Source organism: Carassius auratus, chromosome 24 (assembly GCF_003368295.1).
Source record: "Carassius auratus strain Wakin chromosome 24, ASM336829v1, whole genome shotgun sequence".
Taxonomy (NCBI): domain Eukaryota; kingdom Metazoa; phylum Chordata; class Actinopteri; order Cypriniformes; family Cyprinidae; genus Carassius; species Carassius auratus.
In genome coordinates, this window is record NC_039266.1 from 6,640,470 (window position 1) to 6,712,558 (window position 72,089).

Below are 72,089 nucleotides of genomic sequence, written 5' to 3' on the forward strand. Positions count from 1 at the left end.
TTTTTTAATGACAGTATAACAGTAAGTGGTGACGACGTAGTTGCGGTCCATGAGTTTTTTTTTTTTTGGCTGATATGTACTTCAGTATTGACAAAACCTATAAAGACAATTTGCAAGCTATGTATGCTGCTAACTGACTCAGCTAAATAATTTAAAATGTACCAATCAAATAAAATCAGTATCATCAGAAACACAGGTGTGACATGAATACATTACTGCAATTACAACTGCATAAATAATATTGTGAGACAATAGTTAAAAAATAAACACTGAATGCAGAAAGAAATTATATATATATATATATATATATATATATATATATATATAAGCATATGTGGAAAGAGCAGTATGTCCAGATTTACAGTATTCCCAAAACGTAGGTAAAATACCCAGATTTCTTTCTACTTGTGAGTTGTGAAGTGCATATCTGAAGGACACTTTTCTCACACTGTGATGAAGTTGTGTCGAGCAGGATGATCTGTGACAGTAATGGAGAAGCTAAAGCCAATGGTTTTGTCCATTAAACTGCACTTAAGGCTGCTGAGAGGCCGTTAGGAAGATGGTGTGCTGATAAATGACCGTCTAGTGTCTATATATGCCATGATGCGGAATGAGAAAAACACACAAAGCCAAATGCCAATCCAGACCCATAAAAATAAATAAATAAACATTAGTGATAAAAACTTGCCTTGCAACTTGTGTCGCGAGGAGCTGTGTGTATGTGTAATATTTTAAATGTTATTTTTTATTTAAAATAATTTATTTCATAATTAATGATTATTTTTCAAAATTATTAAATAATAATTTGTAACTTCTTTGTAAGTCTTTAGGTGAATGATGAATATATAATATTTTTTTTATATTTTACAGCTGATGGGACATATTTCACAGAAAACTGCATACATCATTCACAAAAAAAAATTCTATATTTGCAGTAGTGAAATAAAACTAATGGTATTAGTAAATGACTATTATTATTATTATTATAGTTACAGTATATATTATTAATAATATTATTATTATTATTAAAGTCACTTTTGCCACAAGCACTTGATTTCTCATCTTGCTGTCAGCTTCCATCCGTCCGTCCATCCATCATCCATCCATCCACCAATCAATCATCCATCCATCCGTCCATCCATCAGGTTTGTACCATCATATTGGCATTTTCAAATACCATGGTATTTAAATACTGCAATATTCATTACATGGTTCTTCAAAGAATACGTGTACCATGGCACAAGTCGAATATCCAGGGTAATGTGTTTAATCAGACAGCAGACAGAGTTTTCCACACATGTGATCCTGGTCTTTATTGGTGAGGGAAATGTTAACACTTGATGATGCAATACATTCAAACATCAAACGGTGCTCTAGCGATGTGGACTTCACACCGGAACGTGGGATTTTTTACTTCTTTCCGAGAACTTCAGAGAGAGAAAGAGAGAGAAATGTGCTTTGAAGCGGAACACTATTGCAAGGTGACGGGGTGACGGCAGGGCGACAGGAGCGAGGGACAAAAAACGCCACTGCTTCTCACACTCTCCTACGATTCACATCGATTTCTGTAAAATAACAAAGGGTGACATTTTTCAAACAAAGTGCTGGCAGAACAATGTGCTGCGGCCCAGAGGATAAAAGTGTTGAGGACAGCGCTCGCAGGACAGACGGCCCGTCTAAAGCGGGACTTTTGAACAGCACCCGCTGGTTGGATGCGTTTAAATGGCAGCCATGGCCTCAGACTCTTTGGGTCGGCTGAGGACCACGTGTTCCAGCTGTCCAGAGTCTGACACGTCGTAGCTGGTCTTGTACTTGGCCAGGATCTTCATGAGTGGACGTAACTTCAGCCACCACTGTTCCTTAGGGGTTCTGTGACTGAAACACACAGGAGAGAAGGTCCGATACGTTACGAAATACACAATATCTGATGCTGTGAGAAGATAAGAACTGTGGTGTGGTGTGTGCTTACATGAAGTCGGTCTCGTCTTTGAGCTGAACCACAGGCTGGAAGACCAACGCACGCCGCCGCATGCCCAGCAAACAGGCCGAGTCTTCTGTGTTAGCAAACACTCTCCCTGCACAACACAACACACACACACACACACACAGGTTCACACACAGTCGCTAAATTGGAAATAGACAGATTAAAAAAAAAAAAATTATATATATATATATATATATATATATATATATATATATATATATATATATATATTAGGGGTGTAACGGTTCACAAAATTCACGGTTCGGTTCGATACGATACACTGATGTCACGGTTCGGTTCGGTTCGGTTCGATACGTTTTAGATACAGCAAAATGTAAAAACATCTCAACTTTTCAGAATGCCGCAAGCGCACCGCGGGTCATGTGACAAGAACCAACCAATCAGCTTCATCCTTTCCCGTAACAACGTTGAGAGCTCAGCCAAGATGAAGGAACAGCTGATCATAGTTGTATATGGATTGCAATTTTGAAATAAATTTAGTAGCAGAGCTACTGCAAGCGATTTTTAGAGCTGCAAATCCATTTATCCTTCGCTGAAATTTCCGCGTCTCATGGAGAGAGCACGTCATTGTTGCTTAGCAAAGACAGACGCCTCATGAGCGCTTCTGCCCGAGCGCTTTGGAAAGGAGGAGAAAGACGCGCTTAGCGTTTTCCACGCGTTTTTAGGCGCGATATGTGAACGGCCCCTAAGGCGCTCGCTCACTCAGCACGCGCTGAAGGCTCGTTGCAAAATGTCGAATGCCTTTAACAGACCAGAAATATAAGATCCTAAAATAACCAACAGGTCTGGTGTTTGGGTTGGATTCCCTGTAAGCTATAGTTTCTAAATGCTGCAGGGATAGTTTGCTGCGTGCATGTTTCTCCTTTTTTTCGTCTTTTCCCAGATAGTACTGACGCATATATCCCAGATATTCCCGCTGGTGTTTTTTTTTTTTTTTTTGTTTGTTTTTTTTGTATTCCCGCTGGTGTACCCTGTCATGTTGCAGATGCGACATACCGTTGTTTTTTTATCCACCACTCTCTTGCCATCACCATTATAGCTTAAAGGGAATCCAAAGTGCACCCAAACACCAGACCTGTTGGTTATTGGAGGATCTTCTCATTTCTAGTCTGTTAAACGCATTGGCTATTTTGCAACGAGCCTTCAGCGCGTACTGAGTGAGCGAGCGCCTGCTGAGTAGCCTAACATAAACATATAAGATGGTGTTTTTTTCTTCTTCGGGAGTGTCAGGGGCGTTGCCTGTTACGTTGTTTGGGTTATTGGGCTACCTTGTTGAACGCATATCATTATATATCTATCTCTCTCTTTTTTTTTTTTTTTTTCAAATATAATTAATTACTCCAACGAACCGTTCGGTATACATAATGCGTACCGCGTACCGAACCGAAAGCGTCGTACCGAACGGTTCAATACGAATACGCGTATCGTTACACCCCTAATATATATATATATATATATATATATATATATATATATATATATATATATATATATATATATATATATATATATATATATATATATATATATATACACACACACACATTTATATAACTTAGTATATTAATAGTTAGTATTATGGTTTATTATAGTAATGAAAGATAGTATATAGGAATATTTACAATAGTGAAAAAAAAAAATCTAAATCCACAAAAAAAAAAAAAAATTATTAGATATAAATGCATATAAACAATAATGGAAATCCACAGATTAAAAATATATAGGAATATTTAGAATAGTTAAGTGGCTAAAATAAAGTAAAATAAAATCCACAGATTATATATAAAAATCTAAATTAAACGTACATAGCCTAGTATATTAATAGTTAGTATTTATACTACATTACAGTAATTATAGATGCTATATAAGAATATTTACAACAGAAAACTGTCCTACATAAAATATAGGGGAAATCCACAGTAATATTTATATAGCTTAGTATGTTAATAGATAACATGTGTAGTATATTATTGGAATTATATATTGGAACAATTACAAGAGTGAACTGGCTTATAAAAAAAATTAAAAAAAGAAATATAGAGAATAGAGAATTAAAGTGTGCATGTGTGTGTGTGTGTGTGTATATATATATATATATATATATATATATATATATATATATATATATATATATATATATATATATATATAGACAGAGAGAAAGAGAGAGAGAATGTCACCACATCAGACTGATTAGAATATAAATGTTTACCTTCATCTTTATTCATCCACAGGCACAGCATAAGTAATAAAAACACACACATAATACTGAGCTGAAACAATGCAGCGACTCAACAATAATATTTCAAAATCAAGTAAATCAAGGTCAAGGATTATGTTGAGTACTGTGTAATGTGTGCAGTCATGATTACGCTTGAACAATATGACAAATCCTGGTGAACAACAGCACAGGTCAGTCAGAGGCTTGAGAGAGCTTTAGTGAAGTCTGTGTCAGGACCACTGTTGTCTTTCATACCTTGTCTGTAGCTTTCACTCAGCTTCTTGGTGATCCACTGCATGGCCTTGGCTGCGATTTTGGTCCCAAAGTTACGGTCAAATGGAGAAGGAGAACCACCCTAGTGAAAGATACATATTGGTAATAAAGAATCCTTTAATGTTTGTTTGTCATTTATTTTTCTATAATGTTAATATTATAATTAGATATGATAGTTTCATACTGTATTACTTATTTCATTTATTATGAGAGACGCACCGATCGACTGGCCTGGGCCTGACGTCACACTTAAACTCACATCGCATGTAAACATGTCATAATCATGAAAGCTCTTCACTGGGATTGAAGAAGACACAATAAATGCTTTTCCACTGCATGGTATGGCATGGTACGGCTCGTGTTGAGGTTCCAAGCAAACCGTACTGTTACCAAAACATGACATATAAACCAAGCCAAGCCGAGCCGTGTTGTACTGAGCCGTGCTGAGTCGAAGCACATACTGGAAAAGCTCCAAAAATCGTCAGCGATAATACCATAATTGTTGTTTTAACGATGTGCAATCTGATATTATTGAGTATATTGCAAAAACCGAACACGCTTACAGAGTGCACACATACGTTACAGTAAGTGATAAAGTCTAGTAGGTTAGACTAGTGTGTGTGTCATATAGTGTGCGTTCTTTCGCTGCATGATTCAGTCTTTTAATATGCATTAAGAATGATCACAATTCAAGATATGAGGGCAGAGGATACATATATTCATATATTTAAACAATGTCAAACTAAGAGTGCTGGGTTTTTTTCACCAAAAATCTGCATGATTACAAATGTGATACTGATTTTATACAACAGTTCAATAAACAAGAATAAGTTAATATTAAGAGACTTATGTTTTAGACAACATATTGGCTGTTTTTGCTCTATTTTGCTCTATTTGAGCAACATGATGGTGTTTTGTTCCTAATGAATCAACCGTTTAAAGGATTTGGTTCAATTGAATCGCCTATTAATTACCTATTAATTGTAACTTGCTGCCACCTACTGGTGGTTTTAATTTCACATAAAAAAAAAAAAAATATATATATATATATATATATATATATATATATATATATATATATATATATATATATATAATTTCAAATAACAGTATTCAAGATTTTATGTCTAAAGCACAAAACATTATTTATGCATTTGTAACTGCAGGATAAAGCATCCCATGCCCCACCGAGCTGCATGAAACTGTGAAAATGCATCAAAATGGCATTTTGCCAGATTAATTTTGTTGATACTGATTTAATTTGCCTGGTAACAGCCTAAATTTCTTATTATTTTAATTGACTACTTAAATGTAAGAATTTGACTCAAAACATGACACATCTTTAGAAAAAAATGGATTTAGAAAGATAAAAATGCTCACCATGCACACATGATATGGAGAATAAAAAAAAAGTCAGCATAGTATTATACATAATACAATAAAATTAACCTTACATGCTTAAAATAATATATCCCAAATAATAATTTTATTGTATATAAAGAAACATTTTGGTAGGCCAGGTATTCTTTACACACGAAAACCAGCCCAAACAATACAATTCAAGCACCATCTAAAGTGCTCCTGTTTCCAGATTACAGCTGTCTTTATTTTAAGCAATCATAATACTGGTTCACATGAATTAGCAGGCAAAAGAAAATGGTTTGTCTGCTACAGAGTATTGATTCATTAAAGTGGAGTTAATGGTGCCTGTCGGCTAGAGTGTTCTGTGATGTATGATTTATGTGCAGTACCTGCTGCATGTGACCCAGAACATTCTTCCTGCAGTCAAACACTCCCCTGCCCTCCTCGGAGTAGAGCTGATAGATGAAGTCTGTGGTGTAGTTTTCATTACTGTTCTCATTCCTGCATGAACACAAGCACAGACAAAGCAGCTGAGTGAGTGACAGACCGCCTGAGGCTCTGCTCCCACATCTCTATCACACACTGACCCAAAATACTCTCATCTGAGACAAGAGGAGAACAGACATGAGGGAACAAGCCACAAACTCAGAGTCTGTCTTCTCAGACAGACAGACAGACAGACACAGACACAGACAAAGATAGACAGGCAGACAAACAGACAGACAGACACAGACAGACAGACAAACAAACAGACACAGACAGACAGACACAGAAAGACAGACAGACAGACAAACAAACAGACACAGACAGACAAATAGAGATAGAGACAGACACAGACAAACAAACAAACAGACAGATACACAGACAGACAGACACAGAAAGACACAGACAGACAGAGACAGACAGACAGATAGACAGAAAAACAGACAGATACACAGACAGACAGACAGACAGATCGACAATCAGACAGACAGACAGACAGAGACATGGACGGACGGACGGACGGACGGACGGACAGACAGACAGACAGACAGACAGACAGACAGACAGACAGACAGACAGACAGACAGACAGACAGATAGATAGATAGATAGATAGATAGATAGATAGATAGATAGATAGATAGATAGATAGATAGATACCTCAGGATTAGTCCTCTCTGAATGCCGGTCTTCATTTTCTCTGTCAAGTGCTCTACGTTAGACTGAAGAAAAGAGAAATGCAGTTTCTTCATTTAACCAACAGATGGCACTAATGGTTATTGTTTACTAACTTGACACTAAATCAGATTATATAACCTTATGTGTAATTATTAATGGATCATGTTATATAATTTTATTGCTAAGACACTAGCGTTTTAGCTGTGTGTGTGTGTGTGTTGTTAACCTGTAGGTCTCTAATGTCAAAGGGCTCCTCAAAGATATACGCAGCATCTGCTCCTGCTGCCAGTCCACCAACACTGGCCAGATAACCACAGTAGCCTCCCATTGTCTCGATGATGAACACGCGGCGCTTCGTTCCACTGGCAGACTGCTTAATCCGGTCACATGTCTGACAAACACATACACGCTTAGTCATTTTTTGACTTCTTGAGTAATGCTGTAAATCTTGCTACAATCTGCTGAATCACTATCATGCCGGATACAGTACATGCAACAAGAGCCACTTTTGGAAGTCCAACTAAAAAATGTATTTTCTTACTAACTATTATGAGCACAAATCAGTTTGGAGACATGGAATATTTACTTTTCATGACAGTAAATCTAAGCCAAGATTAATTATTTTGTGTTCACAGAGAGCTTTAGAAAGATAAACTGCACTGAATATAGGATTTCGGGATACACCAAACTATTTATGATACACAGTAATGCTCCTCATACCAAACTGTATATAAGACTGCAGATGCTTTCTAAACTGTCTAAATGTTTTTATTACTAAGTATATTTGAGTCATTCTCAGGAAACTGTGACGTGTGCTGTGTGTGTGCTATCATAATAAAATAATAAAAATAATCTTACTGTTTGTTTGACTGTATGACTTGCATGGCCTATATATTCACCATTAAAATGAAAATGTTATAAATATATAGATATAGAATAAGTGATATATAGACAAATATTATTTAGGTATCATATTTTATCTTGTTAAGATTATTATTTAAGATAAATAATTGTATTTTATATATTTATTGTTTTATTTGTTCATTAGAAAATGTACATTTTATCTAAATTTAACCTGCATTACAATGTTTTTTTTACAACAATGACCTTTTGCTGTTACATTTCCCTTAAAATAATGGTTTGCCATCACATTTGAGTGAATAACATTATAATTTTAAGTAACTAGGTGCTTCAACAGATATAGGTTTATGTATATTTCAATGTGTTATTAATACATACTTTAGGGCTGTCAGACTCTCAAGTCAACTCTGTTATGGGGGAAAATATTAATATTAAGCATTAAGAACTAGAATACTGTAATGTGGTATTTGCAAACATCATTATTAGACATTGTGCAATTTCAAATTGTGAATCTAATAGGCTTGTCTCATTCTTTTAAAATATATTAATCAAATATTATATTTAAATTATATTTATGTAAAAAAATATATAAGGCTATAAAACAAGGTAAAAAAAAATAGTATAGTATTGTATAATCTTTAGTGGTATTTTGGCCTTGTCAGTCTTAATAGTTCAACTCTTTATGGAGAAAGATACTAATATTGAGCACATAAAATAATAGGATTTCATTAAAGCTTTTGCAATTTCAACCCTATAATATTCAACTCCAAAATGTGAAACTAATAGACTTGCCGCATAACTTGTTTTTCTTTTCAAATTATAATTATGCACAAATTATTATCATACAAATAATGTAAATAAAGAATATGTAATCTTATAATTCTTTTATAATTATTTCAATATTCTTTTGGCCTTGTCAAGCTCCATATTTCAACTCTGTTATGGGGGAAAATATTCATATGAAGCACACTGACTGTACATAATGTGATATCTGCAAGCTGACACTTTTATTACACATTTTGCCATTTTCAACCCCGTAAATTCATTGCCAAAATATGAATGTAACAGGCTTTGCACCAATTCTAATTCTAGAATTACAAGTGATGTGTCTGGATAGAAATAATGCTGTTTCCTGAGAATGACTCTTTAGCAGACAGGAAGGAGGTTTATCATCTTACCTCCACAATGGCATTGAGGGCCGTATCTGCCCCGATACTAAGGTCAGTTCCCGGCACATTGTTACTAATGGTGGCAGGCAGCATACAGAGCGGGACGCAAAACTCCTCATAACTGGACCGAGCCTCACACAGCTGCAGCAGACACTCTAAGGCCTTGAGCAGGTCAGCACAACACAGCAGGGGACAGCACAATGCACACGTTAGACCAGCAGGGGGAGTACTAGTGCAGGAGCGGACCCTTCTGATGGGACACCCACCGTGTGATGGCCGCCATGGCTTCAGACTGCGAGTCGAGGGGGAGAGGAAGGGGGTACGGATGGGGTCGGATTGACTTCTGCAGTCACACGCATACAGGGTTGTCACGTAGCAAAACACTGAAGCGAAACGGCAGGGATTCTGCACACTTGTAACAGACACAGAGGCAGCAAGACGACTCAGTCCACACATCAACACTGTGTACTGTAGTAGTGTACTGTAAGGTTTAGGAGGTTTAAGTTGATTTAAATGTGTCAGTTAGACCACATTCTTACATTATTTACCCTCATGTCATCACCACTGTGGTTTTGTTTCATAAGAAATAAACATTTTAGAGAATTATACATTAATGACGCACTATATTTGAAATATCTGTAGCTACATTCACATCCACTATTTGTGCTATTTTATTATTAACAAAAGGTGTTTTTTTTTTTTCTCTCTCTTTTCTCCTGTTTCCATCCAACTGGTCTTGTACCAGTAAAATAGTGCGTGTGATGTCATCCCTTAGAATTCTTTTTATATATATATATATATATATATATATATATATATATATATATATATATGCATACATTTTGCATTAGTTTTATAGCAAAAGTCTTCCCTTTAGCTGTTTACATAATTAAGTGTATCACAAATTATTTAATCCTTTACATCCCAAATCATTTCAAAATGGAGAGAGCAATAAGAGAAATTGACATATGAAATTTTTAAATAAGGAAATATAAAATAATACAAAATAAAATGAACCTCAAATTAAGACGTGTAATCAATAATAATAACACAAAATAATAATAATAAAAATAGACAAAATAAAAAAAATGACAATACATGATTTTTGAGAGATAACATTCTTGCAAATAGTAATAATATAATTTTATATACAATTTAATAATATCAACAGAATGGATTTCACACCTTTGAACACTGCAGAAAAAAAAACAGTGCTTTAATGTGAGCAGCAATACACTCATGTATGTTAATGGTAATATTATTCAACATTTATGTGCTCAAGTTAAATGGGTCAACATTTGTGAAATTGCATTTCCAAAAAACCTTGGATGGACACATGGACACTGACGCTTTATGCATAATTGTTTATAAGAGAATGATATTTGTGAGCTAAGGAAGAGAAGATTTCAGTTTTGGTGTTTTAGTTATTGGCGATCTTTCAACCTTGATATCCTTAGTCTCCATTCATATTTTTTAAACATCTAATATATCTTTATTAATTTATATTTTAGTTCAACAAAACGCTGAGTTTGGAAGACATGAGGGTTTTATGTGAACTGTAATAGATGAAAAACTGGCAGTAGCCTGTGATTTAGTAAGGCTTGTGTTGGTTTAAAGTAAAGCATGGATGTAGAGAAACTATGCAGACAGAGCTCAGCGATCTGTTATGACGGGTTAATGCAGTGTGATCACAGCACAGCACAGGCTCAGTCACATGACAGCCACAAAAAAAGCACAGCTCAAAACATGCCGCCATCATGTCATCTCCACTTACCTGTCAGCTAACGGCTCACCTTTGCGTTTACCAGCTCAAACATGAATGCTTAATGTAGAAATATCTGGCTAAATCTCACAAAACTACCAAGAAGATGTCCAGGTCATATTTTATCACACAAATTAATAAGGAATAATATTTTAAAAGAAAATGAAGTTGAATTTGGCCCGGACATATCTTTCTTTGCATGTTTGCTAATTAAATTAATTTTGGCCTGTCTACTTAAATGCCTTCATGTTGTTGGTTGTTGAAGGTATCCTTTGTTTAGAAATGTTCAGTTTATTAGCTTTTTTTCACTTTTGACTATATTTACACTGATGAATGAGCATTGTGGTTTTTTTTTTTCTTTTTTTTAAAGCAGACTTGAATTTATTTAGCTCATTAGGCATTATATAATGGTGACTCGGATGCCTATCTCAACCCAGCTGGCACAGGACGTCAATATAATGTCAGGTTGACATTTTGGACAGACGTTACATTTTGGCTGAGAATGAAAATCGGGTTGACGTCAATATTTGACGCCAATTTGATGTTGACTTAAAGGGTAAGTACACCTAAAAATGAAAATTCTGTCTTTAATTACTCACTCTCAAGTCGTTCCAAAGCCCATAAGACCTTTGTTCATCATCAGAACACAAATGAAGATATTTTTGATGCATTCTGAGAGCTTGAGAGCTTTGACCCTCCCATAGACAGCAAGGATACTACAACGATCAAGGTCCAGAAAGGTAGTGAGGACATCAGTAAAAAAGTCAATTTGAAATCAGTAGTTCAACCGTCATTTTACAAAGCTACAAGAATACTTTTTGTCCGCAAAGAAAACAAAAATAAAGACTTAGTTCAACAATTATTTCTCCTCCTCATCCAGTCTGCTGTGGCTTGCCTCAGCATTGTTGAATAAAGTTGTTAATTTTGTTTTCTTTGTGCACAAAATGTATTCTTGTTATTTCGGAATGAAATGATGATTACACTGATGTCCTTGCTACGTGCCTGGACCTTGATCGTGGTAGTACCCTTTACTGTCTTTGGGAGGGTCACAGAGCTCTCGGACTTCATGAAAATATCTTAATTTGTTTCCCGAAATGAACGAAGGTCTTAAGGGTTTGGAAAGACATGAGGGAGCAATTAATAACAGAATTTTATTTTTTGGATGAACTAACCCTTTAACGTTGGATTCTGGTTAAACAACCCAAAAACAACAAATATCAAGAACAGCTGACGTCGCCATTGGACATCAAATTAGCATTGACATTAGACTTTGAATTTTGGTAACTTCCTGTCACAACCGAAATTGAACCAAATATCAATGTCTTATGACACTGTGTGTCTGCTGGGAATAAGATTTGGTCGCTTTTTTTTTTTAATTTGCAGCCAAAGAAATATCCATAGTCTTTTGCCAATCGTGAAGCAATTTATGAAGTATAATCCACGCAGCGGTCACTTCTAAACCAAGTATCTTTCTGTTGGCCCATTTCAACTTGAATATGAAATCTGTTGCACAATCTTTCACTCTTGTGCGAAATTCTCAATTGTGACTGGATCTCATCCTTGAAAACTCACTGAACAATGGTGAATGCGAAGGCAGCTTTAAGTTTTGGAACCCACTGCTGCTGGTAGCCTAGTCTCACATGATTGGCTGGTAAACGTAAGGTAGAGCCTCTGTGATTGGCTTGTAAAGAGAAGACAGATACTCTGATGTGATTGGCTGGTGGGTGGCGCCCTCCAGCCTCACTTACATCAGTGATAGCGTTCAGAGCCGTGTCTGCACCAATGCTGAGATCTGAGCCAGGCACATTGTTGGAGACTGTGGCCGGCACCATGACCATAGGCACACACAACTCTTCATAAGTCCCGCGGGCTGCTAACAACTCCATGATCCCCAGGAGGGCCTGCAGGGCAGGGCAGATTTAGTGAACCGCCACCGGTGCAGGGAATGGGGATAGATTTAGGGGACAAACAGGGAATGACAGAGACAGACAGGGAAGGAACCGAGTGGAAAGCCACGGCCATCACGACGGAGAGCATGAGATAGAGGATCCACTCCGTACACACACTTCAAATTGAAACACTTGAGTAAAATATATACACACACGTCTGTATAGAAAGAGAGAAGATGAGCCTGAACACAAAGCATGAGATGACTTCAGAAAAGCAGGTGAGCTATTCTGGAATTGTTTGGTCTTTAATCGCGCCGTTTATCTTCTCAGCTGTTTGAATGTGAAATGGCTGAAAGATTAACTGCTAAGAAGGTGATTTTCCAATGATTTTGGATGTTTATTATGAAAAGAACAGGAGAACAGGAAGCTTTAGATGATGCTGCATAGGAAAACATGACGGAGAGGGCAGGCAAGTTAACAAAACAGTATCAATTACTTTTTAAATTAAGAATTAAAACGGTTATATATATATTATTGTTAATAATGGTATAATACCAATGGGTAACACTTTGCAATAACCTTTCTTAGTTAACCTTAATTAACTAGCATTAACTAACAATGAGGAATTCAGTTCTTTCAGTATTTATCAATCTTTGTCAATGTTAGTTACAAGTTAAAATACACCTCTTAGTTCATGTGAGCTCAGGTTCATTAAATAATATTAACAGATACTAGTTTAACAAATAAAGGTTTTAAAAATGTATTAGTACATGTTGTAATTAACATTAATTATGACTGATTAATGCTGTAGTAGAGTTTTTCATTGTTTGTTCATGTGGACTAATGCATTTAGTGGAAAAGCTTGGTACTGCGCCCAAACAAAATCTCATTTTTTGAGATATCAACCTCAAATTTGGAACAGAACTTGTGTAGAATTTTTCTAGCAGTTTTAAGAGTAAAACATGTTTTGTAAAATATATATTTTGCATAAAATCTAAATATTTTAATTATTATATTTCATATTTTCATAAACTTAAAACTTTGTTATATAATCTTTATAATTTTTTCACTTCTACAATAATCTTCAGTGTCTGCTTTAAAAAGAGACCAACCTTAAGTCTGTGGACCAAAGCATTCACACTTTATAACAGTTTAAGCTGGAAATGTCATTTTAACGTCTATGCTCAAAAAGTGGAACCGACAGTTAACAGGTTAAGGAAGTTTATTGCAAAGCGTTACCTATTTATGGTGGTTTTATTTGACCTTAATGCAAAAAAATAAAAATAAAATAAAATAATTTTTAAATATTATATATAATATCAACTGTGAAGCACATCCCATTTTTTAAGTTATTTATAAAACTGACCATCTTAAACATTAAAAAGCCTAAAGCCCAGGCTGGGAGACTTACCTCAAATCCTCCGATCATTAACAGTGCATTTATGTTATATTGTCGCATCTGTTCTGCAATTTTTTCAATGTGCTTTGCAGGAAGTGTTCTGCAAATTTAAAAACACTACACTGAGTATATAGCACATTGAATGCAAAATTATCTGCATTACTAAAATCTGTATAAAACATGCAACTTAACCTTTGTATATAAGATAAATACCGTTTAGTTCCCAGCAGGGATCCACCCTGACCTGTCCATCCACCTACATCTGCCCATTTGACCTCTTTTATCTGAGAAAGGAAAGCATAGTGGTCAAAAATGTTGAAACAACAATTTCTTAAAATTGTAAAAAGTGTACTTAACTGTCTTGAATCTACACTTATATAAAACGTATATAAAAATACACAAATATAAAAAGTACCTTTTTAAAAAAAAAAATACTTGTAGATAATAAAATATGAATGAAATAAAATTAAACTGGTGTGCTTAAAAAGAGTACAATTCCATGACTGTTTCTTAACATAGTTTTAAAAAGTGCACTTTGCAATAATGTGAAAATAAAAGTTTTACTTTAAAGTACATTTTAAATCATTGTTTTATTAATATTTTGATGTGCTTTGAAGAAGTACTCTTATTTTGAGGTGTTACTAAAACACATGTAAAGTAATTTATTTACCATTTTAAATAGAAAAACTGTTCATAGTTGAGTAGTTGCTGTCTCCATCATTGCAAATGTGTAATTACTAATGAATCTAAATACATGACAATAGAAATGGCATGAAGTTTATTTTAGTTTACCATAAATGCCGGTCAGTAAATATGACAATATACATTAATCATATTTAAAAGAGAAAAGAGGAAATTAAAATAAGAGGAAAAATTGTATACAAAGAAATACTATTAAAGTGGATATAAAAGGTATTTTAAAGTTTAATATAGTTTAAACTACATTTTAATTTAATTGTAATTAACATGCAATTAAATCTAAAGCCTCACATTCAGTTTGCACTTTTAAATTAAGCATATTCCTTTACATCATTGTACTCTTTTTAAATGTATGCTCAAGTGTATATTGTCACAAGGGTCTATACTTAAAAACACTTTAATGGCAACATTATTTAGCTGTCTTTGTCAAAAGTGCCCAATATGATGACTTCAGTAATTGTTTTTTAATCTAGTTTTAATCTTTTTTTTTTTTTTTAATAGAAATCCACATGGTTTAGATGCGATTATCATTCATGTGCTTTCTAAATTCATTGGCTTATTGGATTAGACTGGCTAAAGAGATCATAATGGAGAACTCTGCTATGATGAGACTCTTTCAGCCAAAAAATAACTCAATAAGTCTATCAATTCATCAGGGCCAGAGAGAAAGTAAGAATTCATCAATCAAACAAACAAACATGTATTTTGAACCTATTGTTAAAAGCACATATGGATTTGATGAGGCATTGCTTTCTCTAACCAGTGTGTAATCTCCTTGAGTTTGTTCAACAAGATAATCAGTGGATCATGTCTTAATCTAAGGGCCAAGCCCATGTAATGTAATTAATTGCTCAGTGTTTATCTTGATTCCTCCGAAACCTCTTAGCATACAGCTAATGGATTTTACACACCGCCCCCTATCAGCCCAGAGTGGTACTGCAGTGGTAAACGAGTTTATGTTAATCCTTTCATGTTCTGTGTCAGATAAGCAGAGCAGAGATAGAGCAGAGATAGAGCAGCCTGCGCCGCTTTCAACACCTACTTGAGTTAAACGTGTTAATTTACTGAGTACTTCCTGCTCTTGATGCAATTACTACAGCAATGCAATTAGCACAACTGGATGTGAGTGTGCCGTTTAAAAGTGCAGTATGTAACTGCCGTAAACTAGATGCATAAGAACTTGATGTAAATTTGTGGTAAATGCACTTTATTTGCTGTCCAAGCATGGCACAATTTTGCTCACACGTAAAGCATATATATGTCTCCCATATAAGCCACTGAGTTTAATATAGGAATGTGCAAATAAATATGTACCTGTCCCTTAGAGAATCCTTCGAATCCGTCGCTGACAGCGAACATCTTGTGTCCCTCGGAGATGCCCACTCTGACAGCGGAGCGCACGGCTGCATTCATGCCGGCCGCAGGGGCGCCCACGTTCAACACAGCCACGTTAAAATTGCTCTGAATGGATAGTGAAGACATAACATGTCAAAAACGTTCAAATCACTTCTCATAATCCAACACACTGTTTGCTTGCATAAGCCTTCAGCTATATTACTCACTTATGTTCGGTTGTCTATAATAAACACAGCAAGCGTCCTCGTGGATTACTGTAAATCCTGCTGGATATATGCAGCCTGACATGTACAGCACATTAAAAATGGCCATATTTATTTATATAACTAGCAGGTATGTCTATATATTTGAAGCCTGGTATCGTTGTGTTTTTGTGTTGACCACTCAATGCCTATTAAGAATCGAACAATGTTTCCATCCAGCTGTGGTTGGTTCATCAATCTGCTTTCCATTCCCATCGGTGCAGGGTAATGTGGTCTTTCGTTTGCTCAACACACAGCCCGGAGCATCAGAGAATGATTATTGAATAAACACTTCTGGACAAGAGGCTGTTTAACTTTGGTGTCTGTGCCATTCAAGACTTGTTTTCTGGTTTACACAAGGCTTTTAGAAAAGCAGCTTAGAAATCGCTGGGAAATGGCTATGTGCAAAACATAATCATGAAAAATAATCATGTAAATTCATTGGTAATTAAAAATTGTAAACCCTAAAGAACAATTAGATATTGAAACTTTAGTTCAATCATTAATAATTATCTAATTGAATCTTTCTATATTCTGCATAAAGGCCCTTTAAGGATTATTTGACATTGAGATGATGATAATAATAATAACAATAATAATAATACTAAAAATAACTATCGACAAGCAGAAATATTCACACAGGATGTGTATCAGGACTAATTAATCCTGGTTTCATCTGGAAGCATCTGCTAGGGGTGGAAATCTGTCTCGCAGCATCCAGCAAGGGCTTGTGAATAGCTAAGTCTGGTCCAGCAGCATGCTGATGTCAAGTGAGAGATCACCAGGGTAAAACAAACACAGCATCCCTCTCAGGACCCGACACTCACGTGTGGAAGCTCAGACTCTGGTTTGCGGTGAGCCAGCAGTTTGTAAGTCTTCAGATTGTTCTCAAAGCTCCTGCATGTGCACACACAAACATATAAGTGTTATCCTTATATTTTTGTAGTTGTGATCAAAATAAAAAGAACTTAAATTAGTGTTTAGTTTAGTAAGTTTGGGGTCAGTAAGATTATCTTTAATAAAAAAATACATAAAACTGTTCAAAAATGATAGTAAAGACTAAAAAAGTCATTAGCTGTCATTAGCAATGCTTCCATCCAAAGATCTGAATTAAACGCGCAAAGTGCATAAAATATTTGCGAATAAAGCAAAAAAAAAAAAAAAGCACAAAATTGTCACTTCCTGATAAACTGGGAATAAATAAAAGGAAGGAAACTAGGAAAAGCCACTGAATATAAAAATGTTCATATATGATCATTTATTTGCAGGTCAGAGTGAGCAGATGAAACACAATAAATGCGGTCATTGCTATCGCAATTGTATTGCATTGCTATTGCTATCCCATTTCATAGCGCAAAGTCACATGACTTTTTTGATGCGCATGAAGGAATTTACTCTGTAAATGTGTTTCCATCATAATTTTTGTAAAAAAAATAAAATAATAATTATTATTATTTACATAGCTATTGTTAGAAATATATATATATATATATATATATATATTTTTTTTTTATTTTTTTTTTTTTTACTTATTGCGCAGCAAATCATCATATTTTCATGATTTCTGAAGGATCATGTGACACTGAAGACTAGAGTAATGATGCTGAAAATACAGCTCCGCATCACAGGATTTTAAAATATATTAAAATAGAAATAGCTATTTTGAATTTTACTGCAATATTACTGTCTAAAATGTATTTTTGATCAAATTCCCCCTTGGTGACCAAAGGAGACTTCTTTCAAAAACATAAAAAAAAAAGCTGGTAGTGTACAAGCTACTCTCAGTCGGAAGAAGCTTCAGTCAAACGACAACATAAAATTAACACACCACAAGTTACAAACAAAACATATGAAACACACCTGCCACGAAGCCGCACGGCCTCTTCAAATCTTTTCTCATCCATGGCCTTCTGCACCTCCTGAGTCTACGAGACAAACAGAAGCATTTCCTTTATACTGTAAATCCTGTCATATATGGTTTTTGGGGGGTTTGAACTGACAATATCTGGATCATAATCCATTTCAGCATTGAGAAAAAAATAAGTTATATAATGCACATTTTTATTAATGTGTAAAATAATAGTTATAATCTAATTGTCATTACTGTAATGACGTAAAGTGAATCATTTTGAACAGACACAGTTTTTATTGAACTAAATGTAATTAGATATTAAATGTAAATACATTCATAGGGATGCAAATGTGGGAATGATTCATGAGTGCAGCAGTAATGCTGTGTTTTCATTCCTCTGCTGAACTGCATGAGTGAGGATCTTTATCATCACAGCACTAAACCCGACGTGGCATCTGTCCAAGTCTTACCATCTGCACACACTCCATGAGGGGCAGCCGCACAGACTGGTTCCCTCGCAGAGACACCACGCAGGCTGCCGTGTTTGCAGTGGTCTCAAGCAGTGCCAGAACCGCCTCTACACCCATACGACTGGCCTGAGAACAAACACAAGACAGCACTTATTCAGCTATAATGGAATCTGAGTCACTTCATGTATAGAAATAGATTTTATTCCATGTAAACAGAAAATGTCATTTTAAATCCTTCTTGGAATTACATACTTGACTTGTTTCACCCTGCACTAAGAACTTCTACAGTACATGTTGTGTTCATTAAATACATTTAATCTGAAGTATTGCTTGTGTGTTATGTTTAAGCTAATTTTATGAGAAATGTATGCCTGTTGGATCCAAAGGTCCAGCTACTGTTAGTGTTGTCTGTGATCGACAGCATGCCAGAGAAGATCTACATGAACATAATGTTGAAAATAAATACAAAATTCCCCCAGAAGACCACTTAGGAAAAACGCTTAAGTCCTTCTGTTCCTCCATTATTATTATTTTAATTTCCCCTGAGTGTACTTGAGGCTTTATTTTGTGCTTCATCATTGTGGAAAGCGCAGAACACGTGCCGTGTGTGGACATCAAATCTGTTTATGTACTTAATGTAAGCTGCCCAACCCTCCTGTTTATATCTCACCAGAATCCGGTCAAATGCTGAAGGGGTCCCTCCTCTCTGGACGTGGCCCAGGATGGTCACGCGTGTGTCGAAGCCCAGACGCTGAACCACCAGCTGGAGGGGTAATAAAGAAGATTTAGAGCTGAATTATAGGAATCAAGGGAATTTTGTGGTTAATATATTTGTATTGCCCATCATGCAAGATATAATAAAAAGTTAAATCCTGCCACTTTATTTTATTGTAAGTAAAAATGATCACCATAATCATACTGTTTATTAGCCATTCAGTAAACAACATGTTAATAATTAAGCCCATGGTCACTGTTAATGTTTCGAAGAGGACATTGTTAGAATTCTAAAAAAATATACAATTTTGTGTCCCATTGAGAAAAAAGTCATATGAGTTTGTAACAACAGCAGAGTCAGAGTAAATGATGCCAGAATTTTCATTTTTGGGTGAAGTACATCATACATCATAGTACATCATAAGAATGCATGCATTAGCATAAAGATTCAAAAGAAAGCTGCAATGCACATGCAAAGAATAAAAAAGCATTAATTGGTGCATTAAAAACATTAATTGGTGAAATCAGAACAGCTGATAAATTCAGTCAGTAAATTAGAGCCCATTTTTAGTAGTTAGCATTCAGAGACTGTGCTAAACGTGTTAATTGGTTCAACTGCTGCAAGACCTTTTTCAGGCTGAGAAAATGTACACAACAATCTGAACAAAGAAAACAGAAATGTTTCCATTTCCACAACTAAATCTATATTTTTACACTGGCTGAAGAAAAGAGTGGTGCTTTCCTGTGTAACACATACCACCATGATACTGGTGTTAACTTGCAAATGTTCCCCACAATTTCCCCTTTTTCTATAATATTCTGAACCTGGATAAGTCTGGAGCCTCACATATTACAGTACATGTAGCCTATTCCTCTACCATGTTCTAATAAGTTGATTTTTCTAAGTGTCCATCTAAGATATCATTCATGTAGTACCACAAAAAAGTGACAAGATATGGAATGAATTCTTAAATTTAGGGTTAGGGTTTTTTACAAATAAAGTATGAGCAATACTAATAGTGTTGCTTACCTAGTTTTTCTTGAAACAGACAGTATTCTGAAAGAACATATAAGACTGAACTGTAAAGCACTGGGAGATGTGCATGCTCCTGGTTAATGTAGCATTCAGAAGGCTTACTCACTGATGCCGTGCAGTATTAAGATATAAGCAGAGGATAGCCGTAGCTGGTTATGTTCAGAGGTGACCACAAGTGCCTTAACAGAAAGAGTGTGTGTGTGTGTGTGCGTGTGTGTGTGTGTGTGTGTGTGTGTGTGTGTGTGTGTGTTTAAGCAAACCACACAGGGCAAAGCCAGAGCAGGGCGGACACACAGAGCTCACAGAGGTCAGGGGTCAGTGCATGAGCTTGATCTCTATACGCCTCATGTACTTACATTCTTTACATGTTCTGAGGTAATGGCCTTGTTGTTACGATCAATCGCACCTTCAGCTACTATTATGATATTCAGCCTTTTCATTCCTGCCCGTTTCTGAGAGGGTAAGAGACACGTCACAAACCGAAGACAAAACAGCGGGAGAGATTCAAAAAGCTGGAATTCAGACTGCAGAAGTGACTCTGTACTGAAACACCAATCCCACTGAAGCAACTTTTCCTTGAGAGCAAGTGGCTGTATTCTTCTTTATAATCACCAAGTTGCTTCACTTTTTTGGTTAAGTCGCCAAGTCGTTGCCCTGTCTACTAAGTCACTGTTTGTAGATACAATTACTGTTAGATGAATTTCCGAGTCAATGTACTTGCGGTCAAGGCCAGCAAGACTCTGTACTACTGGTTGCTATTGAACTTGAATATGACTTATCAGGTTATCAATGCAAATTGCTCTCAGTGTGAAAACCCCTTGTACTCTCATGGCATTTGGTAGAATCTGCAGCAAGTCTCTTAGTGTCATTGGAGTTTTTTTTAGAGATGGGCCGCTCCAGTTATGGACCATTCCAGATTTTTGCTCTCTCCCTTTGAAAACATTCAGTACTCACATCCTTGACTATACTAGAAGTAATAGCTTTTCCATGTCTGTCAATGGCTCCTTCAGCGACTATGATTATGTTCAACCTTGAACCTCTGGATCGCGTCTGGGGCAGTGAACACATTTGTTTCACAAAAAAACATGAGCATGTTACAGAAGCGTATACCAATAGACAAATGGATAAATGGGATGAATATGGAATGTAAATCCATAACCTGTAAATGTGTATGTAAAGCCCATGATGAAGAGTAGTGATGCTGCTAACTGTATTTCAGTAGTATGGCTGTTTCGCAAACAAATACTGATAAATCCATAATAAATATCACACACTTCTAGAACGTCTCTATCAAGTTGTGATGGAAAGCTGCAGTATACATTTCAATGAATATATTTTACTTCATAAAAATGGAAGATTCTCTGAAGTTAATCCAGTTGACATTATAGCATGAGTCGCTTCCCTAACACTGTGCACACAACCTCAAGCTTACTTTAATGGTTTTGACAATTTTTCCAGGTGAAAAACTAGTAATGAATGTAATATAAGTGTGAACTCATGACTAACAGGAGAGGTTTATCATGTGAGCTACATCTAGTTTAGTGAGAAGTGATGTATTTTTGTTTTACCGCGGAGAGTTTTTGACACATTTTCTCTTCCCAGCCATCCTCAGGGGGCATTTCAGGAATCAACACCCAGTCGGCTCCACATGCCAGGGCACTCACCAATGCCAGATAGCTTTACACAAGCGCATACAGATACGTAGAGTACAGGGTCTTATTTGAGACAATGCAGCACGCAAACACCATGCCAATCATATGTTTTGAACAAATCCAGGCCAAAATAGTTGGTGATAATATATCTTACCCACAATGCCTGCCCATCACTTCCAGCACAAATGTCCTCTGGTGACTGTAAACCACAAAGAATTATTAGCCAATGACTAGGAATCACTGAAAAACTGGCTTTTTTTTAAATAAACATCTGGTGAATTAAGATAAAGTCATTTTAGATTCATGTAACCTTGTTGAAGTACCTCTGAGCTGTAGTCATGATGGCATCCACCACCTCGATGATCCGGTGGAGGGCTGAGTCTGTTCCTATTGTCATGTCGGTGCCACAGAAGTCATTGTCGATAGAGCCCACCATGCCCACAATGTGAAGAGCAGAGTATTTCTGAGCTGCCTCCTCATCGATCAGACCTACGGTCGAAAACAGCAACAAAAAAGCATATTTGATCATTTTTGTCAAATTTAAGCCTATCTGAAATCATAGAAAATTCCTGACCAATACCTTTAAAATTCTGCTAAATTCATGTATAAATGTTTCGAACAGCTAAAATGCTTTGCATGTAAATCTGTACATGAAATAACCCTCAATAAATGAGATTTCTCTCATCTGCAGCTCATACTTTGCTGGACCAGCTCTGCCAGCAGGCCACTCCACTCCTCTCTGAAGAGATTGGCCCCGGTCAAACTGCCGTCTCCTCCAATCACACACAGGTTAGTGATGCCCCTCTGCACCAGGTTATGAGCCGCCTTCAGACGACCTTCGTGCGTGCGGAAATCTTTGCATCGTGCGCTGCCTATAACAGTGCCTCCCTGAAACACAAGCATACCAAATCTTAACCACCGCAAACATGAGATGGAAAAGCTATTGATCTTGCGACACTAGCAGCATTGGTGTGTTCGAATGCTCTAAGGGGCTGAATGCTTCTCATCACACCCACCATTTGCAGCATGCTGGACACACTCTCCCATGTGGCCTCCTTGATGTTGTCGCCTCCATCCACCATACCCTGATATCCCTGTACAATACACAAACATGCATTTAAAATCGTGCCTCTTATCCCTGAATGACCTCTTAGTTACCAGAAATGAAATCTAATAACCAGTTCACGGAAATTGGCAGGCAATGTTCTGGCTTTGCAAAGACACTGCTTCAAGGTGAAGTGTGTCATTTCTGCACCACTAGCAAATGCAAATGCGACAAAACAAATGATTTAACAAGTCAAATGACACGCTTCACCTTTAAGAACGAGGAGGGAATCATGAGAAAACCATGTGTGGGTTTCTTCACCGCTGCAGTTGTATAAAATAAGGGTGGGTGAAGATATTGGGCCTATTATATCCAGACATCTCTTCAAGCAGGGCTGAGATGCTATGTGATACTTATGGAAAAATCGTGTTTATTTGAGGCCAGATACATAGGGCTTTAATTCAAACCACTCTGGAAACACTTCTGCTATGCCAGCAACTCTGAAATGGATTCATTATTATTTACAATACATGACTTATTCCACTAAAAGCCTGTGTGTATTCATAAAACTTCTTAAGTAGAAACATTTCTATATTGGAAATAAATAACTGGCCATTGAGAGAGGGTGAACAGCAACTTTGAGAGTCATTGAACCCATATGTTATACAGCAATGACATAGTTTGTTTTATTAATGTTTGCACATTAGTATTCAGCATGCAAAGCCATGTCATTCTGATGAACAGAATCATCTGAATTCTGTAGAAATGTACTAGACACCGACCTCATGAACGAAGTAGACTTTGGCTCCAACATATATTCCCATTCGGACCACAGCCCGAACAGCAGCATTCATTCCTGCATGCAGGGGAAAAAAAAAACAGACACATCACATTGGAAGGATATCTGTATAAAAATACTGGGAAAACAGGTTAGAACTGGCTGCTTGTTTGTATTAGCACTTGATCGTGTCATTTGAGGATCACTGGAATGCAACTGTGCAGCAGTCTCTGAGGGCCATTCAAATTGTTGCTAGCCTAATACCTCACATATTTATATCATTTATAATTGGTTAATTCTCTATATTTGCTCACTGAAAGCAACACTGCTTTTACTAGGCAACACAGGAAAGGAATGGGAAAGAATCTGAATCAGCAGGACGGCTCAGTTCAAGGAAAACAAATATTGTAGGTGATTCGATTTCAGTAGACACCTGCTTTGAAGGGACGGGTTACACAAAAATGAAAAGTAATTCCTAATTTACTCAACTTTAAACTTTGTAAACTGACTTTTCTTCTGCAGAATACAAAAAAGAGAGCTCTTTTCCATGTGAATTCAACTACAAAAGCACCATTAAATTAGTTTGTATGACATGTGCCTAGCTATATTCCTAGTCCTTTGAAGTTAGATACAGCGTGGGGGAGTATCTAGATACATGTAACGAAATTACATGATTTAATTACAAAGTAAGGTAACACTTTATTTGAAGGAGTTCCTGTTACACTTATTACATGTACTTACTATTACAACACAGACTTAACCCTAACCATATAGTAAGTAAATGTAGTTAATCAATATTACTCAGTACTTAAATGTATAATTACACTGTAACAAGGACACCTTCAAATAAAGTGTAACTTAGAATAAATGTGACTGTAATTTGTTACAGTTACTGAGCAATATAATTTTATTAAATTACAGTTTATGAACATGTTAAAAGATTACAAAGTGGGCTGAATCTGAATATTTTCACACACATACAGACATGATTGATTTATTTCCCAAATAGCATCAACTGCTCTAAAATACGAGACACCATGCTTATCTAATAACTGAATATGCTTTTTTTAAGATAAACATTTTTTATTCTTTTTTCTCAGGCAGTTTCTTGTCGTAGCTATGCAAAGATCTGATTTCAAAACAGTGCCATAGCTATTAAATGGTTTCTCTGTACTTTACCTCAGATCGATCACAAAGTAAAAAGTGATGCTAATGTCTGATTTTGTGGCGGCTGTGCTTTAAAATTGTATTATCATAATCCTAATCCTAAAGACTTTTAAAGTCTGGCAGTAATCAGTGTTAACTGTAAGCCTGCTTTAAATGTTTGAAAATGATTAACAGTTGAAAACATTCGCTAGAAATGTATACAAGTAACCAAATGCAATCAGTTACATTACTGATAAAGTAATTGAAATCATTACACTACTTTTCAACACTGGTCATGCATAGCTTCATGTGACAAACAACATTGCCTGATGGTCTTTAGATGGTTTTAAATCCACAGCTAAAGCAACCGTCTCTCTGGGCCTGTAGATACAGTATTGATTAGGTTTCCCCTAGTCCTTTTTAGCTCCTTAGTTTTTTTTAGAAAAAGCCCTAGGTGTTTATCCCCCACCTGTTCGTCTGATGTGAGATTTATCGAGGTTAGAGATCGGCCCTGGAGGCTCTTAAAAATTCAGTGTCATCGTGAGCTTGAGCTTTTAAATCAGCCACTGTTAAATGATTTATCTAAACAGACAGAGAATGCAGCAGCCCTGATATTCATGTCCTGCAGCTGCTTTAAAGATCTAACGTGTTAATTGAGTGAATTCATCTATAACATGTTCTGTGTTCAGGATAGCCTACGTAGATACAAGACACTGGAATGACTAATATTACACATAAGTTACATCAGATCAGAGTCACTACAGAAATTACTCATTCCATCTGGCGACTCATTAACTATTAAAATTAATGTGAATTTTTCACAGAGTAACCTACACTGCAGTCCAAAACAAGAACATTTAGGAGCTATTTCATCTCATGAGTTTTTTCAGTCGTTCATTCATCGCGTGACAGACCTATAAGCTTTACATTTGCAGTCTATTCCAGAAAGAAACTTAATAATGATAATAGCCAACTCTTTATTACCTTTGATACAACATTCAGTGTATGGAAATAACAATCATCACAGAAATTCACACATTTATAAACTGTAAGAAGTAAAAAGCTACAATTTGAGACCAGAAACGAAGTAACTGTAAGAGTAAATAATAACTGGTAGACATGTCAGGGAAGTAACACGTAAGATTTTAATTATATTTGATAAAATAAACTAAATTAGTCGAAAAAAGACCGGTTCATTATGTTGAACGAGCCGCAGGGTCCTTGTCGGTAAAGTGATCCGAACTTCCCATCACTAGTGTAAACGTGACATTGGTTTAAAGCCGTGCGCGTTGGTCACATGACTCATTTTCCTGTGACGTAATTCTTCGTCTCGAACGCGCACTCGCGTCTCCTCACGTACGCATCTTTCAGGCTTCCTACACCCTAAAACCCCCAATTCAACTCTGCTTTTCAAACACATCACTTCATGAAGAAAGATTCGTGAGCTTTAAAACACGGGAAAGAAACCGTGAAAAGCGCCGCAACTTCCAGGTCGAAGAAAATCATCGTTTCGTTGATTGACAGACAGAAACGCGCTGATAAGAGGTAACACACAGATGCCGGTTAATTTTAAGAAAACACAAGCAAGCATCACCATCATTTAGTTTGGATGGAGTAGAGTCCATGAATGAAAACAGTGTGCTGTTCGTGAAGGTCACACGATTCCGCAATGCAGAGGCATGTAAAGTTACTGATAGCGGAATAAATGTCACGCATTCATCTAAACACCATCTCAACAGATAAAGTAAAGCTGTCTTCTATCTGAAAACATTATGATAGAAACGAAAGCTTCTGTCATCTGACATGAGCTCAGATGTATTTACTGAGAGCTGCTTCATCCTCATCCTCCACCTCAACCTGCATTTCTACTAATATTAACCAGTCTAAACAGCAAGCAGTCGTGAAACTAAAACGATAACACTGGTCCTAAACGTCAACCATGTATCGCTCAAACATATCACATTGCAACATCTGTGATGTTGTAAACATCTCGTGGTTATATTTCCTTCCCTACGAACCTTCAAGGACCATTTCATCCATCCTGACGAGAAGCGAACCCAAGATTCGAACAAACTTGATACAATGTAACTGAACAGCCCATTTAATGCTGGTGACAGTGTATAATGTAACAAAATGCACATCACATGTCAAAGTGAAACTATGTAGAGATCTTTCTGAACACAGTGATACAATATGACACTGAAAATAAGGATTTCAAGTGATGCATTAGAAGGAAATGTAAACTGAATGACCAAGAGCTGCCTGTCAGGATGATAAGAGTGTAACGTCACCTTGCGCATCTCCTCCGCTCGTCAGCACTGCTATGGCTTTCCCAGCGCCTGTCAGGTTCTCAAAGAACTTCTTGTTGTCTGTCTGAGCCATCTTCCCTTTTGATACTTACAATTGGTTGAAATGCAATAATGGATAAATTAAACTCTGTATGAAATGGTGCCGGTTTGGGGACTGTTTGGCTGTCCTCCCCTCTCCTCTTCTCTTCCTGCGGTCTCCTCCTGCACGTCCTTCGCTCTCCCTCCTGAACCTGTAGCAATAATATTTGTGACTGACAGCTCTCTCAGCCAATGGCTGGTCAGATCCCGCGTTCCTGCCGGAATTTTAACCAATAGTAAACGCTGTCTGCGGGGTTTCCGTGTATGAAGATGACGTAGGCGGGACAGTAATCTGACAAATATGGTCCGGCTAGTCTTTCCGGAAACTGTGAGATGCCGTCAAAGAGCAACGTTGAAATTAAATGAACATTAAGTTTATTTCTGTCCTCTGTAAATTAGTATACTTATAATTGCGTTCACCGCACAAGCAAATTAGTGATTAAAGTGAACTTTGACGTTGTTAAACTTGTGCTAGTCATATTAGTAGCTTTGCAACCGTTATTTTTAGAGTGTGCTGCCGTCTGTTGGCTTGTGTAAAAAAATGCAAGGAGATGCCATTGTAGGAGCACCATTCACAGTCAGACCTGTATGGTGTTGTTTTCAGGCAATATGATTTATTGAAAATAATAAATGTCAGAAAACCGCTTTTGTGTATCAGAACTGAAATCAAATTCGAAACCCCTAAATATGAAAATGCACTTAAAATGTGTGCTTTAGATTACAAAGTCACATGGGCACACATCTATGGATAAGTAAAAAAAAAAAATAAAAAAAAAAAAATACACATTTATCGGGATATTTTAGATTGGTTGTGTGCCTTGTGTCGGTTGCCCATTGACGGCAACATTGTCCAAAAAGTTGCCCACTATACTGTCCAATTTGTTGATGTAGATGTTGTACCAATGTAAAAACAGTGTTAAACACCATATATAACAGAGTGGTAATTTTATAAGGTTTCTTTATTATGTTTGTTCAAGAACATTAACATTAGGTAGTAACATTGTAACATTAGGTAGTATTAGTACAAATGGATATGTCAGACATTCAGATCATATACTAACAATAGCATAGCAAACACACATTTTAAAACCAATACAAATAAATAATCATGATAATAACCTCACGTTCTGTTTGTCACATTTAGTGTTTGCATTTCATTACAGTTTTATTAGAAAAATAGAAAAACTAAATCTGTACTACTAAATATCGATCAAGTTTATCTCACACAGAAATAAACTCAATAAATCATGAATTTGAAACATTTTTTATATAATGTGCATTTCTTAAAATATATACATATATCCATCAAGCTTATAAAATGTCACCTTTTTTGCAATTAAATATAAGCATTAACACATGCATGCTAAAGTTTCTAACGCCGTCCTCTGACAGAGCGTTTCTCCAGCTTCTGAAGAACCTCCCGCACTTTTGAATTTATAATTTCCCATGCACACTGCGAGTGGGACTATAAAAAAAAAAACACAGAAATATATAAACATTAATATGGATAGATAACTTGACAGACAGATAAATACTTAATAATAGATTAAAAGAACAGGATCTTACCTTTTTCTTAAGAAAAGCTTCTAATTTGTTGAAGCATGCGGTCACAGGCTCATTTTCAGCATTGTCAGAGTGATGAATCTACCAAAAAAAAAAAAACGAAACAAAGACAACATGATTATCGTGTTGATGAGAAGCTATGTGGCTGTATTGTGCTTTATAACAACACATTTGTGATCCTTACACAGTTGCTGAGGGTGTGACGGGTGTGATGAAGGGCTTCAATGAACGTCTGTGGGTTTGGATTCCCCCTGTACATCGTTTCTGTTTTCTTGACAATGTCGACCAGAAGAACTGCATTATGATCCACCTGTGAAGAGCAAAACATTAATCATAAAAAAAAAAAATTCAAACCCAAAATAAAACATTATTTATCTGCAACTTATGGTATAAGGGCAGATGTACAAACCATATTGGCCAGATGACGTGGATCACACAAACTGGCTTCTTCATAATCAAATGCACAGTCGTGAGATATCGCAGTGCCCTTTGAAAACACAAAGCATATCTGTATTTTAAAATTGCACGTTTAGTAGAAATCAGAATTATGTTGTTTAATAAAGGACATTTACCATTGAATTTAATGACTGAATGAGATGCTTCCATTTAATGTGTCTTGCGCACTCCTTATGGGCTTCCAGCAGGGATATGCACATGCAAACGATGGTGATCCTAATCCAGAACATATTTTCTGAAATCATGTAATAAATCTTCATTAGTAAGAAAATTGAGAATTGCATTTATGTCAAATACAGTGTATGCAAATCATACGTAACACTTAATGCAGAACGAACAGTTTCTCACCTGCTGTGGTTGTACTGTTTTCCAGTGAGTGCAGCTGAAGCTGAGATGCTGTGAGATGCTGATGTGACATTGTGCTCTGCCTTTTATACCTTTAGAAGTGACACCTGGCATTCCACACTTGTCAGGCTGGGTCAAAATGAAACAGGCCAGGAACACTGACCACACCTGTCAGGTAGGTGATGCCCAAATTCTGGTATTACCTGAGGAAGTTCCTGTCAGTGGGGGCGTTTTACTGATACTGAGGGCGGCTCATTAGAGCACAGTTGCAACTGTTTTTTCACAGTTTAAATATGATTTCTAGTATAAGTATATTTATATTTTTTTAACAATTTAAATATGTTTTAGTGCATTTTATGCTTGTTTATTGCTTATACTAGTTTTTATGTTTTTTTGTTATCATTTTAGTTAAAGATAGTTTTGCATGCACGCTTATGAAATGTATAATATTCTTATTATAAAATGTAGTTATTATGGTAATTAAATAATTATTAGAAATGAACACTGACTTTTCAGACAACTGAAAAACAGAATATAACATGTAACGAGTTCGAGAAGCAGAGAAGTATTACGAGAAAACACCCAGCTGTAACGGTAAAGCATTATTTTATCAGAAGGATAAGATGCATTGTTCTGTAGCGTATGACGTAATTTCATTTCCCTCAGGCACTGAAGGTTCCCCAGCATGTCAGGCTTGTGACGCTTTGTTATGGTGAAAGGTAGCTTGTGCACTGGAAATGAAAATGAAACTGCTCTCACTGTTCCTGATGACACAAGAGATTCACTTTAGTGTAACCCAACAGCAGTTGGTGGAGATGCGTATACAGCACATTTCTCTCTTAGCCTATTGTACTTAATGGCCTTTTACAAGATGCAACATGTTGGTAAAACATATGCACAGCAAAGTAAAAACATTCATTTATTAAGGAGATTATTAATAAACATTGTTTTGCACAATTAAAGCTAGCAAAAAAAAAAAAGGTAATTTGAGTGTTATTTTCAGGCCTAATCATAGAAATTAATAAAATTCTGAAATCTCAGAAAAAAGCGATTGAAGTTTCTAGGCCATAAATGTATCTTTGCATGTGTGTTTGTTAACAGAAATATCTAATCAGCCACCCGCAACCTGATTTCATGGTGAAAACGTACCAAGATGCAAAAATCGTACCTCCATGTACGCTTCGTGACATATTCGATGTAAAATGTCTAAAAGAGTGTTTGTTTTTCCCCAGAAGAGATGAATGTATGTTTTATATGACGTTGGTTTTAAACGTGTCAGACCGCAGTTCAGACTTGAAATGTCGTTGAGTTGCGCTGTAACTCTAATGCTCTGTGACGTTTTAAAATAACGTCCCATCTGCTCTACTCTTAAACCTACCCGACAGTATGAACAAAAGTTAATGTGACGTAAAAACACAATCGCAAGCAGTCATTTTTTAATGTCTCATCTTTTTGCTCTTTCATCATGAGACATATTTTTCATGAGATTCATATCCAAGGATTCCGCATCCTAAATCCAGTTCTGTGTCGGCTGAGCTACCAAACAAACTTGTTATGTCCAGAAAGCGAAGCTGTAATCATAACTGTGTACAAAAACATTTACAAGTACTCAATGTGTAAACTAGTGTTAATTTCTGTTGGAAACAGCAGGGTACGTACTGTTTTTCACGTCTTGTGAAAATGCTTGCACAGATAGGTTTTCATCATGACATCAGGTAGGTCAATCACATGGCAGCAACTCAATGCTTTTAGGCATGCAGACATGGTCAAGACAATCTGCTGAAAGTCAAAATTATTTGCAATTATTGGACAAAATTCCAGATTCGTCATCAAGCTCTATAGTGTGGTGAATGTTTATATGATTGTCAACTAATGGGATGCTACATTTGATTCTTTCTGACAACAAAGCACTTGAAAGCATCAAGCATCAATCTGGCATCGAGAACTTTATTGTAGCTTAAATGCAGCCTAAGTGGCATTGAATATGGTCAAATGGGCAGAAACTGGAATGCACAACCATCTCTATGGTTTACAGAGAACGGTATGAAAAAGAGAAAGTATCCAGTGAGTGGCAGTTCTGGTGGTGAAAATGAAAATTGTGAATTCTGAAAATTAAAAATATATATATATATCTTTAAAAAAAAAACTTTTAGAAAATGCAGTTTTGTGGGAATCATCCTCAATTTTTATTTAAAATGTTTCAGGTATTAATATTTCATTTCATTTCGTTACACTGGGATAAATCATACCAGGATGTATGATACAATTGTTGGATGTGTTGCCCTACCTATAAACTTTTTGTGTGTGTGTATTTGTGTTAACTTTATTGAATGAATGATTAATGATGTTTAATTCATTAATTCGTTATGAAAAATAAAGCAATATAAATATTTGTATGCAGTTAACACACTAGACCCATTTTATATTTCATACAGTTGACTGCTGATACAGTATATATGATAAAGGGCATCAACCCCATAAACAAAGTTATGCCCCAGAATTCAAGATATTGGGACAAAAATGCCCCTTATGAGTTTTTGTCTCTTTGTTTATCTCTCTTATTTGTCTTACTTTTTTGTCTCTTATTTTTGTATCTTACGGAGCCCCACACATGACATGCAAGAAAAAATTAATAAATTGTGTGCACGATTTACTAATTCGTTCCCTCAATGTACTAAAACGTGCACACGATTACTATTGCGTTCCCTCGATTTACTATTTCGTTCACTCGATTTATAAATTGTGCACACAATTTAGCAAATCGAGGGAAAGCAATAGTAATCAGGTGAACGTTTTAGTAAATTGAATTATTAGTTGTTTAGTTTCTATTTTTACCAGTGATCTTCCTTTGGATTTAAAGCATGCAAGAAGAGTTATTTACGCAGGTGATACAACATTATAACTACCAGCAACATCAACTGAAAAATGATCTGTTGATATAGATGAGGAATTACAATAAGTGTTAAAGGGAGTATGAAATAATAAGATGGTACTAAATTGGACAAAAACCAAAAGCATTGTGTTTAGATCAAATACTGAACTTAAACTCAAACCACAATTCAAGTTTTGTCTGTAAAGAGTGTGTCTAATAAACAGGTAGAGGAAATCAGACTTGGTGATATGCTACATAGTAGGGTGAAGTGGTTAAAACAGATATAAAATATGGTAATAGTTATTAATAAGAGGTTATTAAGAGATGTGCAACATTTTTACTATGGCATGTCTCAAATTGTGGTACTACCCAGTGTGATCGAGTACCTCAAGTTAAGACTACAGTAAAAGTTACAGTTAGTCCAGAATAGAGCTGCGTGACTTACTCTGAACTGTAACAGAAGGGTTAATATTATGAGAATGCACACAATTGTAAATTGGCTACATATGAAGGATGGGACAATTGTTTATCTGCTTTGTTTTATGAGAAATATTTAAATGTTGAGACTTCCAAGGCTATCAAAATAATATATTTTTTTGCTTACTGCTTTACAAAAAACTAATGCAAAGCAACAGACTGTAATGTATAGAGGAATGAAAATATGGAATGATTTGTCATCAGACATTACATGTTTTTTAACAAGTAAAGTGAGGTTTTAAAAAAATTGTTAAATAAGTATTTATTGGCACAGAATACAGTAAATTGATGATTTTTATGTTCTTAATGAATTTTGGGTTTGTATGTTTTATTGTATTGGTTTTATTATTACGGATTAATGTAATTCGTTTTTTGCTTGTTGGACCCCTTGGTTTACCTTGGTAGTGGCTAATAACTCAAATTCATATCATATGATAAGTGATATCACACCGGGAGCAAGAGCATTATCACACGAGTGCACTGAAAAAAATAAATAATAATAATTGAATTTACTACATTTATTTTTATGGTAAGCAGTTGCAATCAGTTTATTTTAGCTATATTTAAATACCCTAATTTAGTTGATTAACTTTGACTAACATTTGTTTATTTAAATGTAGCTAAAATAAATTGATTGCAACCACTTACCATATACATTTTTAGTAAATTCAATGAATATTTTTCTTTCCAGCGTGCTGTTTTTTTTCTCGTATAAACGAGTGCAAGTCATAGACTGTAACTATAAGGTGCAAATGTGATTTTACAAAACAGTTCCATAAACAAGAAGTTTATATTGTGTTATGTACATGGGTCTATTTTATACAATAAGAGCTTTAAATTATTATTTGGGGGTATTATCACAGCTAAATTTAGTTTAATGAATGAATTAGATTCATCGACTGCCAGCCCAATATGTATACTGTACTGTATATATCATTCTGCTACTCATGAATGACTGGGAATCAGTCAAAAAGCGTGGAAACCCTGATTGGCCTTGCAAGTATCTATTTCCCTGGAAATGTGTTTGTGACAATGCTCTGATCTGAAAAGAAAACTGAAATACACTTGGGGACAACTGTTTAGAAAAACAGGCTCTTCCACACAGAAGACAACACTATATAGAATAAAGCCTGTCTGAACATGCACTGCAGAGCACTGTTCTTGGAAACCAGGATCAAAAATGGAATCTATTCATTCATCTACAGCGGTGATGCAATTTTGACAGCAACATATAAGTTTTGATTCATTTAAAATGTTGAAAGTACATGTCATGGGGCTTGTTGAGGATAGGTGTGATTTTACTGAAAGCATAATTGCATCAGCAACCACCTGCATAGTAACACCATAGCAATACTAAAAACATTCCGATCAGCTTTGAAACTCCTTTTCTTGCACCAACCAAACAGTAAAAGCTTCGGCTTTCTCCTAATCTGATGTGAAAACATTATCTGACTAACATCCTGACTGTACTGATCCTCAGATGTTGTTGTATGTATCACATCAGTAAAATCTCAGGGAAGTCATTTGTCGATAATCTGCTACTGTAATCAAAACTTGTGTGAAATGGAGCAAAAGTTGTTGGTGTTTAACTGACACTGCAGTGAAAAGTAGCTATGAGTAGTTTAGCAGAAATTTAGGCCTTGAAGATAAGAAATAAATGATACTTTCCATTAAACATTTGATTTGAAACAATTGATTTGATTTGAAACAATAAGACAAATGTAACATATTGCATTCACATCTTTAATGTTGTGGGCTTTTATCATTGTAAGATAATTGACCAAAACAAACTATCAGAAAGAACGAAAAATGTAAGATTTTTTCAACAAAGAATTTATTTTTTTATTTTTGGAGCTGAATTATAATAAATTATAGCTGGATTTTTAACAGAATTATCTTATTTCAAAGCTTGTTGTTTTTTTATTATAAATAATTTTGTCATTTTAAGATTATTAGTATTTTTAATGGTTAAAGTTCCCTTGTATTTAAATTTAATTTGATGGAAAAAAAATGATAATAGTGCTGTCAAAGGATTAATGCGATTGATCACATCAAAAAACAAAAGTTTTTGTTTGCATAATATATGTCTGTGTTCTGTGTATATTTATTATGTATATATAAATACACATACATATTTATAGGCATATAATTTATATTATAAATAAATATATTTAACTCTTTCCCCATGAGCATTTATTTTATTTTATTTTTAAAAGTTGCCAGCCACCACCAGCTATTTTGATGATTTTCACTCAAATTTGCAGGACTCCAATATATTTTGCTGTATGAATATTTGAATGTGAAATACACCAAGAGCCAGAGCCTCTACTTGAAACAATTGTATAATTTTTAACTTTCTAGCTTAAAGCATTCTTTCTTTTCTTTTCTTTTTTAATCAACTCTTGAATATAGGTTTATGCTCATTCAGAAGATGTATAATAGCGCCTTTGAATATATAACAGTGAAAACATGAAAATCAGTTAATATATGAACATAACATATTTTTATGGAATATTCAAATACACGTGTGTGTATTTATATATACGTAATAAAAATACAAAGAAGACACACATATATAATGTAAACAAAAACTTTAATTTTGGATGTGATTAATCACCATTAATTGTTTGACAGCAGTAAAAAAAAAAAAAAAAAAAAAAAGTCAGTGTGTCGGGAAAGAGCTGAAACCCGTCGAGGCAGTTAAACAGTATTAGGAATAGATGTCAAAAAGAGAAATGATCACATTAGTCTGTGAGGAACTCCTTTTAATGAACTATTATTCAATAGCAATAGCGAAAGTAAGATTTCAAAGCTTAAAACTGATGCTTCATTTACAGTAACTAGGCCTTAACTGAATCTCTGCTGAGCTCTGTGCAGATTGTACGACAAACTGAGCAGAATAGAGAATATGGTCAAATGTGCATTTAATCTGAGTAATTCACTAATAGACACTTTGCTAAACTCCACATTAATGTCAGGCCCCTCCTAAAATGACCCTATATTTTGATACCCTTTTTTGATAATGTGGTGAATTTATGAACACACATTGTCTATATTTGCAGTACAGTGTCATTTACTACAGCTGTATGTAGAGCAAGGTTGCAAGGGTTTTTTTTTTTTTTTTTTTTACATAGTGGATCGTACAGTAGGTAGGGGAGAGCAGGGGCAAAAGTACAATTTTTCAGAAAAACATAATTTTAAAAGATAATGTTGTAGACAGAGATATATTTCTGCTGTGGCCAGTAAGTCAGAAGTGTGGTCTATCAAGGTGGTATTTTGTAGAAATGCAGAAAGACTTGTTACTCTTATTTTTATTAAGTATACCTGACTATGATCTTGTTAATATGTAACTGAAAACATATTATGTCCTTTATTTTTGCAACAAAAAAAATAAATAAATTAAATTACATTTTCATATTTATATTTAAAATTTAAGTTTCATCACGTCTCAAAACCCAACTGTACTTTCTTTAAAGTGTCCTGCTGAATGTACTGACATGGATTTATAGTAAACTAAAATATTCTTGAATGTCAAGTATTTAAATCTATTTGAAATGAGACATTTATATTGATTATGTTCCAATTTGCTACATTTAAATATATCTTAAATGAAATGTTTAATAAAACTACAGTTGAAAGTATAATCAAATACTTTACATGTTTTATTATGTTAGTCAACACATCAAAATATTTGTACTTCTTTAAAGCATGATGAAAGATTATTAAACCATGATGATTTAAAATGTACTTTAAAATATTTACTTTTAAAGTATATTTTTTTTCTACTCACAAACCTGTTCGACTGATTACATCAAAAGACTCTTTCATTCTTGAATTTGGCATCACTAGTTTTATTAAACAGCTAATAGCAAAAGCAGCACATGATTGCTGAAATATCATCAGAGAAACATATTCTCAGGTTATTATATAGTAATTACAATCAAAGACATGTTATAGTACACTAATATTGCCACATGTAATGTCTTTTTAAAAAGCTTTCTCAGTGTTTAGATGATTCTGAGAAGCATTTCAGTTCATTCCGGCTCAAGTAATAATCATTTTATGAGCAATTTTTTACTGAAAATCACTCTAGGAAATCTTCAGTTGCGACAGTAATCCATCTAAAAGCTTGTTAGTTGAAAGCATTATCGGATTAGCCCCAATATTTAATGATCAAACTGTGAAATGTGTAGAAATTCTCGGGTTCTGCAGAAATTTGTGTGCACAGTTTCTGTACAGGCCTCCTGATAATCAGACAGATAGTCCATCTTCAGGGGGTTTCACATTCCTAAACGTAGACTGTGCATTTACGAGGGACAGTCCCGTGAGAAAGGTGTCTTGCTCTGGACACATTGATGAGCACATCTTAGCTGGAATCACCTCTCCAGTGTGTGAACGATAGCCAGGAAGATGCTAACTATCAACCTTAAAGCAAGTATATTAACTATTTCCAAGCAATGCTTTTTAATATAATTGCTCATAAAGGGGTTTTGTGCAGTGGTGCCAGAGAACCTTTTCTTTGTTTTCACAAAAAAAAAAAAAAAAACTTTCAAATACTTTAGACTCTCAGAACTGGTTTGTCATTTCTCTCCTGTAGAGCATTAATGAGGAAACAAAATCATGCATCTCTGGAATGATTCAATTTTTCTGGAGTGTGACCATATGACAAAGCTTAGCAAGCACAAATCATTGCAGCTCGTTACATAAGTCATACGTTAGCAGTGCCGAAATACTTCATTTTAAAACCAACATTTACAATTTATTGCTTTTAATTAAATCAGTGTGAAATCCTGTTAAGAAGCCATTACAAACGGGGAGGTGTGTCTGTGTGTGTGTGTGTGTGCGCCGTTGTATATGACAGGTGTTTTTAAAAGTAATAGGCTATAGAGAATTTTTTTATTTGATTATTTACATTTTAAGTATAGCATGGATAAGGATTTCTTGCTGACTTTAAAATATAAATAAACACATCAAAGAGCTGCTGTTCAGTTCAAAACCTCTAAACAAAGATTATTTTGAAATAATTTTAACAAACCCAAAAAAAAAAAAAAGTTGACAAGTTAACATGAATAAAAATTGTGGGCAGACAAAATGTATAAGTGTGTAGAACCCAAAAAATAAAAAGAGGTGAGGATCATGGCCATCTGACAAAACTCACAAAAGCTGTTTGCATATTTGCATATATATCATTTGTTAAACTTCATAGGCCTTCAATGCATGGTGCCGAATCACGTGAAGGCCAGTAGAAGCATTCATAAAATGTAGCAATTTTTATCCGAATTCACATTGAACGACAAGAGAAAAATTTAGTATTTTTTGATTCAGTTAAACTAACCAAATGTAGTCGCCATCTAATCATATGATTTTTGAACAAACTGTTCAGAAAAAATTAAAAGCAACATTTTTTTTAAATATCATGACCAGTAGGTGGTGCTGTGCAACAACTGTACAGATATCCTCAGGTTATGTTTGTAATGACAGGTACCATGTTTCATTACAATATGCGAAAGCACCACAAAGTTATAGCCTCATGTCCATTTCAGCGTGGTCTTTGTCAAATTTGTTGATGTGCTATACAAGAATGGTTTTTTAAAAGAAAATTATAAGCGCAGTATGAAGATGATCCGAGGCAGTTGGTGAAAATCAAATGAAACGTAGGAAAATTCAAAACGCCGGGGAAAGTTTCATGATTGAAGATGACATCATAGGGTCCAGACAGTTCCACATAGAGGACGAAGAGACAGAAGCAGGAGAAACAAGATGAAGAAGAAGAAGAACAACAACAACAAAAAGCAGATGCAAAAGAAGAAATAGAAGAAACAGTATATTTATAAGCAAAAGAAGGGTTGGGAAAAGTTTTCGAATTGAAAAAGAAGAAGAAACAGAAAGAATTGCGAAAGCAGAGATTGACATGTATCCGTGTCTCGTCACTCGATCATCTGTAACGCCAGGTGTGATGTAATTCAGCTGATCATGTGATGCAAGCCATTTAACACGCTCAATGATTCCTGTGTTTCTGCAGACACCACGACAGTCTTTCTGCTTAATACCAGAGATATACTACAGCAGCAGCTAACAGATGAGGTCTCCCTTGAGCCAATGTATGTTACACTTCACAAATAAGGCAGATTTTATGAAGCAGTGTAATTTAACGTTTGTTTGGATAATGAGCAGCACCCACATTGACCAGCCAACCTTAGGAACTTGCTGGTCCATTAAATAAACTATTAGTCCATGCTAATAAGAATCATATTACTGCTGCGTGGGTGTCTGATAGGATGACAATGAGCTGCTGCTTATTTTCAAATAGAAAGCTCACAGCTCACAGATCTGTGCTTAATGTGGCAGATGAAGACGGCCGGCATAAGACCTTTCTCATTAATGATATTATTTGTATTCGCATTCTGTTGTTTATTTTATGTATTTAGCAGTAAATGGATAATGACATTCATTTTACAAACTAGATAAACAACACATGAACACAGAATAAATGTGCTAGGGCTGCACCAAGGCTGCGTGTATTTGATCAGTAAAAGCTGTAAAAAGCCTGAAGTTTGAACATTTAGATAAATTAGATAACTGTTGATAACATGTTTCATGATAGCATGATTAGCAGGTTTTTAGCAAGATTATGCATTCGCTATATTGCTGGCATGATTAACAAGTTACTAGCATGTTGCTAGCATGATTATAAAGTTAATAGCATGTCACTAGCATGTTTTTAGCATGATTAGCAAGTGACTTGACTATTTCTAGCATGAATAGCTTGTTACTAGCATGTTTCTAACATGATTAGCAAGTGACTAGCATGATAAGCAAGTTTAGCATGTTGGCTAGCATGATTAGCAATGTCGCTAGCATGTTTCTAACATGATTAGCATGTTATTAGCATGATTAACATACTACTAGCATGTTGTTAAGCTGGCCTGAGTTTGGTGGTTCTAGCTTGAAAGCTTTCTCAAGCCAACCTAATAACTGTTTTCTAACTGAATATATATTTAAAATATGATTTATTCCTGTGATGAAAGGCTGAATTTGTACAGTATCATTACTCCAGTCTAGATGAATCTGAAAGGTTTTAAATGTGCGTTTTGAGTCCTCCGTGAATGAATGTATTGCAGTTAGCACTGGTTTGAGTGCAGGTGTGTTGTGCATGTCATGTTACAGTGTGACCAGCAGAGGACAGCAGTGACACACAGAAATCACTTCTGCTCTCACTGTTTCCCCAACGTCTTTAGACTCAAAGAGCAGCATGGGAGTTCACTAATAGCTGATTCAAAGTGCCTTCCCAGACGAGAAAAATGGAAAAGATTGACTGCAATGCCTCTGCCAAAAAAAAAAAAAAAAAAAAAAAAATGCCAGTTAAAATAGACAATTATTTATCAGATATCATAATGTACAAGCACACAGCTCAATTTGCTGAGATGTTGTAAGATAATAATACAATGACCCTATATAATACCGATGTCTTGTGCTAGTGAGAAGACTATTAAGAGCAAGCATGTTGAATGACTCATAGCACAACCGTAAGTGTAGACTAAAAAAGGCGCTTAAGTACAGGCTGTGCTGCTCTCATAACAAAGGATTTTACATCAGTTACTGAATCATTTCTTCCCACTTAGAAAAGTAGGTGGCCATATCCAATGTAGATGAATAAAAGATAGTGAATGGTATAAAAAAGCAATGATACCTACATACAGTATGATAAACAGACTAAGACTAAATCTTTCTTTTGACCTTAAGGCATGCACACACACACATATGTATATAACTTTAATTTATTTCAAACGTGAAATTGCACACATCTAAATAAAGAAAATACAATAAAATCAGAGGGTTTCTGTTGGATGGGGGAAACAAACTCTTTTCTCTACAGGTGAAATTCTGTCTTCAAAGTGAATTTAAATGGACTCATTAAGCACTTTTAAAGTCCTAAAGACTTTCTATAAAATAACTGCATACAATTGCCACAGTGCATTCAAACGCACAGTACAACTAAAAATTATTGAACAACCCTTTGTTTTTACATTCTTGTAATTATTCAGTTAGTTAGGAAATAATACATGTTATATTCAAAAATAATAATAATATACAATAATAATAAAACAATATGGAAATGCACAAGTTAAATTAATAATAATTTTGTTTTTAAAATGTATTTAATTCTGTTTATAAATAAAATATAATGTATTATATTATTTTTTTAATATTTATTGAATAATGATCACTCCACATGAAATGGAATCTTACATAAAATGTCCAAATTGTATAGTTTGTCAGGCCACTTGTGCATCTGACAGAACTGGAAAGGACCTTACTAACCATATCAATGTTATTATTATTTTATTCCAATAAATGATAAATACTGTAAGGCGAACTGTATTTTGAGTGTTTTTTGGAATAGAAGAGAAAATGTCAGTTACCAGCTTGACTGATGCGCTGCTGAGAATTTGTCGGGGCCCATCGGCACTGACAAGCATCAGAATATAACTGTTAGTGGCAAGGAAATAATCATATTGTCATTTGGCTCAAAGCTGAAGTGTCAGAAGCCTATAGTGAGAAATCCAGCACAAGAAGGAGAGCAGCCGGCGGCTCCAGCGGCTCAGGAACCAGCCAGAACCTCCGAGCCCGAGCAGAGAGAGCCTGACCTGGGGTGAGGAAGAACTAGGACAACATTCAGATGGAGTTTGTCTTCTTCTTTGGGATGCTGCTTATCATTTGTTACCAACAATGTCTGCACTACAAAGTAAAGAAAATGACGCCAAATGTGCTTGGATGGTTTACAGTGGATGTTATGGATCGAAGAGAATGGAGTTTTTTCATTTCAGTTTTTAAACACCCACTATTACAGTTTCTAAATGCACTGCATGAACCTAAAACTGAAAGGAATACTTCATCTCAGAATAAAAATTCACAATTTGATGTAAACTATGGAAAGCAGTTGTTTTCCCAGGATGTAAAAAAAAAAGAAAAAAAAAAAAACAAATAAAAATTTTTGAGTGACTTATTAGTTTAGGTCATGATGAAAGTCAGCATGGAATTAAAATGTGCCATATTGCTCTTATTTTGAATGATTTAGTATTTGAGAGCCATAACTAAATCAACAACCAATACACAGAACCAACCCACACCTAAGTTATTTTTATTTGTTATTATTTTTATTAAACAATAGTTTACACTCCATCACAATGTGGAAGGAAAAATTTGACACTATTTAAATTTTACTATGGCTTTAAGGGAATAAATGGACCTATATATTGTATGCAGTGAGGGCGTCACAATATTGTCACACTATTTCGCTACACACTTTAAATTATGTGCTTTCCAGAGAAGCACACTGCTATGATTGTAATGTTTTAATTGCATCTATACTAGAAAAAATAAGTAATGTAGTCTCCATAGCATTAGCTACAACTTTAAAAACACACTCAGGAATTTCCTATAGCTCAAATAGTAGAGAATGGTGCTAGCAACGCCCAGGTCATGGGTTTGATTCCCAAGGAAAGCAAAAACTGATAAAGTATGTATCCTGAAATCAATGCAAATAATTTTAGACAAAAGTCTTTGATATGTTTTTTTTTTTTTTTTTTTTTTTTTTTTAGTTTTAGTTTTTTCATTTAATCCACTTCACACCACACAAACAGATGTAGACCATCACTGATAGACGACAGGAGCTATAGCCGGAAACAATTTTTTTACCTATTAGATTGTGTTTTATTAATATCTACACCTACACCAGACCTAAACCTATACCTTACAATAATGCAAAAACAGTAATTACTGTTGTGCAATGTGACAAAACATACATTATATTGATGTGTGCGTGCCTACTAGCCATAGATGTGACCCTTTTAGCCTTAACCTTAAAACACCGATAAGACAAAAGCTGAGCTGCTGTTGTCACCATCTGTTGGTGCAGTGTGAAAAGGCCTTTGTGCTGACACCTAGTGGTGTGGATGTATTGTAGCTTCTTGTAAAAGCAAAATTTTATAGTCATTAATGCCATTAAAGGAAGGCCCTATTCACCAACAGCCATTCTTTTATTCAACAACTAATAGTTTTCAACAACGAGACTGTTAATGAGCTCTTAACCATTTATGTTAAAAAACGCACAATAAGAATTTAAGGCCAGATTTACTCAAAAAGACAAATTGGCGTTAGAGCGCAACTCTATAAAAGGGCCGGTGGAAGGGTAAAATTCTGCAGGAGATTTACTGACAATGTTCATATTAAAAAACACAGACGCAACCAGATCATTTCCACTATAACCAGCGCAATCTACTAAGAGCAGCACAAATTACCACCTGCTTTAAGACGTGCTTTTTTAGGCGGAAAAAAAAAATGTTACAAAATACCAGTTATTTGATTGACACAAACATTAATACATTGTGTTGTTTGATTCCTTTTAGTACTTTCCTCCCATACATTTTATGTCTAAAAGTAAATCCATAAAGTAAATCAATATTCAATAAGACATTTTCAAAATACTTTTCCAGCGCTAATTCTTCACTATGTGTCTTTAGCAAATCCTAACTATTATTTTAATGCCAAAACATGGTTTGTGCTGGTGCTACAGTAGCTGTGAGTAAATCTGTCCTGAAGTGTTCATCAGCACTTCCCATCTAAAATTGGATATTTTTTCACCGATCCATGTGCAGTGCTTTATGTTGCGTTCCAGGCAGGTTTTTGAGCTTGTAAGTCACGACTAAACCACGACTTACGACTTTGTAGCGTTCAAGGCAAGTCACTCCAAACTGCTTGAGCACAAGGAATTGTTGCTAGATTATTAATTTTATTGCAACGTTATATCGTCCTAAAGTCTGTTTCTCACCGTGTACCACTTGCATAAACAGAGCATCCGTAGGCAATATTATCTGTAGTGGCTGCCATTGTTGTTTTGTGGGCTGTGTGACGTCAGAGCTCGGAACTGGGAGTAAATCGATCTAGTACGAGTTCACGGGTGAGAAGTGACAGGTTTGCCTGGAAAAACACAGGTTACGGGTTACCTGGAACACGACATTAGACAACGTTGTCAACTGTATGTGAAACTTTTCAAAATTGTAACACTTTAGTTTAGTGACCAATTATCACTATTAACTTGGTCATTAGCATGTCTATTATTAACATATTGGCTGCTTATTAGTACCTATAAAGCACATATTCTGCATGACCATATCCCTAAATCCCTAATCCTGCCCAACACCTGAATTTAACAACTACCTTACTAACTATTAATAAGCCACAAAATAGGGGTTTATTGAGGCAAAAGTCATAGTAAATGGACAAAAAAAAACACTTGTTTGTTTTCAGTACATTGTTGCGGTGTATACCCTCTACTTAATCATTACTTGCACTGGATTATTTATGATATTATTATACATGAAGTGGTATAAGTATTTATTTATTTATTTTAAATATCACAGTCAATAGCTACTGCAGACCCCCTACATGAGTACATGATTTTTCAAATGTATGAGGAAATTACTGATGGCGCCTTTAACATGCTATCATGTGTAAACCAGCGCAAGTATGCCTCATTTTTCAAAAGATTAGCGTTAATCAACTATTCCACTTGACCCAACAAATTCAAATTCCAGCCCAAAGGGTCATGTATCAGTTCCAGCATGTGCAGTTATTGTTCAGACGGTAGCTGGTGGAGAACTAGAGCGGTGTTATAGTCTCAAAGAACGTCACGCCTCAGTAGCGCACCACCCATGCATACACCAATGCTAATGACAAGGAGCTCGACCATCACGGAACGCAATTCCACCCAGATATTTTCTTCCTCAAATGGATTATTTCGGCCTCGCCAGGCACAGATTCTGTAGTTTTCCAGTGATTCATCTTACTATTAATAATGTCAGAGAATTTTTAGGCCCTCCAAATAAGATAATGATGAATTGGCGAAGGGAAGCTAGCCAGGCCGCTAACGTTGTTCATATCTGCGCAAAAAGTTCTGTCAGGCCTGATAAATCTGATTCTCGAAATAGTTTGTAAAGTAGCGAATTGATGTGTTGGGGTCAGCAAAGGTGGCAAATTAATGTCACGAAATGGGCTTTGCTACTTGGGCCTTGATGAAAGCCAGGGGAAAGTCTTTTATATAAATTGTCTGTGTGGGGAGATCGAGTAAATGGGAAGAGGGAAGACACAGGGAGAGATAATGGTCAACGAGGCGTGGGTCAGCCTCTGAGAAGAGAGAGAGAAAGAGAGGAAGAGAGAAAGAGAGAGAGAGTTCTCGATGGCGGGCTGCTGTGCCCTGATCATTCATAATGGCAGCGCAGAGGCTGGCCTGTAAAGAAGAAAAATGAAAACTATTAAAGGGCCCCGTGTGCAATGTTGGCTTTGGCGTGTCAGCAATTATTACCCAGGGACACACTTCAGATCCTGAGACAAAAAAATGGAGAGCTAGTACGAAAGAGGGAAATGAAACAGAGTTAGGGAAGAGAAATTTACTCTGGGCTAGCATTTTAACTTTACATTTTCAGTAGCTGACATGTACATTATACATTCTTGCTTTACGACTACAGGGATGCCAAATTAATTTATAAAACTGAAAACTAGAAGTTGCTGTGTGCTTGTCAGCGCTGTTGAATCACTGAACGCATGTTTAAAAGCTTGGTACACAGATAAGGATGATGCTTAAAAAGTATAATGCACATTTTTTGTTGTTGTTGTTTAGAAATACATATCATAGTTTGTGACATTCTAGTACTATGGTGCCACACTACCATAGTTTTAACTTCAAATGTCAATAAACTGTCTTCCTTCCATAATATTGCTTTTTTTTTTTTTTTTTTACTTCACAAGATGATAACTGTTGGACTGGAGTGGTGTGGATGACTATTAGATTATTATTATTATTACTCATTATGACAGCACCCATTCACTGCAGAGGATCCGCTGGTGAGCAACCGATGTGCTGCTTAATTGAACTTTTTAATATTCAACATATGTTTTCTTTGAACATGCATCATTGTAATTCTATGTTTTTGGACATTTACCATAGTAATACCTTGATATTCTTTGAAGTACTAAGTATGCACTTTTGTTTAAACGTGTACCATGCTAATATCATGATGTTATCTGAAAGTAGTTTGTATAATAATAATACCATTGTTGTTTTTAAACTTTAACCAGTGTTATAACATGGGATTATTTGATGTACTTTAGTCATACCAAGCTCTTTGAATAATCAGGGAGTATCGAGTATCAAAGCATCAAAAACCATTACAATATCATGGTACTGTGCAGCACTTTCTCTAAAGCTTTCCAGCTCCAGTGGATAGGGTCATCATCAACCGTGACTGTCCTATAAAGGATCCCAAAACACAGTGGACATAAATATCCCTGGCTTACAGTTGGTGGTACAAAGCGTTTGGAGAGATGTTAGCAAAGCACTGTTCTAAAATAGGTTTTAGCCTCCGGATATGTATTTATTCACATACGCTGAGTAAATGGACCACTGCATACTGTTCCTCTCTGCAGAACTACACCTGGGGCATTTAAAATAGCTCTACTTTAGGACTAAATATATAAAATATGCGTTTTGGGACAGTGTGGAAGGATCATGGTGTGACGCAGAGGTCAATCCAACATAAACGAAACACTCATTCATTGTAAACCATATAGGACAACCAATGAGAACGCATCAGTTATCTGGTGAGCGGGTTTCTAGAGGTCAGCACAGAAAATATTACCCTTGACTGCTGTCTCTGTGTCAGCATCTATCATGGAGATGCATGTAGAAAGCAGTAGCATGAATAGAGTCCCTTCTATTTTTCTCCAACAGTCAAGACTGCTAGCTTCGATGCAAATGCTATTTCCTGCTTGAGTTTTTCCTCGGCTGTCTTTATCAGGCCGAAAGAGTCCACTGAGATGTAATCATGCAGCTTCAGCATCAGATATGCTCCCGCACCTTATCAGAGGGCCGGAAGAGAAAGAAGAATGGGGAAAAATCACTCCAGTCGCACATGGCATGGAATAAAAATGAGTAATTTATGATCGTAATCAACGGCCACACTTCTACAGTGCCAGGTGGAGAAAGAAAGAGAGAAAGAGCGAGCGATATAGAAATATGAACAAGCAAAATCTGAATAAGTTGAGGAATATAAAGAATAATAAGACCATAAGGCACAGGAATGCAAAGGAAATTTGATTTAAATGTGATTGCAAAAAAATCTATTTAACAGAGTAACTGCATAAATTCAAAATCCCTGTCAATGAGCTATTCCGTTATTTTTTTTTCAATGCAATTTAAATACTTACTTTATACTACACTAGATTTATTTACTTTTCTTGAGAAAATGTGAAATGTGAGCAGTGTTTAAAAATGGGACAAAACCAATGCTATCTCATGCCCAATTCGTACGTATTTTACGAAGGTGGCTTATTTTGTACGAATTTGTACAACCTCATTTGTACGATTTTATATGATTTGTCTAAACCCCAGTGACGATTAGGTTTAGGGGTGGGGTTAGGTGTTGTAACGCTGAGTCGGAGACGTTATGATCCATAAGCAGCTTTATTTCAATAATCCACAGAGTAAACAGAAACAGGTCAATCAGGGGCGTTAGATACAATGGAGACAGATCACAATCATAAACCTTGACAGAGCATAGAATCAGGGCTGGCGGCTGGCAGGCAGAGGCGAGAGAACAAGGCAGAGGTCGATAAGGCAGGCGGCAGAGAATCAGAGTCCAATGAACAGTCCAGGTCATACACGGAAGATCCAACAGTGGGAAAACGCTCGGTAATGTCTGCATGTGCAAAACAAGACTTCGCATTTGAGTGAACAGTGTGAGTTCCTTAAATAGGGGATGATGATGAGCGACACCTGTGCAGGTAATCAGCCCCAGGTACGGGGTGTATGGGAAATGTAGTTTGAAGGAGGTTAATACTCAGGTGACGGTTCCCTCTGGTGGTGATCGGAGAGAGCCACAGAGGCTGTGTTTGTGACAGAGCCCTCCCCCTGCGAGCGGCTCCTGACGCGATGAGGTGATCGTCGCCGGGGTCTTCCTCAGGGTCTAGGAGCGGGTCTGTCGGGATGATCTCGATGGAAGTCCGTGATAAGAGTGGGATCCAGTATGTCATCAGCATTGACCCAGGACCTTTCCTCCGGACCGTACCCCTCCCAATCAACCAGATACTGTAGGACTCGACCCCGGCGACGTGAATTCAGGATTTCGTGTACCTGATAGGCCTCCTGGCCATCGATGATGAGGGGAGGCGCTCTCTGGTCACCAGCCTCCTCTAGGTTCTCCGATCCTCTCGGTCCACCAGCGGGCTTGAGCAAGGAGACATGAAAAGTGGGTGAGATACGGTAATGAGATGGGAGAGACAGTCTAAATGATACTGGGGTGATTTGACGGAGGATTTTGAAAGGACCCACGTACCTGTGAGTAAGTAAGTAAGTTTCTTAGATGGTAGTGTAGCAGAAATGAGTCGAATCAGACAAATCAAAGAGTCTATCAGAGCTGTGTGCATTGAAACATGAGCTGAATTCCTCAGGAAGTCATAAATCAGTTCTAGTGCCACAAGAACCAAGCAAGATAACCAACCAACCAACTTGTTCACACAACAGCTTTCAACATTAACACCAATAGAACAATTATTGACAATTTTAATTCGAAGAAGAGATTGTCAAATGTATTGTTCGTGATTGGAATGCAACGCTGGACATCACATGTAAACCCAGGAGATCAAGTTAAATACTTGCATTGACCCCCCCCCCCCCCCCCAGCCAGTGAAACCAGACTGAAATTCCTAAGGGGGAAGGGCTTTAAACCTTTGTCTTCACAGAAAAGTCCCTTTGCCAGAGAATGGCAAAGAAACTGCTTTTTATACATTATATATGGACCAGAATGAACTCAAAAAAGACTTATGAATGAATCATTCCATTGCTTAACTCCATATTCATTTACGTGTAACCCACACATTTGACTATCATGTATAATCACTTATTGTGTATGTCTTTTGATAACTATAGGATACCTAGTCATGTCTAGTATTCAAATAATCGCATTTTCTTGCTTGATATTGTCCTGACAATCATTTATTTGTAAAATATATCATAATCATGTTATAGGAATCATGTCCAAAATTAGACCCTGTGAGGCAAGAACCACATGCTTGGTAAGATAAACAAATGATTTATGATACCCACCCCAAGAACATATCTGATTGGTCAAGGCAACATTTGAGGGGTGGCCAACAGGAAAGTTTAAAAACTTTGGACACGATTAAATCCTGCTTTTAGTTCTAGCATTGCTTGGACATCAGTCATGCCTTGTTTTTTAGTCTGCTTTTAGTTCTAGTCTAGCTGCTGCTATTAGCCATGTCGGCTTTTAGTTCCAGCCTTGCTCGTGCTATCAGTCATGCCTGCCCTTAGCTTGTAGCTTTGCTACCTAGCTTTAGCTTGTAGCATCTAGCCATGCGGTTAGTCATCATGGTTCTTTGAGCGCGGTTCCAGCGTGCCTGCCTGCTGCTACTTATGCCACAATGAGAAGGAACACAACCTAGTCTCGTCAAACTTTATTTCTTTCCTTTTCCGTTTGAGAGTTTCGTGTTCTGAGTTAAGTTTTGTAACGTCCATTCAACTTCAACCAGCGAACACGACTCTGCACTTTCAGCCAACGCCCAACAACCACGGGCTTCCCAAGACGTCACTTCACTACTGAACTTCAAGCCAATCAGCGACACCGGGATACCCCTTTCAACTGGAGTCCCTTTCACAGCAAACGAAGGCAACGTATTCCCAGATATTTGTTGTGCTGGTGTATCTAATATAATTTTAACCCCATTGAGGAACTCAATGCGAGCGCTAATTACGTGATTGATGGTTGTTCATGTTTATGCAATTTAACGTATTGCTGTTAACTTGGGATTCCATATTTCCATTCTCTTAAACTCATCTTTCCCTAACTTTCAACCTTCCTGCAACTTGTGTGAATGTGTGTGTGCGTGCGTTTATGTGTTAGATTAGTTTATATGTCTTAGATTTATCTAATAAAGCCTTATTCATATTGAAAAGAGAAGTATCTTGTGTTTTGTGCTTACAAGTTAATGTCTTAAACTGCCGATCTTGTTACTGTGCTAATTGATAGTGTTTTCACTATAGTTTGGATATTAGTATCCAGCGCAGATTTGATGTTAAACGGCTCGTTCACTGAACCGCAGGCGCGTCTCCGTGAACAGCCGTGAAACAGTGATTCTGTTCAAATTCCCTTTAAAATCTTAAATGATTCCCTTTGAGCTAAATTGACCTGTTTCCCTTACAATTATAATGGTGGAGAATGCGGGCAGTTTAACCTAAATTGTGAGCATAAACCAAGTTATTTAATCTTTGATTTTGCTAAAGGAATGATGGATGAAAAGCTTCCGAGACCTGAGTATGTGTGTGTGTTTGTGTGACGTAAGCAGCGCGCGCCCTCCCGCTTGAATGAAAGGAGCTAGAGGAGACTTTAACTCGAGTCCGTCTCCCCTTTGTTAACAGCAGTAAGTGAACTTAAAAGTAAACATCTGAGATCGTACAATAAGGTAGAAATTGAGCGTGTTCCTCATTTGTGTAATGCCTTGTTTTATAGCTGATTTGATTTCACTGCGTGTTCCAGTGTCTCAAACGCTATCTCAGTCACTGTTTGTTGAACGGAGCTAAACTGTTAGTGTTTCAAAAGGGATATAAATCGGTGAATAAAGAATAGTTTTGAGCGGGTTCCTCAATCTATTTATCAAAGTCCCCGTATTCATATTTCATATAGTTTGATTGCCAGTGCGTGTTCCACTGCCGAATCAAATTTGATATTCGACTCCCCTAAGTTAACGTTAAACATTAGAGAACAATGTTTGCCCATTTGTATCCGTTCACAAAGTGAACGCAATCTCGCGTAACACGACGTGTGTCCGAGAGTAATTTGAATGGGAGTGTTTTAAAAGCTTGATCAAGTAAATTTAACTGTGTAACTGTGTACCAACAGCGAAGGAAAACTTTTATGTTTGTGTCCAGAAAAACTGGCACAGAGATTCAAATTGCTGAGATTGATATAACTGTGTTCCCTTAACTACAGCAGGAAGCTGCTATATCTGAATTAAGATAAATTTAACTATACAAACTGAGAGTTTAAGTGCCACATCGCAAAACCAACTGGAAGGCGGTGTTGTTATTTGTACAGTGTTGAAATGAGCCGACATTTCATGTAACATACTTAACTGTATTTGCAACAATGCAACGATTCATGTGCTAATCCACTAGAATGTGTTTTGGTTGCCATAGTGACGACCGTGACCCGGAAGCCTTTAACGTACTTCCGGAGCAACTCTGAACTGTGCACGCGCAGCGCACAAACTCCACGGTGTCGCTAAGCTAACGAAACCATTGCATTTACATTGAAGTCTATACTAAAGCCACTAGCCTCAAAGGTTAGCCGTTAGCATTACCATCCAGTGGTAGAATAATGTGTGTTTGGGCAACGCTGACGTGATTTAACCATTTTAAACATCTTAACTAACACTTGTTAGTCCCTTTCTTTTTATCGCTCTCTTTTCTCACTAGACCACTTATTTTCATTTTACTAGAAAGGGAAATACTGACTCACAATTATTAATTGTCAAATTGAAATTTAATTGAAACATTAAATTTATTTTGAATCATTTAAAATTTCCCTCTCAGATCATTTCATATGATCTTTTATTTTTAGTATTCTCTTTTGGGTCTAATTATTTTAGGAATGAATAAGCCTTGAACTTTGGAAGTTAAGTAAACTTATTCTTCCTAATTTATTTATTACCCATCTGAATATATGCTATTCAGACCTTTACTTATTTGAATGCGTTTTACCCCTCTTCCTGTTTTGGTTATACACTTAACCACTATTGTTTTACGTATTAATTTCCTCTTTTTAATTTCATTTTTGCATATTTTGCCCATTTATTAATTTTTTTAATTTTACTTTTTCTTACCATTTCTTTACTTGTGTATCCTAGCCTGGGAACGACAAACCTGAGCCCTAAAAGGAGACATTGTTATCCCTCACTACGAGTTCAAATAAATTAGAAAGACAACTCTCTTTCACTTAAAGTTTATTTTGTTTGATTAGTTGTGCAGCAACTAACACAACGCTCTCCTTGTAGTTCAGATAACCGCTACTGAGACTTACCATCTCCGTCCTCTCTCTCCTTTACTTTCCTCTTCTCTTTTTACATTTGTAGGACATGTATGAACCATCAATCAATTCTAAGTGAAGTAAATACACAATCGTGCCAAAGACGACGAATCATCCTTATGAATTTGATTGTAATCATCCTCTCATTTGTTCTTCCTAACCTCCCTACATTTAGAAACGCAATCCAAGTTTTAGCATCTCATCCAACGTTGAGATCAATTTAATAGAGATACGTGTTGAGCAACTGTCGCCTTCGCTGACTCCCTGGTGAGCGGTCCAACTGAAAGGTGTACGGTGTCAATCCTGTCAGACTAAGAAAAGAGATATCAGAATTATTATTGTATTCTTTTGTCCAAAGCAAGAAATATAATAATATTGTTTACGTTTTTGATAACATTTAATTGGAAAAAATAATTTTCCTCATTTGAAAAACAGAAATTTTGCTTGTCATTTGAATTTGTTTTTCACCTCTGTCTCTCTTTTCCTCTTCCTCATTAGAGTGACAAAGTCTTCGCATCTCTAGTCTACTTAGACACCCTGAGACCAACACAGTCATCACCACATTTCACTAGTGGTTCACAATCACTGATACAACACTTAGTTGTCCCACCACACATAGGCTTTTACTCCACACAGATCTGTGTCAGTCTCTCTTCTCCCCAGCGTGCCAACATGCCGCAGACTGCAGACCCCATTTCCCATGGGGAAGATGTGAACATTTGGCTGAGAGGCATAACAGACAGCCTCACTCCAAAGACATTTGAACTGTTATTATTTTTAATAATAATCCTAATCCTGAGAAGATTCCTGACACAAGATTCAAGCCAGAACAACAACCACGAGGAGCTAGTCAAGATCACAAGCTCACTAAGCTATGCCTTCACAACCCAGCTGGAACTGAGCGACAAGCACATCACCCACCTTCAAGAGGAGCTGACACGTGCTCAACGTCGCATAGACAAGCTGGAAGTGAAAGTTCAAGATCAACTCAAAGCACCCAGCGAGAGGGAGCAGGATACAACAGAACAAGTTATGAAGCTCCTAGCAGCCCTGGCAGCAGCTCAGCTCGACCAGCAACATGCAACGGCTGCTCAGAAAGACCTGGTAAACAGACTCCAGTATGCCGAACAGCTACTGGAGAAAGCCAAGATAGACATCAGAAACAAGAATTCTGAAATCAGTGCTTTGAAAGACCACCTTGAAAGGTACAGAACTGAAATGGACAATCTGACCCAACAACTAGATGATACCAACGATGAGCTCTACATGGTCAGAAAAGAACTCCAAAATGCTTACAAGCACAAACTAGAGCCAAGAAAAGAGAAACATCTCTTAGCCTCATCACTGCTGAGCAGAGCAGAGTCCCACGTCCAAGAACTGGCATGTGACGAAAGGAGCGAAGGGCCACAACCCAAAACCTCACCTGCCTTCGCCACACAACCCTTTCCTGCCAACGAAAGAAAACCTCCCGTCCAAGACCTTGAAGCTGCACACGGGATGACAATCAAAGACCTCAACAAGCTGTCTGAAAACATCAGCAGGTTCAACCCGGACTCCACAGAGAGCCCCGACATCCAAGCTTACCTGCGAGATATCGAATTTCACCTGGAAGTGAGACCTCATGTGACTGACAGAGACTGGTTATACCTCCTTAGAGCCACGTCCAGTTCCGAGGTACGAAACTTTCTAGATCGACAGCCCAGTCAAACCAAGTCAAACTACCAGCGACTTCGTGAGGTCCTGATTAAAGAGTTTACAGACCCAGAGTCTGAACATGGACTGTTAACTGCCTTGGAAACCAAACAAGGTCGTCAAGAGACTCCACAAGCTTATTACAACCGACTCCGACAAGCCTACTTTGGTGCACACAACAGCCCTGACCTTGAAGAGGATGTGAACTTCAAAAGCCTCTTCCTAAGAAATCTGCACCCTGGAGTCAGCCACCATCTAGGTGTCATGGCCTGTCCGAACTCCATGACCATCCAACAGTTGCGTGACCTAACACAGAAGGCCTATAACAAGCAGAAGGTGGCCTCAAAGAAAGGTAGCAAAACCTCCACACTCTTGAACTCTGTCAACAAAGACTCAAGCCTTGCACTGGACGACACCCAGTGGCATCACAACACCAGAGTCTTCCATCAAAAGCACAGAGAACGTGACGCCCATATCCACGACCGCTTTCAGCCCAACTGCTGGAAAAATCCATGGGACCAGCCACGCTTCTCAAGAAACCAAAAGGATAAGAACATCTGGAAACCTAACCAGATATCCAAAGGTAATCAGCTGACTCATCCAAGAGCAACTCGTGTGGGTAAGCGACATCAAAACCCACCTCAGCACCACTCAGACATGCACAGTGCTGAGTATGCACAAGAACATAACCGCTTACCATTAGAAGACACGGAAAAAGTCATGGAACAACTAAGAGAGTTCCTTCAAGACAATTTACATGCAGGTGACCACAAATTTGAATCATGCTCGCTGTGACCAGCGACAGAACGGAAGGCCGGTGATCACCTGGTGCACCACATCAGAGATGACAAGCACCTGTTCAACAACAACCCAGAATGAACAAGTCTTTCACAGCCAACTGTTGATGAAAAATCTGAGGTACTAAAGGACATCACCTCAGTCACTAACAAACTGTCAAATGAACTCCAACTCCAAGTTCCAAATTCCCTGTCTGTGCAACAGCAACCACCAGAGCACAGAAGGTCAGAAAGTCTGCTACAGCCAGAAGGCATCACAAGAAGAATGCAACATAGGAGACAAGTTTTGCAACTCAGCTTCACACAGCCATGCCAAACTGCCTCCGACTGTCTGCTAAAGAACTTCCTGCCTTGCTGGACTGACCCCTCATTAGACCATGGGCACGCCCTCATCCAAGCCAAGGATGCAGAGAGCCAGTCTTCAGTGACATGCTAGAAAAAGGGGGAGACAACACAGACTTGAACAGATCTGACCACACATTACCTACACCCAGAGGTAAACACATCTACTGATAACACAGTCAACAAACATATTCTTCCCACAGGTAGAATATCCAACTTTTAGCGTAACAAAGTTACACATACCCACCATGAAGAAACGTGCAGCCATCCTCACAATAGGTAGAACACCTGACACTAAGTTAAGGTTCACGACACACTAGCTGCACCTGACATCCTAGCTCAATAGTAGTTGTAACACATGCTAGGAAAACCCACAGCAGCCTTGTTTTGTTTTGTTCTTCTTTTACCTATCCTTCTCCTTCCCCTCTTTCCTGAGTAGGTGAAACGCCTAGACACCCTGCGAGGGTCGAAGGTCTGATATTAGGATTGACTCGCAACACCTAATATCCGCCAGCCACTCTAAACTGAATGGAAGCCAGAGAGCTCCATGCATGATAGGTCAATTCATTGAATTGAAAATGAAATTACTAGAAAACTAATGGTAAACATGTAAAGTAAGACAACCTAGAAGAACCAAACAAAGTTAACCACAAATTTGATTGATGAATCAAAATAAAAACAATTTCCAAGGCGATCTAAACTATCCTCAATGTGCTAAACTACATTGACTAATTGAACTTAACCACGTGTACCTAAATAACCTGATGCCTGCACCAGTACAGTAACTGTCATGGAGGTGTTGTCTTGCTGTTTGCTGTGTTTGTCTGCTTCTTCTGCCTTTGTTTCTCCAGCGATCGACGATGTCTTCACCTAAACACCTCGCCGATCGAAAGGGGGATATATGTAGCAGAAATGAGTCGAATCAGACAAATCAAAGAGTCTATCAGAGCTGTGTGCATTGAAACATGAGCTGAATTCCTCAGGAATTCATAAATCAGTTCTAGTGCCACAAGAACCAAGCAAGATAACCAACCAACCAACTTGTTCACACAACAGCTTTCAACATTAACACCAATAGAACAATTATTGACAATTTTAATTCGAAGAAGAGATTGTCAAATGTATTGTTCGTGATTGGAATGCAACGCTGGACATCACATGTAAACCCAGGAGATCAAGTTAAATACTTGCATTGACCCCCCCCCCCCCAGCCAGTGAAACCAGACTGAAATTCCTAAGGGGGAAGGGCTTTAAACCTTTGTCTTCACAGAAAAGTCCCTTTGCCAGAGAATGGCAAAGAAACTGCTTTTTATACATTATATATGGACCAGAATGAACTCAAAAAAGACTTATGAATGAATCATTCCATTGCTTAACTCCATATTCATTTACGTGTAACCCACACATTTGACTATCATGTATAATCACTTATTGTGTATGTCTTTTGATAACTATAGGATACCTAGTCATGTCTAGTATTCAAATAATCGCATTTTCTTGCTTGATATTGTCCTGACAATCATTTATTTGTAAAATATATCATAATCATGTTATAGGAATCATGTCCAAAATTAGACCCTGTGAGGCAAGAACCACATGCTTGGTAAGATAAACAAATGATTTATGATACCCACCCCAAGAACATATCTGATTGGTCAAGGCAACATTTGAGGGGTGGCCAACAGGAAAGTTTAAAAACTTTGGACACGATTAAATCCTGCTTTTAGTTCTAGCATTGCTTGGACATCAGTCATGCCTTGTTTTTTAGTCTGCTTTTAGTTCTAGTCTAGCTGCTGCTATTAGCCATGTCGGCTTTTAGTTCCAGCCTTGCTCGTGCTATCAGTCATGCCTGCCCTTAGCTTGTAGCTTTGCTACCTAGCTTTAGCTTGTAGCATCTAGCCATGCGGTTAGTCATCATGGTTCTTTGAGCGCGGTTCCAGCGTGCCTGCCTGCTGCTACTTATGCCACAATGAGAAGGAACACAACCTAGTCTCGTCAAACTTTATTTCTTTCCTTTTCCGTTTGAGAGTTTCGTGTTCTGAGTTAAGTTTTGTAACGTCCATTCAACTTCAACCAGCGAACACGACTCTGCACTTTCAGCCAACGCCCAACAACCACGGGCTTCCCAAGACGTCACTTCACTACTGAACTTCAAGCCAATCAGCGACACCGGGATACCCCTTTCAACTGGAGTCCCTTTCACAGCAAACGAAGGCAACGTATTCCCAGATATTTGTTGTGCTGGTGTATCTAATATAATTTTAACCCCATTGAGGAACTCAATGCGAGCGCTAATTACGTGATTGATGGTTGTTCATGTTTATGCAATTTAACGTATTGCTGTTAACTTGGGATTCCATATTTCCATTCTCTTAAACTCATCTTTCCCTAACTTTCGACCTTCCTGCAACTTGTGTGAATGTGTGTGTGCGTGCGTTTATGTGTTAGATTAGTTTATATGTCTTAGATTTATCTAATAAAGCCTTATTCATATTGAAAAGAGAAGTATCTTGTGTTTTGTGCTTACAAGTTAATGTCTTAAACTGCCGATCTTGTTACTGTGCTAATTGATAGTGTTTTCACTATAGTTTGGATATTAGTATCCAGCACAGATTTGATGTTAAACGGCTCGTTCACTGAACCGCAGGCGCGTCTCCGTGAACAGCCGTGAAACAGTGATTCTGTTCAAATTCCCTTTAAAATCTTAAATGATTCCCTTTGAGCTAAATTGACCTGTTTCCCTTACAGTAGCCTGAGGCGAAGATCCCGTGTGGATAGCCAGACCCATTGTCCGGGCTGGTAATCTGGATGAGCTCTGCGGTGTCGGTTGGCCTGATCTTTGGTCCGACGAACTGCTCGGAGAAGGTGAACATGAGCGCTGTTCCAGGTCTCCTCACAGCGTCTCAGCCAAGCATCCACTGCGGGTAATTCGGATGGTTCGCCAGACCATGGGAAGAGAGGAGGTTGGAATCCTAGGATGCACTGGAAGGGAGTCATGCCGGTGGAAGGTTTTTGAAGGGAATTTTGTGCGTACTCGGCCCAGAGCAGGAAGCGGCTCCAATCATTTTGATTTTGGTTGCAGTAGGATCGAAGGAAACGGGAGAGTTCTTGGTTCAGACGTTCGACCTGTCCGTTGGACTGTGGGTGGTAACCTGAGGTGAGACTGACATTGATGCCCAACTGTTGGCAGAATGCCGACCATACTCGGGAGGTAAATTGGGGACCCCTATCGGAGACAATGTCCTCCGGAAGGCCATAGAACCGGAAAACATTCTCACACAGTGCCTCTGCTGTTTCGAAGGCTGTTGGGAGTTTGGGTAATGGGATGAAGCGGCAGGCTTTGGAGAAGCGGTCGATCACGGATAGGATCGTGGTTTTACCCTGTGAGAGAGGCAGATCAGTCACGAAGTCGATGGCTATGTGGGACCAAGGACGTTGAGGAATGGATAATGGTTGAAGAAGGCCAGCGGGTAATTGACGGGAGGATTTGTTGGTGTTGCAAGTGATACAGTTTCTAATGAAATTGATGGTGTCAGTTTGCATTGAGGACCACCAGAAGCGGTTAGATAGGAGCTGGATGGTGGCGGTTATACCCGGGTGTCCTGAGCTTGGGGTAGAGTGGACCTGGTGTAGTACTCGTTGTCTCAGTGTTTGAGGGACGAATGTGCGGTTCTGGGGAGTCTCAGGAGGTGGAGGTTCGATGCGTTGGGCCTCAATGATCTCTGTCATAATGTCCCATTGGATGGGTCCAAGAATGATCGTGGAAGGAATGATGGGTTCGTGGTCTGGAGTTTGGTTGTTGTATTCGTAGAGACGAGAGAGTGCATCTGCTTTGGTGTTCTGGGAACCCGGACGATAAGTGACTTGAAAATTAAATCTTGTGAAGAAGAGTGACCACCTGGCTTGTCGGTGATTCAAGCGTTTGGCAGACCGGAGGTATTCTAGGTTGCGGTGATCCGTAAGGACTGTGAAAGTGTGTTTAGCCCCCTCTAGCCAGTGCCTCCATTCCTCGAAAGCTGCTTTCATAGCCAGGAGCTTGCGATCTCCAACATCATAATTCCTCTCGGCTGCGTTTAGTTTTCGAGAATAAAAGGCACATGGGTATAATTTAGGTGGATCTCCCTGACGTTGTGAGAGTACAGCCCCGAGACCCGAACTTGAAGCGTCGACTTCCACAATGAATTCCTGCTCTGGGTCAGGATGATGTAAGATGGGTGCTGTGGTGAATCTATCCTTGAGGGCCTGGAAGGCGTTGAGGGCGGCGGAGGCCCAGTGGAGACGTTGAGAGCCCTTTTTAACCATCGAAGTCATAGGTGCTGCGATGGAGCTGAAGTCGCGGATGAACCTCCTATAGAAGTTAGCGAAACCCAGAAAGCGTTGTAGTTCCTTGAGAGTCTGGGGTAGGGGCCAATCGACTACAGCGCGAACCTTCCCCTCCTCCATGGCTACTCCTCCAGCGCTGATTACATAACCCAGGAAGGAGATAGTCTGCTTGTGGAACTCACATTTCTCCAGCTTAGCATATAGTTGGTGTTGGATTAGGCGTTGGAGGACGGCTTTGACCTGTTTAACATGTTCTGTATACGTTTCGGAGTAGATGAGGATATCGTCTATGTAGACTATGACCCAACGATTCAACATATCCCTGAATATGTCATTCACAAAGGCTTGAAACACGGAAGGACTGTTGGAAAGGCCGAACGGCATGACCCGGTATTCGTAGTGCCCAGTGGTGGTTGAAAAGGCCGTCTTCCACTCATCCCCTTCTCGAATTCGGATCAGATTATAGGCGCTTCGGAGGTCCAACTTCGTGAAGTACTTTGCTCGGCGTAGTTGTTCTAGAGCCGCCGGGACGAGTGGCAAGGGATATCGGTACTTCACCGTAACGTCGTTGAGGCCACGGTAATCTATACAAGGGCGGAGGCCTCCGTCCTTCTTTTTCACGAAGAAGAATCCTGCAGAAGCTGGTGAAGTGGAAGGTCGGATGAATCCCTTGGCTAATTCCTCCTCGATATATTCCTTCATGGCTGTGGCTTCGGGTTGAGATAACGGAAATACTCGGCCCTTGGGTGGTTGAGCGCCTGGCATCAGTTCAATGGCGCAATCGCCAGGTCGATGAGGAGGTAGCTGCGCAGCTTTGGTTTTACTGAAAGCCTCCCTGAGATCGTCATACTCTGGAGGCAGTGAAGAGGCCGATGGGGAAGTATGAGTGATCGTGGGTCGGGTGCAGGATTGGAGACAATGTTTTTTGCAATAATCTGACCATTGTGATATCTGTTTCGTGGACCAGGTGATGATTGGATTGTGTTTTTCCAGCCAGGGCAGTCCCAAGATGATGGGGTTATGAGGAGATTGGAAGCTGTAGAGGTGGATCTTTTCAGAATGGAGAGCCCCGACGGTGAGTTCTAACTCCTCAGTGATGGTTTGGATGCGGCCGGAGCCCAGCGGTCGTCCATCTAGGGCTGCCACTGCCAAGTGAGATGTACACGGGATACAAGGGATGTTATGAGTCTCCATGAAAGTGGTATCAATAAAATTTCCCGCAGCTCCAGAATCAATCAAAGCCCTCACCTCGATGTTCACTCCCTTAACATATACCCTGACTGGTATTTCTAACATAGAAGGGGAGTTAGAGGGATAACTCACCGCAGCTGGATGTAGCGACGGTCGAGTGGGGCATAAAGTCCGTAGATGTCCAGCCAAGCCACAGTATAAACACAGGTTGTGTTGTCGCCTGCGTGACCTTTCCTCCTCGTTTAATCGGGTAACTCCGATTTGAATGGGTTCTGGGTCCGGATTTGAATTGTTGACCAGGGTGAATGATGAGGTGCGGTAACGTGACCGACGTGCCCGAATCAGATTGTCTATCTTGATGGACAGATCGATGAGTTGTTCGAGGGTTTTGCCTTCGTCTCGGCAGGCTAGTTCGGTCTGCAGCTCAGCATCCAGTCCCCTCCTGAAGTGCAGGCGTAACGGATCGTCTGGCCAGCCAGTTTGTGCAGCTAGGGTGCGGAATGAGAGGGCATAATCTGCGGCCGATCTTCCTCCTTGACGGAGTGCGATAAGCTGTTCCCCAACCTCTTTTCCTCCCGCGGGGTGGTCGAAAACCTCTCTGAATCGGAGTAGAAATGCTGAATAGGTGGTGAAAAGTGATCGATCACCGTTCCAGATAGCTGTGGCCCACTCTAGTGCTCTCCCCGTGAGCAAAGAACATACAAACGAGATTCGGTTGTCCTCCGTGGGATATAGCGAGGGCTGCTGGTTAACGAACATAGAACATTGTAATAGGAACCCTTTGCATCTGGCTGGTGAGCCATCGAACTTCTCTGGGAACGCCAAGCGCGGGCTTATTGAAGCGGGAGGTGTGACTACGGCGGCGGCCATTTGCTGAGGTTGAAGTGCGGCTGGAATGTTTCCCTCCGGGGCTTGCAGGCGGAGTGCTTGGAGGGTTCGGATCATCTCTTCGGTGAGAGAGGTGAGTCGATTCAGCTGCTGCTGATGTGCTGTCAACGCCGCGGCTTGAGCGGATACTTCTGCCGTGATCTGGAAGAAAGCCGCTGGATCAATATCTGGCGAAGTCTTCTGTAACGCTGAGTCGGAGACGTTATGATCCATAAGCAGCTTTATTTCAATAATCCACAGAGTAAACAGAAACAGGTCAATCAGGGGCGTTAGATACAATGGAGACAGATCACAATCATAAACCTTGACAGAGCATAGAATCAGGGCTGGCGGCTGGCAGGCAGAGGCGAGAGAACAAGGCAGAGGTCGATAAGGCAGGCGGCAGAGAATCAGAGTCCAATGAACAGTCCAGGTCATACACGGAAGATCCAACAGTGGGAAAACGCTCGGTAATGTCTGCATGGGCAAAACAAGACTTCGCGTTTGAGTGAACAGGGTGAGTTCCTTAAATAGGGGATGATGATGAGCGACACCTGTGCAGGTAATCAGCCCCAGGTACGGGGTGTATGGGAAATGTAGTTTGAAGGAGGTTAATACTCAGGTGACGGTTCCCTCTGGTGGTGATCGGAGAGAGCCACAGAGGCTGTGTTTGTGACAGGTGTAGGTAATTCGTACAAATTCATACGAATTGTGCAACTTGTAAAATACGTACGATTTGGCAAAAATTTTATGAATTTGTACGAGTGTGGTCGTACGAATTCGTACGAATAAGCCACTTCATAAAATATGTACAAATTGCCGTGAGATTGGGTTGGACAAAACAGATATCGCTTCCTCTGACTTTTTTTTTTTTTTCATCATGACCCATCATGTAAATGACATTATACAAAATAAATAGTTAAATATAAATGTATACTAAATATGGCGACAACAAATCACCCTAATTTACATTAACCAAGTCAAAAACATAACTTTCGAACGGCAGAAACATTTTTGTGAATGAGCCCATTCACACGATCTGTTAAAAAAAGTTAAAATCTATGGTACATTTGATTCTGTTCTTTCAACACTATATAATGATATGAACCTATTCCCTAGATTTATTCAGACCTTAAAATGCTACATATAAGAAATATATGGCTACAACAAAGCATCCTGACAAAGGAAAACATTTTACAGAGACTTGGATATTTGAATCATTTTTGTAAAATCTTTTCATTTACGTAAACCTTCCAAAAAACCTATTCAATGGAGTAAAGAGGCATTTTGTATGAATCTGATTTTTGTTAAGCTACATATGCGAGGTAGAATCAATTAAGACAAACTTCAGAAGGAATCGAGATGGAGAATGAATCAGAGGACCGTTTCAGATGAACCAATTCATTAGAAAGACACCAACTTTCCAACACTACATATCAGGAAGGAAAGGACAACGACAGAATTCCTTAATTTAAGTTGGCGTATGAAATTATAATAAAGGGGCTTGAACAATTCACTTGAATAAATAACAGTCACAAAGCTACTTATGCAAGAAAGAATAGTTTAGAATTAATCGATTAACGATATATCCAGCGCTATATACAGGAAAAAGAAGACGATTAGGATGAACTCATCACAGGCTCAGAGAAAAAGTGCTCCATTTACGTGGCTGTTGTACATGTGATACATACAGCATTTTGTTTTATAATTGTATAAAGACTCGCAACTGGAGAGCCTGTGAAAAGTACATGTTCACATTGTGCATTATTTCATGCTTGTGTGATACAGATGGGTGCAATTTGAGCATTTATTACCACCATCATCACCTTTCAAAATCATTACAGTCTCTTCTCTGGTAAATACGTCTTGATTAATGTAGCTAGACCTTTAAAGATTGCAGATCGGAAATGCCTCAAATGATGTTGAAGTGACTTCAAATGTTAAATGAGGCAGAAATACAAATTAGCCTGCAAATGCACAGCACTGCTTATTAATGGACACATTGACTTCTGATGTTCACATAGTCCTCAGAGAGAACAGCAAAACAGACAGTGATGACATTCACACAGCTGATAAAACTGACATATGCACATCATTAAATAATGATAACAGAGAGATGATAGGAAGAGAAATATTAGAAGGTAATGAACAAAGAAAGGTTGAATAATGCGTTTTTTAAAGAATTCCTTAAAGATTCCTATTTGTGGACATAATATGAACCAGTTGCATTTACTGTAAATGTGTCATGTTCAGTTAATTTTAGCTTCATTGCTATAAGATCTTTATTTAAACTTTCATTCAAGGGATTTAAGGTCAACATAAAATCATACATTTTTACAAATGCACATTCCTGGTTTATATCATGCAATTCTGACTTTTTCTTAGAACTGTGAGATATAAACTCGCAACTGCAAGTGACAAAGTCAGAATTGTGGGATATACAGTATATATAAAATCGCAATTCAAATTATTTTTTTCTTCCTCAAGATTTTTTTTTTATTTTTTATCTGAAATATAAACTCACAGTTGAGAGTTATAAAGTCCAATTTTGATATAAAGAAGGAAAACATTTTCAGAGTTGAAAATGTATATCTCACATTTCTGACTTTTTAACCCACCGTTTCTTGTTATGAAGTGGTGGTGGAAACAGGCTTCCATGCTCTTTAGCCATTGTTTTAGCAAATTTACATTAGTTCTTGCTCGGTTCTGGCACATAGCACCCAGTTTTCACTGTTCAGAGACATTCAAATCATTTCCCACTCTGCATTTTTTCTCCCTGAATAATTTGTTTGGAAATATGTCACATGTCTATGCTGTCACATATTATGTCAGAATTTGCTGATTAGTATCTTTGTAAGACATCCAACTTTTGTCAAAAATATATAACAAATCCTAAGAAAGCTTTTGTGCTTTTGTTGAAAACATCTTTAAGATCAGTCACACTTAGCTACTCGTGGTGCCAGACATTTGCATTGTGAGATGAACCTAAACTGATGGCTGCCTGACATTAATTCACTTCAAAATCAAGCCCCCTAAAAAGTCACTGAATAATTTGCACACTGTTTCTGTTCATTATTTTCACCTGTTCTAACTTCATTATAACTCGTTAACAGTTTGATTCAATTTCTCTGTTTCAGAGTACTGGCATTAGGGTTTGCACTAAAGTAGTTGTTGCCAAGTCATCAACACACACACACACACCTACACACACACACACAATCAAGCCATCAGTTGTTCAATCTCTGAAGACTTTCATTTGCAACGAAGGCGCATAAACCATGCTTTACCTTCTTTGACACAATGATTAGGTGAAAATGATATAAACTTTTGCCATAACGCCCACTGTAACCATTTATTTTTCATCCTCGGTCTGTTTTCTACCAATATAAACATTCTGCTTTATCTTCACAAACACACACTTGCCCATCTATTGATGTCAACTTCTCAACTGCGGACAGTCAGCCCTCCTAATAAATTAATCAGGCAGGTTAAATAAACTAGCTTTCACTGCCAATCATATCTTCTTTCAGGTAGAGGATATGTGAAGCCTTTGGAATGCACTCTTCTTTAGATGTTCACTTCTGCGTTTACCGTCTTCACAGCTGCAGCCAAATGATACCTCTGTCAGCAGCGAAGGAAACGTGCAAAACAGCGGTGACAGTAAAGACAGCCCTTATGTTGTCTGATGACATATTGGGGGAAATGTCATGTTATACGGAATGTTATTGATTTGAGCTGAATTTCACAAAGTTAAAGTATAAGAAGAATGTGAGATGGCATGTAGCAGGGTTTGCATGCCAACTTGCCTCAAATCGAATCAGGATCTTGTTTTTCTAAATTAATCACGTTATTTTTGGTGCTGACAGCTTTGAGTCACATACTGACAGTTATTCAGTAGCTGGGAAGATCAGTTTTGACACAAATGGAAATGATCCAGCAGTGAAAGGATTGGTGTGTTATCACATCTGCATCTAAGAGTGAAGGCACTGATATATTTCAAGTGTTGAAGAACAAACTGGTATGACAGGCCAAAACAGAGGTCCTTTGAAATACAGCCGAAGCTGGTACACACCTTCAATCTACCATTGGTCCATGTTGATGTAAATGGGTGCCATCAGCATGAGAGTAAAAGCATCACACTATTCTGCAAGTAATCCACACCACTGCAGTCCACTGCATGTTTTTAATAAATATATTCCACATTGAAATTTTTTTTTAACTTCAAATTTTGACCAATTTAGGAGAAACATATGCACAGATCAAGGACTGTTTACAAGCAAAAACAGTCCAAATATGTGGGTGGACTGTGAAGTGAGAGGGATTAAAGATGGACTTTTTCACATGGAGAAAGTTTTATATTGACTATGAACTTTTGTTCATTTATTTAATTAGTTAATTCATTAATTAATTAAAAAAAGTAAGACTTGCCTGAGGCAAGGCAAGCTTATTTATATATTGTACACAATGGTAATTCAAAGTGCTGTACATAAAAGGAAATAAAATAATCATAAACAATAATCACATCAATAAAACAAGGAATTTAAAAACATTTAAAATTGTAATTTAAATCAGTTAAAAATAGGAAATGATTATATGTAAACGACATTGCAATCAGTTAGGACGTAGCTCGGTGCTCATTCAGATAATGCACAGCTAAAAACAGATGAGTTTTGAGTCTAGATTTAAATGTGGCTTATGTTTAGCACATCTGATCTCTTCTGGAAGCTGATTCCAACTCCAGGTAGCATAATAGCAAAAAACGGACTCCCCTTGTATTGTGAGAACCCTTGGTATTTCTAACTGACTTGATCGTAATGATGTAAGTGGTCTGTTAGGTTTATATTCGGTGAGTATATCTGCAATGTATTTTGGTCCTAGGCCATTTAGTTATTTATAAACAAGTAAAAGTAGGCCTACTTTAAAATCAATCCTAGATGTCACTGGAAGCCAGTGTAAGGACCTGAGGATTGGTGTGATATGCTCAGATTTTCTGGTTCTAGTCAGAATCCTGGCAGCATCGTTCTGGATGAGCTGCAGCTGTCTAATGGTTTTCTTGGGAAGGCTGGTAAGGAAACCATTACAATAGTCCACTCCTCTGGTGATAAAGACATGAACAAGTTTCTCCAAGTCTTGATTGGAAACAAAACATCTAATCCTTGTTTTTAAGATGATAGTATACTTATTTATTTACTGCTTTGAGATGGCTATTGAAATTAAGGTCTGTCTCCAGAATCACACCAAGATTCTTGACTTGATTTTTAAGTTGTTTGATCTGTGGAGTCAATGTAGGCATTTACCTTGATAAATAAACATTTTGTTTCCAAATGCAATGACTTCAGTTTTCTCCTTGTAAAATTTAAGAAAATATTGCCACATCCAAATGTTAAATTCATCATTGCATTGGCAGAGGGAGTCAATGGGGCTGAAGACTTTTGGAGATAAGGCTAGATAAATCTGGATATCATCAGCATAGCTGTGATAAGAAATTTGGTTCTTTCTCATTATTTTACTTAATGGGAGCATATACGGGCTAAACAAGAGTGGTGCAAGTATTGAGCCTTGTAGGTCTCCGCATGTCGTCCATTTAGACTTACAGTATGTTCTTCTATACAAGCAGAGTTAAATCAACAGTATTCAAGAACATACAGTAGGCAAGGCAGAATCATAACCTGAGTCCATGCAAAGGGTCGAGGCAGGTAGCAAACAAATAATAGAAGAAATTAAATAAACAGGCAAGGTCAAAGAGGCAGGCAGAAAATGAACAGATGGGTATAAACAATCCAGGTAGGAAACAGGTAATCAAACAAAGTATAAACACTCAGGAATGTCAGCAGTAGCAAAACAAGACTTCACACAGAGGTTAGTGTAGGCACTGATTAAATAGTCAGAACAATGATCAGCACCCGTGCAGGTAATCAGTCTCAGATACGGGGAGATGGAAAATTAAGTCTGCAAGAACAGTTCGTACCCTGGTGATGGTTCCCTCTGGTGGTAATATGGAGGGAGCCAAAGAGGCTAGATTCGTGATGAGTAGTACCAGCACTGATATTTTTCTAGAGTTAGAATTAAAGAAAATATAATTTATTATCTTATTGAGCACTGTCTCTGTGCTGTGATGTATCGAAAACAAGATTGAAAATTGTCCTGCATGTAACTTTGTTTCAAGAATCGCAATCCCTTGTGGAAGTCTGTGGCAGTTTATGCAGCAAATATGTTCCACAAGAGGCATTTTCTTTCTTGTCTGTTTGAATGTAGGCAGCTGTGTCTTTCCATTTCCGGTATGTAAGCTGCTGGCAGTGTTAGGAAAAGAGTCTTCTTTTTGTAGTATTATTCCAGTGCAGAGTAAAACATTTATCTAAAATAAAAATGTTTTTTGCTGTAAGTCAGTGGTCCTGCAGATTTATATGATCGTATGAAAATTAATGATGGAATAAATATAATGGCTGAAAAAGTGTTTAATCACTTATTCCACCAAGGTACAATGATCTCTGCATGTGCTCATCTTGTAAAATCCATAATTCTGACTTGACTCGAAGGCAAGATAAAGCCTCAGCAAGACTGTCTATTTAGCAAACAAAAATCTGTATTTAAAGAGAAATTAAACATTGTTTTTTTTTTATTTTTATAAAACACATGCAACATAGAATCAAATACCACAATTCTCCTTCCATTGCATTCTAGAAGTCTTGCAGGACTGCATTTGGAGGTGATCTACTGGGAATCCCTGATGCACAGAGGACTCATAAGTGACATTTAAACAAGGCGCTGCCTGTAATGGTATGATGCATCCCAATGTGCTCACTGATTAATAAACGTTCCCTGGGTCCCATTTCGCAGATATACAACCCCGTCAACACTTCTCCCATTGCTGTCGTAAGTAGTTTTCTGGACAAATGCTTTTCAGCTTCAGCGAGTTTCTCTTGTTTTTTCTCTCGTAGTTTTTATGTACCTTTGTTATGTGCCTTCTGCCTTCATGTCTTTGCCTGATTACCTGTCTCAAAGGCCGTAGATGAACATAAATCAAACCCCTTAAAGGGCTTTTTCATAAATTTCTCCATTAAGTGACACCAGCATGAGGAATGTATATGATCAGCGGTCCCTGATAAAGGACTACTGTAAATAGTCTCTTCATTTTATTACCAAAAGCAATCTGTGCTTTATACTGTTCAGAAGCTTGAGGTAGGTAAGAATGGTTTCGAAAGAAGTCTCTCATGCTTACCAAGGCTCTGTTTATTTTAACAAAAATGTGGAAAGATATATTATAAAATATTAGTACAACAAATAACAGTTCTTTATTTAAATATATTTTACAATGTAATGTGTTCCTATGAAATTTAGTCCTAATGTAAACTATAAAACTTTTTTCAAGATTGTTTGATGAATAGAGCATTTGAAAACAGCATTTAAAAAATGATCTTTATATTATTATTATTTATTTTTTAAATGTGTACGCACATATTATATAGATAATGCTAAATATTAATCAATAATTCATCATTTGGCTGTGCGTGTGATACAATGTGACATAAAAAGTTGCATTTTCTTTTGTTATTCACTTAAAATATTAATGATGATCTTTACATTTCTGAGTGAACTATGGTTGTCATTTATTATATCACAGCCATCAAACTTCAGAAACAAATTTAAGGTATACATTGTTGCAGTTAATAGATATTTTACTTTAAATCAGGAGTTAATATGCAAAATCCCTTTGAAAATATTCTACTTCTCTGTATAGAATATCACTCGCAAAAACATTAATCAGTGCTCCTTCACTGTAGACTCATATCTACTTGTGAGCTTTGTTTATATTCATAATTCACTGTCTTATCCAGTGCTTTTAGCTGCCGGTTGACCTTTGAACAAAATCTGTGTTTCAGCCGGTCACCCTATTTGTCCCCTCACTACACTCCAGTGGGAAAGATAATTAGGGTTGAAATGAAGTGTGTGTGTGTGTGTGTGTGTGTGTGTGTGTGTGTGTGTGTGTGTGTGTGTGTGTGCGTGTGTGCGTGTGTGCGTGTGTGTGTGCGCACACTTAAGGGATCTGCTCTGTGAAAATGGGCTGGTCAGTCCTCACATGCTCAATTTCTTGTTTACGACGTTCTTGTGTATCTAATGTAAAATCAATGCATCAATGTGAGGGGAAGTTAGACCCCTGCTAAAGATAATGAGAAACTACTTAATGATGTTGCCGCTATGCTTTATTACTGGAGGAGAACTGCAGATCTCAGATAAGTAGTAGCAAACAGTGCATTCAACTTGAACAGGTTATCTGAGCTAACTTTTGCTCACTAACAAATACAATAATGTACAATAATGACTGATTCAGCAATTTTGAGGCAAACCAAGAATTTTAAGAGTTTTTAATTTAAAAAAAGAAATTAAAGCTGATATCTGAGGGAAATGTTATTTAGTGCATTCAGCAGTATTTTCTTTCACAAATGCTACATTTATAAAGTTTGAATCTGCAATAAATGTATAAACATAAAAAAAATATATTGTTTTATTACATTTTATTTTAGACTTTAGATATATTTGACAACCAACAATTATGGGGACTGCTCCCCCTGTCAAGTACATCAAAGTTAAAGTTCTTATTGATTTGTAGGGTATCTTCAAGCAAAATATGTTTAAATGTGCTTTTGGGTAAAACCTCAGATTAAATCTTTAAATCAAAATGTTAATGTTAAATATATTACTTATAAATAATTGATGCAACAAGTACAACATTTTTTTTTTCTGTTTTTCTGTTATTTTGTCCAAGATAATGTTAATTTTGGATTTTATGTTTGTAAACATAATGTACTCCAAACATATTAAAGATACTGTCATTTACATGATAATTTATATTAAAAGGCGTTACATTAATTTTGTACTTTTCTACTTGATCTTCTTAAAAGACCTATTAAAAATATTTTTTTTTTAATGTACTAATAATAAAAATCATGAAATGTTCATCCACGGTTTGAAACACTTTAAACAATGACCCCATTGTGTCTTTGTATTTTGACTTAGGTGCATTTGCTTGAAACATTCTCAACATTTATTGTTTAAAAAAGCTAGGCATTAAATACTGAGTAGGGCTTCTTACTACATGTTTGGTGTTGGAACACAATATATGTTCTTTCCACTCTCATCGGCACAGGCTAGATTGACGTGCTAGTGGCAGCATTTCCCATACGCCATCTGGTAAGTAAGCGAGCACAGATGGTTCACCTCCAGATTGGGAGTATGTTATGATACTCTCCCACCCCGTAAAGCACAACTAAGTGACAGTGAATATTGATCAGTAAAAAATGGAGTAAATGAGTAGGAAAATTCACTGATGCTGCTAAAATCAATTCCTGTTAATGCTTATGAGAATGGTTACAGAGATACTAAGCCACGGGGAACTGTTGGGGCTCAGTGAAAAGGAAAATCTTATTTTGGCTGGATCTTTATAGAGACAATCAATAAAGCGACCCCAGGCCCATGTCTGTTATACGTGATCCTCCACATCTGTTTATTAGGGCCCCCGACGACAGGTGACACATACAAGAAACCATTTTCTGTGATCAATGTCCATTTTGTACATTCACTGTAATGCTTTACCTTTTTTCCTGGCAGTACTTGATGCTCATGAGTGTATTATAAGGCTCATAAGTGATTAGCCATGGTTTATTCTAACCTTGCCTCAGAGCAAGTTAATTTCATGTGTGCATTCACAGATATTTTATATTTGAAAGTTGATGTTATTTTATTTAATGCATTATTATTTAATGTTGGGTATATGGAGAAGAGAAGGGGGACTAGCACTGAGCTCTGAGGGACACCAATGTAATTTAAGTTAGATTCTTAATTTTCTATTTACAAAGATGAGTTAAATATACTAATAATTAGAATGACATTAACATATACACTTAAACTATAGTCTACTACATTAACAAGCATGCTGTTTTACTGAATTTCAGTATGGTTGTGATGGTATTGTATGGTAGTTATAGTTGAATCACAAGTGTTACTACACATGTAATCTCTCATCTTCTCCCTGTTTCCAAATTAATGTTATGTTAATGTTATTTTATTGTTAAATTTTGTGTAATTTTGCACAGTAATGTTGGGTATATGGAGAATAGAAGGGGGCCTAACACTGAGCCCTGAGGCACACCAATGTAATTCAAGTTAGCTTCATCATCTTGTATGTATGTGTATATATATATATATATATATATATATATATATATATATATATATATATATATATATATATATATATATATATATATATATAATTAAAAAGTAATGGGCAAGTACATGTAAGCAGTAACCTATATCATTAGCAAGTATGCAGTTATACCAAGGTTTGGTATGGCTGGGATGGTCTTGTACAGTAACTGTGGTTGAATCACAAATTATTACATTCCAAAAAAAAAAAAAAAAAAAGCTTTTCCTAGTGAAGTTAAGCTTCACCTCACAAGTTCACCTCTGAGCTTTTAGCAGGAGTTATCCACTCAGTGCCTCAAGGTCCACTTTCCTGCAGAGTTTAGCTT

The 72,089-nt window shown here is 37.3% G+C and overlaps 2 protein-coding genes across 9 annotated transcripts; both read right to left on the reverse strand.

Moving 5' to 3' along the window:
• Positions 1–1,283: 1,283 nt before the first annotated feature.
• On the reverse strand, positions 1,284–27,612 carry LOC113042198 (ATP-dependent 6-phosphofructokinase, platelet type-like). 7 transcript variants are annotated; one of them, XM_026200830.1, is made up of 23 exons: positions 27,383–27,612; positions 23,950–24,023; positions 23,139–23,216; positions 22,821–23,010; positions 22,446–22,611; positions 22,277–22,321; positions 22,039–22,147; positions 20,827–20,922; positions 19,391–19,483; positions 18,721–18,846; positions 18,259–18,323; positions 17,226–17,295; positions 16,115–16,261; positions 14,315–14,385; positions 14,114–14,201; positions 9,061–9,213; positions 7,248–7,412; positions 7,004–7,065; positions 6,251–6,362; positions 4,482–4,581; positions 4,218–4,223; positions 1,970–2,075; positions 1,284–1,875 (listed from the first exon to the last, which is right to left on the reverse strand). In XM_026200830.1, exons 1-23 carry the CDS (start codon positions 27,471–27,473, stop codon positions 1,719–1,721), a joined length of 2,370 nt encoding a protein of 789 aa, XP_026056615.1. In that variant the 5' UTR covers positions 27,474–27,612; the 3' UTR covers positions 1,284–1,718. The 7 variants fall into 7 exon arrangements, with proteins under 7 accessions (XP_026056615.1, XP_026056617.1, XP_026056618.1 ...); XM_026200832.1 differs by lacking the exon at positions 9,061–9,213 and adding an exon at positions 12,562–12,714; XM_026200833.1 differs by lacking the exon at positions 20,827–20,922 and adding an exon at positions 21,425–21,520.
• A 156-nt stretch (positions 27,613–27,768) lies between these two features.
• LOC113042199 (uncharacterized) lies at positions 27,769–32,145 on the reverse strand. 2 transcript variants are annotated; one of them, XM_026200839.1, is made up of 6 exons: positions 29,846–32,144; positions 29,614–29,732; positions 29,451–29,528; positions 29,226–29,351; positions 29,045–29,122; positions 27,769–28,943 (listed from the first exon to the last, which is right to left on the reverse strand). In XM_026200839.1, exons 1-6 carry the CDS (start codon positions 29,913–29,915, stop codon positions 28,851–28,853), a joined length of 564 nt encoding a protein of 187 aa, XP_026056624.1. In that variant the 5' UTR covers positions 29,916–32,144; the 3' UTR covers positions 27,769–28,850. The 2 variants fall into 2 exon arrangements, with proteins under 2 accessions (XP_026056624.1, XP_026056623.1); XM_026200838.1 differs by having other exon boundaries at positions 28,853–29,122; positions 29,846–32,145.
• Positions 32,146–72,089: the final 39,944 nt, after the last annotated feature.

Excerpts from the sequence above, each read along its gene's own strand:
- LOC113042198 (XM_026200830.1), bottom strand. The coding sequence starts at position 27,473 with ATGGCTCAGACAGACAACAAGAAGTTCTTTGAGAACCTGACAGGCGCT. Across the intron at positions 23,011-23,138 it reads TGTCCAGCATGCTGCAAATG|GGAGGCACTGTTATAGGCAG; the intron begins GTGGGTGTGATG and ends CTTGTGTTTCAG. Across the intron at positions 7,413-9,060 it reads CCCTCAATGCCATTGTGGAG|ACATGTGACCGGATTAAGCA; the intron begins GTAAGATGATAA and ends TGTGTTTGTCAG.
- LOC113042199 (XM_026200838.1), bottom strand. The coding sequence starts at position 29,915 with ATGTCACATCAGCATCTCACAGCATCTCAGCTTCAGCTGCACTCACTG. Across the intron at positions 29,352-29,450 it reads CACGTCATCTGGCCAATATG|GTGGATCATAATGCAGTTCT; the intron begins GTTTGTACATCT and ends TGCTCTTCACAG. Across the intron at positions 29,123-29,225 it reads GTCACACCCTCAGCAACTGT|ATTCATCACTCTGACAATGC; the intron begins GTAAGGATCACA and ends TTTTTTTGGTAG.